We start from the raw sequence: 72,089 nt of genomic DNA on the forward strand, positions 1-72,089 counted from the left end.
GCGCTGTTTTTCGCTCGTTTCGAGTTCGTTATTTCTTATCGTCCGGGCTCTAAGAACACCAAGCCTGATGCTTTATCCCGTCTCTTCAGTTCTTCAGTAGCCTCCACCGACCCGAGGGGATTCTCCCTGAGGGGCGTGTTGTCGGGTTGACTGTCTGGGGAATTGAGAGGCAGGTAAAGCAAGCACTCACTCACACTCCGTCGCCGCGCGCTTGTCCTAGGAACCTTCTTTTCGTTCCCGTTCCTACTCGTCTGGCCGTTCTTCAGTGGGCTCACTCTGCCAAGTTAGCCGGCCACCCCGGCGTTCGGGGTACGCTTGCTTCTATTCGCCAGCGTTTTTGGTGGCCCACTCAGGAGCGTGACACGCGTCGTTTCGTGGCTGCTTGTTCGGACTGCGCGCAGACTAAGTCCGGTAACTCTCCTCCTGCCGGCCGTCTCAGACCGCTTTCCATTCCTTCTCGACCGTGGTCTCACATCGCCTTAGACTTTATTACCGGTCTGCCTTCGTCAGCGGGGAAGACTGTTATTCTAACGGTTGTCGATAGGTTCTCTAAGGCGGCTCATTTTATTCCCCTCGCTAAGCTTCCTTCTGCTAAAGAGACGGCACAAATCATCATTGAGAATGTTTTCAGAATTCATGGCCTTCCGTCAGACGCCGTTTCGGACAGGGGTCCGCAATTCACGTCTCAATTTTGGAGGGAGTTTTGCCGTTTGATTGGGGCTTCCGTCAGTCTCTCTTCCGGTTTTCACCCCCAGTCTAACGGTCAAGCAGAACGGGCCAATCAGACTATTGGTCGCATCTTACGCAGTCTTTCCTTTCGTAACCCTGCGTCTTGGGCAGAACAGCTCCCCTGGGCAGAATACGCTCACAACTCGCTTCCTTCGTCTGCGACCGGGCTATCTCCTTTTCAGAGTAGCCTCGGGTACCAGCCTCCTCTGTTCTCGTCCCAGCTCGCCGAGTCCAGCGTCCCCTCCGCTCAGGCTCTTGTCCAACGACGTGAGCGCACCTGGAAGAGGGTCAGGTCTGCACTTTGCCGTTATAGGGCGCAGACTGTGAGAGCCGCTAATAAGCATAGGACTAAGAGTCCTAGGTATTGTCGCGGTCAGAGAGTATGGCTCTCCACTCGTAACCTTCCCCTTATGACAGCTTCTCGCAAATTGACCCCGCGGTTCATTGGTCCGTTCCGTATTTCTCAGGTCATTAATCCTGTTGCAGTGCGACTTCTTCTTCCGCGACATCTTCGTCGCGTCCACCCGGTCTTCCATGTCTCCTGTGTCAAGCCCTTTCTTCGCGCCCCCGTTCGTCTCCCCCCCCCCCCCCGTCCTTGTCGAGGGCGCACCTATCTACAGGGTCCGGAAGATTATGGACATGCGTCCTCGGGGCCGTGGTCATCAGTACCTAGTGGATTGGGAGGGTTACGGTCCTGAGGAAAGGAGTTGGGTTCCATCTCGGGACGTGCTGGACCGTTTGCTGATCGATGATTTCCTCCGTTGCCGCCAGGTTTCCTCCTCGAGTGCGCCAGGAGGCGCTCGGTGAGTGGGGGTACTGTCATGTTTGTCATGTTATGTCTTGTCCCTGTTCTTTCTCTTCTCTTCGTTTCCCTCTGCTGGTCGTATTAGGTTACTTTCTCTCCCTCTATCTCTCTCTCTCTCTATGGTCCTTTCCTGCTCCCAGCTGTTCCTCATTCTCCTAATCACCTCATTTAGTCTTCTCTCACCTGTCCCCTCTTTTCCCTCTGATTAAGTCTCTATTTCTCTCTCTGTTTCTGCTTCTGTCTTTGTCGGATTCTCGTTTGTATTTTGCCTGTGATTTGTCCCGTCCTGTCGTAATCTGCCTCTTCATTAGATGCTGCGTGTGAGCAGGTGTCTCTGTCCTCTACGGCCCGCGCCTACCCGGAGGGACCTGCAGTCTGTTGCCGCTAGCCCTGCTATTCTCCTCTACTGCTAGAAGGGGACTCTCCTGTAAAGATTGAGGATTTATGTTTTCCCTGTTTGGACATTAAAAGACTCTGTTTCTGTTAAACCGCTTTTGGGTCCTCACTCACCTGCATAACAACTTTGAAGAATCTCAAATATAAAATACATTTGAATTTGTTTAACACTTTTTTGGTTACTACATGATTCCATATGTGTTATTTCATAGTTTTGGTGTCTTCACTATTATTCTACAATGTAGAAAATAGTCAAAGTAAAGAAAAACCGTTGAATGAGAAGGTGTGTCCAAACCTTTGACTGGTACTGTATATAATGTGTGTACATAAATAGAAAAGGTGTGTACAGCACTAGTTATATAGGATGAGCCATGACTAGATTACAGTATATACATATAAAGTGGGTTAAACAGCATGTAAACATAATTCATGTGACCAGTGTTCAATGACTATGTATGTAGGGCAGTAGTCTCTAAGGTGCAGGGTAGAGTACCGGGTGGTAGCTGGTTAGTAACAGTCTCTAAGGTGCAGGGTAGAGTACTGGGTGGTAGCTGGTTAGTAACAGTCTTTAAGGTGCAGGGTAGAGTACCGGGTGGTAGCTGGTTAGTAACAGTCTCTAAGGTGCAGGGTAGAGTACCGGGTGGTAGCTGTTTAGTAACAGTCTCTAAGGTGCAGGGTAGAGTACTGGGTGGTAGCTGGTTAGTAACAGTCTCTAAGGTGCAGGGTAGAGTTCCCGGGTGGTAGCTGGTTAGTAACAGTCTCTAAGGTGCAGGGTAGAGTACCGGGTGGTAGCTGGTTAGTAACCGTCTCTAAGGTGCAGAGTAGAGTACTGGGTGGTAGCTGGTTAGTAACAGTCTCTAAGGTGCAGGGTAGAGTACCGGGTGGTAGCTGGTTAGTAACCGTCTCTAAGGTGCAGGGCATGGTACTGGGTGGAGGCTCTCTGTCCCAGCTTTGATGCACCTGTACTGTCTCCTCCTTCTAGATGGTCCTTGATGATCTTCTAGATGGTAGCGGGGTGTACATGCCGTGGCTCAGGTGGCTGAGGTCCTTGATGATTTTCTAGATGGTAGCGGGGTGTACAGGCCGTGGCTCAGGTGGCTGAGGTCCTTGATGATCTTCTAGATGGTAGCGGGGTGTACATGCCGTGGCTCAGGTGGCTGAGGTCCTTGATGATCTTCTAGATGGTAGCGGGGTGTACAGGCCGTGGCTCAGGTGGCTGAGGTCCTTGATGATCTTCTAGATGGTAGCGGGGTGTACATGCCGTGGCTCAGGTGGCTGAGGTCCTTGATGATCTTCTAGATGGTAGCGGGGTGTACAGGCCGTGGCTCAGGTGGCTGAGGTCCTTGATGATCTTCTAGATGGTAGCGGGGTGTACAGGCCGTGGCTCAGGTGGCTGAGGTCCTTGATGATCTTCTAGATGGTAGCGGGGTGTACAGGCCGTGGCTCAGGTGGCTGAGGTCCTTGATGATCTTCTAGATGGTAGCGGGGTGTACAGGCCGTGGCTCAGGTGGCTGAGGTCCTTGATGATCTTCTAGATGGTAGCGGGTGTACAGGCCGTGGCTCAGGTGGCTGAAGTCCTTGATGATCTTCTTGGCCTTCCTGTGACACTGGGTGCTGTAGATGTCCTGGAGAGCAGACAGTGTGCCCCTGGTGTTGCGTTGGGTTGACTACACCAGCATCTAGAGAGCCCTGCGGTTGCGGACGGTGCAATTGCCATATCAGGCGGTGATATAGCCCGACAGGATGCTCTCAATGGTGCATCTGTAGAAGTCTGTGACGGTCTTAAGGGCCTAGATGAATTTCTTCAGCCTCCTGTTGCACCTTCTTCACCACACTGTGTGTGAAGGGACTAGTTCATCTCTTCAGTGATATGCACGCTGAGGAACTTGAAGCTTTTGACCCTCTCTACTGCGACCCTGTCGGTGTGGATGAGGGCGTGCTCTCTCTGTTGTCTCCTGTAGTCCACAATCAGCACCTTCGTTTTGTTGATGCGAGAGAGGTTATTTTCCTGGCACCACTCCACCAGGGCGTTTTTGTGTGTGTTTTTGTGTGTGTGTGTGTGTGTGTGTGTGTGTGTGTGTGTGTGTGTGTGTGTGTGTGTGTGTGTGTGTGTGTGTTTGCTTAATGGAGCATGTGTTGACTCTTCAGACGATAAACATGCAGCTTGCCTGAGAATGGACTCCCATAGGCCCATTAAGGCATCATTCCTGCAGAAAATGAATCCTTCTCAATCTAAGTGCAGATGCTGGCGCCCAAATCCACCCCCCTGCAAGACATCTCAGATCCATAAACAACGGACTTTGGCTGCTTGTCTAGGTGTCATTGAGTGTCTTTGCTTTTCTGTGGGAATGATGGCTTTGATAATGGAAGTGTATTATCAGGACCAGCTCAGAACATCCCATTCAGTACTGTTGTTGCGCTAGCATAGCTGTAGACTGCAGTCTGATGACCTCAGATAGTTGTTGTTCCGGGGGGTAGATCATAGCCGTAAAACATCTCTCTTCTCCATCTCCCCAGTGGGTAAAGTATCATTTGTCTTGGTCCCTTTGATCGTTAAGTGCCACAGAATGGATGTTTACTCTCTCTAGCTGAAATCAACACGGTTATTTAACTCTGAGGGTTTTAGATGAAGTCCCTCAGTGGTTGGTAGTGATGTGATTGTGGAGCGTGTGTGTGTGCGTTTGAATGTTTGTATGCTCTGTATGTGTGTGTGCCTGAGAACGCTTCTCTTCCCAGAAGGAGTGAATCAGGTACTGTTGAGTAATCAGCTGAATTGGCTCCCTCCATTGTTGATGTGAATACTGTGTGGCTATGATGAAGGAACCAGGTTATATTAGTGTCTTTGACGTTGCCTGAACAAAAGCCTTGGGAGAGTCCTGGTCAATTGTGAACGTAAGCTACCCGGTCACTTCTCCCTGTTTGCTCAAAGACCTTTTTATTGCACCATCTGGGCGCGTCGGCTACTGTCTTGTTATGCTAATACAAGAGGGTTACGTCCCAAATGGCACCCGATTCCCTATATAGTGCACTGTTATGAAACACAGCTGACCAGCCCTTGTCAAAAGTAGTGCACTATATAGGGAATAGGGTGCCATTTGGGATGCAATCTAGGATATGTCAATGAAAGGATTTACGGTGCCCAGCATTGAGTGAACCGGAAATTGGAGTTGAGTTTTTGGGCAGGGATTTCCCCCTGGCAGACGATAGGCATGACAGGGAGAGGGAGGGGATCAAACACATACAGGAAGTAGATGCTGATAGAGTTGGCAGAGAGAAGAGGTACGGGATGGGAGTGCTGATGCACAAAGCGGGAAGCTGGCTAGAGTGTGACTCTAAAGGCGTCATATCCTCATTGTGCCCTCTGAAAGAACAAGCTATGGTTGACACAGCTGGTTATGACATGTTATGAAACACAGCTGCTTATGACATGTTATGAAACCCAGCTGGTTATGACATGTTATGAAACCCAACTGGTTATGACATGTTATGAAACACAGCTGCTTATGACATGTTATGAAACCCAGCTGGTTATGACATTATGGCACACAGCTAGTTATCAAGTTATGACACACAGCTGGTTATGACATGTTATGAAACACAGCTGGTTATGATATGTTATGAAACACAGCTGGTTATGACATGTTATGAAACCCAGCTGGTTATGATATGTTATGAAACACAGCTGGTTATGACATGTTATGAAACCCAGCTGGTTATGATATGTTATGAAACACAGCTGGTTATGACATGTTATGAAACACAGCTGGTTATGACACACAGCTAGTTATGACATGTTATGAAACACAGCTGGTTATGACACACAGCTGGTTATGACACATTATGTCATATAGCTGGTTATGACACACAGCTGGTTATGACACATTCTGACATATAGCTGGTTATGACATATAGCTGGTTATGACACAGCTGGTTAGGATATAGCTGGCTATTACATGTTATGACACACAGCTGGTTATGACCAATGGAGCAGTGGAAGGTAAACGCACTTAAACGATCCCACCTTTTTATTCTGTGCATATGGTTAACCCACCTTTAGCAGAAAAGTGCATTGAAAGTATAGGGAGCTTTAGGGAGCTCTTCACAGTATGTCTCTTCCTTTGGTCTACACTACATCACTAGTTATGATCGTCTCCTTATCACACTCTCTTCACAGTATGTCTCTTCCTTTGGTCTATACTACATCACTAGTTATGATAGTCTCCTTATCACACTCTCTTCACAGTATGTCTCTTCCTTTGGTCTATACTACATCACTAGTTATGATCGTCTCCTTATCACACTCTCTTCACAGTATGTCTCTTCCTTTGGTCTACACTACATCACTAGTTATGATAGTCTCCTTATCACACTCTCTTCACAGTATGTCTCTTCCTTTGGTCTACACTACATCACTAGTTATGATCGTCTCCTTATCACAGTATGTCTCTTCCTTTGGTCTACACTACATCACTAGTTATGATCGTCTCCTTATCACAGTATGTCTCTTCCTTTGGTCTATACTACATCACTAGTTATGATAGTCTCCTTATCACACTCTCTTCACAGTATGTCTCTTCCTTTGGTCTACACTACATCACTAGTTATGATAGTCTCCTTATCACACTCTCTTCACAGTATGTCTCTTCCTTTGGTCTACACTACATCACTAGTTATGATAGTCTCCTTATCACACTCTCTTCACAGTATGTCTCTTCCTTTGGTCTACACTACATCACTAGTTATGATCGTCTCCTTATCACACTCTCTTCACAGTATGTCTCTTCCTTTGGTCTATACTACATCACTAGTTATGATAGTCTCCTTATCACACTCTCTTCACAGTATGTCTCTTCCTTTGGTCTACACTACATCACTAGTTATGATAGTCTCCTTATCACACTCTCTTCACAGTATGTCTCTTCCTTTGGTCTATACTACATCACTAGTTATGATCGTCTCCTTATCACACTCTCTTCACAGTATGTCTCTTCCTTTGGTCTACACTACATCACTAGTTATGATAGTCTCCTTATCACACTCTCTTCACAGTATGTCTCTTCCTTTGGTCTACACTACATCACTAGTTATGATAGTCTCCTTATCACACTCTCTTCACAGTATGTCTCTTCCTTTGGTCTACACTACATCACTAGTTATGATCGTCTCCTTATCACAGTATGTCTCTTCCTTTGGTCTATACTACATCACTAGTTATGATAGTCTCCTTATCACACTCTCTTCACAGTATGTCTCTTCCTTTGGTCTACACTACATCACTAGTTATGATAGTCTCCTTATCACAGTATGTCTCTTCCTTTGGTCTACACTACATCACTAGTTATGATCGTCTCCTTATCACAGTATGTCTCTTCCTTTGGTCTACACTACATCACTAGTTATGATAGTCTCCTTATCACACTCTCTTCACAGTATGTCTCTTCCTTTGGTCTATACTACATCACTAGTTATGATAGTCTCCTTATCACAGTATGTCTCTTCCTTTGGTCTACACTACATCACTAGTTATGATCGTCTCCTTATCACAGTATGTCTCTTCCTTTGGTCTATACTACATCACTAGTTATGATAGTCTCCTTATCACACTCTCTTCACAGTATGTCTCTTCCTTTGGTCTACACTACATCACTAGTTATGATAGTCTCCTTATCACACTCTCTTCACAGTATGTCTCTTCCTTTGGTCTACACCACATCACTAGTTATGATAGTCTCCTTATCACACTCTCTTCACAGTATGTCTCTTCCTTTGGTCTACACTACATCACTAGTTATGATAGTCTCCTTATCACACTCTCTTCACAGTATGTCTCTTCCTTTGGTCTATACTACATCACTAGTTATGATCGTCTCCTTATCACAGTATGTCTCTTCCTTTGGTCTATACTACATCACTAGTTATGATAGTCTCCTTATCACAGTATGTCTCTTCCTTTGGTCTATACTACATCACTAGTTATGATAGTCTCCTTATCACAGTATGTCTCTTCCTTTGGTCTATACTACATCACTAGTTATGATAGTCTCCTTATCACAGTATGTCTCTTCCTTTGGTCTACACTACATCACTAGTTATGATTGTCTCCTTATCACAGTATGTCTCTTCCTTTGGTCTATACTACATCACTAGTTATGATCGTCTCCTTATCACAGTATGTCTCTTCCTTTGGTCTACACTACATCACTAGTTATGATCGTCTCCTTATCACAGTATGTCTCTTCCTTTGGTCTACACTACATCACTAGTTATGATAGTCTCCTTATCACAGTATGTCTCTTCCTTTGGTCTACACTACATCACTAGTTATGATAGTCTCCTTATCACAGTATGTCTCTTCCTTTGGTCTATACTACATCACTAGTTATGATAGTCTCCTTATCACAGTATGTCTCTTCCTTTGGTCTATACTACATCACTAGTTATGATAGTCTCCTTATCACACTCTCTTCACAGTATGTCTCTTCCTTTGGTCTACACTACATCACTAGTTATGATCGTCTCCTTATCACACTCTCTTCACAGTATGTCTCTTCCTTTGGTCTATACTACATCACTAGTTATGATAGTCTCCTTATCACACTCTCTTCACAGTATGTCTCTTCCTTTGGTCTATACTACATCACTAGTTATGATAGTCTCCTTATCACACTCTCTTCACAGTATGTCTCTTCCTTTGGTCTACACTACATCACTAGTTATGATCGTCTCCTTATCACAGTATGTCTCTTCCTTTGGTCTACACTACATCACTAGTTATGATAGTCTCCTTATCACACTCTCTTCACAGTATGTCTCTTCCTTTGGTCTACACTACATCACTAGTTATGATCGTCTCCTTATCACAGTATGTCTCTTCCTTTGGTCTACACTACATCACTAGTTATGATCGTCTCCTTATCACAGTATGTCTCTTCCTTTGGTCTATACTACATCACTAGTTATGATAGTCTCCTTATCACACTCTCTTCACAGTATGTCTCTTCCTTTGGTCTACACTACATCACTAGTTATGATAGTCTCCTTATCACACTCTCTTCACAGTATGTCTCTTCCTTTGGTCTACACTACATCACTAGTTATGATAGTCTCCTTATCACACTCTCTTCACAGTATGTCTCTTCCTTTGGTCTACACTACATCACTAGTTATGATCGTCTCCTTATCACACTCTCTTCACAGTATGTCTCTTCCTTTGGTCTATACTACATCACTAGTTATGATAGTCTCCTTATCACACTCTCTTCACAGTATGTCTCTTCCTTTGGTCTACATCACTAGTTATGATAGTCTCCTTATCACACTCTCTTCACAGTATGTCTCTTCCTTTGGTCTATACTACATCACTAGTTATGATCGTCTCCTTATCACACTCTCTTCACAGTATGTCTCTTCCTTTGGTCTACACTACATCACTAGTTATGATAGTCTCCTTATCACACTCTCTTCACAGTATGTCTCTTCCTTTGGTCTACACTACATCACTAGTTATGATAGTCTCCTTATCACACTCTCTTCACAGTATGTCTCTTCCTTTGGTCTACACTACATCACTAGTTATGATCGTCTCCTTATCACAGTATGTCTCTTCCTTTGGTCTATACTACATCACTAGTTATGATAGTCTCCTTATCACACTCTCTTCACAGTATGTCTCTTCCTTTGGTCTACACTACATCACTAGTTATGATAGTCTCCTTATCACAGTATGTCTCTTCCTTTGGTCTACACTACATCACTAGTTATGATCGTCTCCTTATCACAGTATGTCTCTTCCTTTGGTCTACACTACATCACTAGTTATGATAGTCTCCTTATCACACTCTCTTCACAGTATGTCTCTTCCTTTGGTCTATACTACATCACTAGTTATGATAGTCTCCTTATCACAGTATGTCTCTTCCTTTGGTCTACACTACATCACTAGTTATGATCGTCTCCTTATCACAGTATGTCTCTTCCTTTGGTCTATACTACATCACTAGTTATGATAGTCTCCTTATCACACTCTCTTCACAGTATGTCTCTTCCTTTGGTCTACACTACATCACTAGTTATGATAGTCTCCTTATCACACTCTCTTCACAGTATGTCTCTTCCTTTGGTCTACACCACATCACTAGTTATGATAGTCTCCTTATCACACTCTCTTCACAGTATGTCTCTTCCTTTGGTCTACACTACATCACTAGTTATGATAGTCTCCTTATCACACTCTCTTCACAGTATGTCTCTTCCTTTGGTCTATACTACATCACTAGTTATGATCGTCTCCTTATCACAGTATGTCTCTTCCTTTGGTCTATACTACATCACTAGTTATGATAGTCTCCTTATCACAGTATGTCTCTTCCTTTGGTCTATACTACATCACTAGTTATGATAGTCTCCTTATCACAGTATGTCTCTTCCTTTGGTCTATACTACATCACTAGTTATGATAGTCTCCTTATCACAGTATGTCTCTTCCTTTGGTCTACACTACATCACTAGTTATGATTGTCTCCTTATCACAGTATGTCTCTTCCTTTGGTCTATACTACATCACTAGTTATGATCGTCTCCTTATCACAGTATGTCTCTTCCTTTGGTCTACACTACATCACTAGTTATGATCGTCTCCTTATCACAGTATGTCTCTTCCTTTGGTCTACACTACATCACTAGTTATGATAGTCTCCTTATCACAGTATGTCTCTTCCTTTGGTCTACACTACATCACTAGTTATGATAGTCTCCTTATCACAGTATGTCTCTTCCTTTGGTCTATACTACATCACTAGTTATGATAGTCTCCTTATCACAGTATGTCTCTTCCTTTGGTCTATACTACATCACTAGTTATGATAGTCTCCTTATCACACTCTCTTCACAGTATGTCTCTTCCTTTGGTCTACACTACATCACTAGTTATGATCGTCTCCTTATCACACTCTCTTCACAGTATGTCTCTTCCTTTGGTCTATACTACATCACTAGTTATGATAGTCTCCTTATCACACTCTCTTCACAGTATGTCTCTTCCTTTGGTCTATACTACATCACTAGTTATGATAGTCTCCTTATCACACTCTCTTCACAGTATGTCTCTTCCTTTGGTCTACACTACATCACTAGTTATGATCGTCTCCTTATCACAGTATGTCTCTTCCTTTGGTCTACACTACATCACTAGTTATGATAGTCTCCTTATCACACTCTCTTCACAGTATGTCTCTTCCTTTGGTCTATACTACATCACTAGTTATGATAGTCTCCTTATCACACTCTCTTCACAGTATGTCTCTTCCTTTGGTCTACACTACATCACTAGTTATGATAGTCTCCTTATCACACTCTCTTCACAGTATGTCTCTTCCTTTGGTCTACACCACATCACTAGTTATGATCGTCTCCTTATCACAGTATGTCTCTTCCTTTGGTCTACACTACATCACTAGTTATGATAGTCTCCTTATCACACTCTCTTCACAGTATGTCTCTTCCTTTGGTCTATACTACATCACTAGTTATGATAGTCTCCTTATCACACTCTCTTCACAGTATGTCTCTTCCTTTGGTCTATACTACATCACTAGTTATGATAGTCTCCTTATCACACTCTCTTCACAGTATGTCTCTTCCTTTGGTCTACACTACATCACTAGTTATGATCGTCTCCTTATCACACTCTCTTCACAGTATGTCTCTTCCTTTGGTCTATACTACATCACTAGTTATGATAGTCTCCTTATCACACTCTCTTCACAGTATGTCTCTTCCTTTGGTCTACACTACATCACTAGTTATGATAGTCTCCTTATCACACTCTCTTCACAGTATGTCTCTTCCTTTGGTCTACACCACATCACTAGTTATGATAGTCTCCTTATCACACTCTCTTCACAGTATGTCTCTTCCTTTGGTCTACACTACATCACTAGTTATGATAGTCTCCTTATCACACTCTCTTCACAGTATGTCTCTTCCTTTGGTCTATACTACATCACTAGTTATGATCGTCTCCTTATCACAGTATGTCTCTTCCTTTGGTCTATACTACATCACTAGTTATGATAGTCTCCTTATCACAGTATGTCTCTTCCTTTGGTCTATACTACATCACTAGTTATGATAGTCTCCTTATCACAGTATGTCTCTTCCTTTGGTCTATACTACATCACTAGTTATGATAGTCTCCTTATCACAGTATGTCTCTTCCTTTGGTCTACACTACATCACTAGTTATGATTGTCTCCTTATCACAGTATGTCTCTTCCTTTGGTCTATACTACATCACTAGTTATGATCGTCTCCTTATCACAGTATGTCTCTTCCTTTGGTCTACACTACATCACTAGTTATGATCGTCTCCTTATCACAGTATGTCTCTTCCTTTGGTCTACACTACATCACTAGTTATGATAGTCTCCTTATCACAGTATGTCTCTTCCTTTGGTCTACACTACATCACTAGTTATGATAGTCTCCTTATCACAGTATGTCTCTTCCTTTGGTCTATACTACATCACTAGTTATGATAGTCTCCTTATCACAGTATGTCTCTTCCTTTGGTCTATACTACATCACTAGTTATGATAGTCTCCTTATCACACTCTCTTCACAGTATGTCTCTTCCTTTGGTCTACACTACATCACTAGTTATGATCGTCTCCTTATCACACTCTCTTCACAGTATGTCTCTTCCTTTGGTCTATACTACATCACTAGTTATGATAGTCTCCTTATCACACTCTCTTCACAGTATGTCTCTTCCTTTGGTCTATACTACATCACTAGTTATGATAGTCTCCTTATCACACTCTCTTCACAGTATGTCTCTTCCTTTGGTCTACACTACATCACTAGTTATGATCGTCTCCTTATCACAGTATGTCTCTTCCTTTGGTCTACACTACATCACTAGTTATGATAGTCTCCTTATCACACTCTCTTCACAGTATGTCTCTTCCTTTGGTCTATACTACATCACTAGTTATGATAGTCTCCTTATCACACTCTCTTCACAGTATGTCTCTTCCTTTGGTCTACACTACATCACTAGTTATGATAGTCTCCTTATCACACTCTCTTCACAGTATGTCTCTTCCTTTGGTCTACACCACATCACTAGTTATGATCGTCTCCTTATCACAGTATGTCTCTTCCTTTGGTCTACACTACATCACTAGTTATGATAGTCTCCTTATCACACTCTCTTCACAGTATGTCTCTTCCTTTGGTCTATACTACATCACTAGTTATGATAGTCTCCTTATCACACTCTCTTCACAGTATGTCTCTTCCTTTGGTCTATACTACATCACTAGTTATGATAGTCTCCTTATCACACTCTCTTCACAGTATGTCTCTTCCTTTGGTCTACACTACATCACTAGTTATGATCGTCTCCTTATCACACTCTCTTCACAGTATGTCTCTTCCTTTGGTCTATACTACATCACTAGTTATGATAGTCTCCTTATCACACTCTCTTCACAGTATGTCTCTTCCTTTGGTCTACACTACATCACTAGTTATGATAGTCTCCTTATCACACTCTCTTCACAGTATGTCTCTTCCTTTGGTCTATACTACATCACTAGTTATGATAGTCTCCTTATCACACTCTCTTCACAGTATGTCTCTTCCTTTGGTCTACACTACATCACTAGTTATGATAGTTATCACAGTATGTCTCTTCCTTTGGTCTATACTACATCACTAGTTATGATCGTCTCTTATCACACTCTCTTCACAGTATGTCTCTTCCTTTGGTCTATACTACATCACTAGTTATGATCGTCTCCTTATCACACTCTCTTCACAGTATGTCTCTTCCTTTGGTCTATACTACATCACTAGTTATGATAGTCTCCTTATCACACTCTCTTCACAGTATGTCTCTTCCTTCTGTCTACACTACATCACTAGTTATGATAGTCTCCTTATCACACTCTCTTCACAGTATGTCTCTTCCTTTGGTCTCTACATCACTAGTTATGATCGTCTCCTTATCACAGTATGTCTCTTCCTTTGGTCTTATCACTAGTTATGATCGTCTCCTTATCACAGTATGTCTCTTCCTTTGGTCTATACTACATCACTAGTTATGATAGTCTCCTTATCACAGTATGTCTCTTCCTTTGGTCTACACTACATCACTAGTTATGATCGTCTCCTTATCACAGTATGTCTCTTCCTTTGGTCTACACTACATCACTAGTTATGTCTCTTCCTTTGTATGTCTCTTCCTTTGGTCACACTACATCACTAGTTATGATCGTCTCCTTATCACAGTATGTCTCTTCCTTTGGTCTACACTACATCACTAGTTATGATAGTCTCCTTATATCACAGTATGTCTCTTCCTTTGGTCTACACTACATCACTAGTTATGATAGTCTCCTTATCACAGTATGTCTCTTCCTTTGGTCTACACTACATCACTAGTTATGATAGTCTCCTTATCACAGTATGTCTCTTCCTTTGGTCTATACTACATCACTAGTTATGATAGTCTCCTTATCACAGTATGTCTCTTCCTTTGGTCTACACTACATCACTAGTTATGATAGTCTCCTTATCACAGTATGTCTCTTCCTTTGGTCTACACTACATCACTAGTTATGATCGTCTCCTTATCACAGTATGTCTCTTCCTTTGGTCTACACTACATCACTAGTTATGATAGTCTCCTTATCACACTCTCTTCACAGTATGTCTCTTCCTTTGGTCTATACTACATCACTAGTTATGATAGTCTCCTTATCACACTCTCTTCACAGTATGTCTCTTCCTTTGGTCTACACTACATCACTAGTTATGATAGTCTCCTTTATCACACTCTCTTCACAGTATGTCTCTTCCTTTGGTCTACACTACATCACTAGTTATGATCGTCTCCTTATCACAGTATGTCTCTTCCTTTGGTCTACACTACATCACTAGTTATGATAGTCTCCTTATCACAGTATGTCTCTTCCTTTGGTCTACACTACATCACTAGTTATGATCGTCTCCTTATCACAGTATGTCTCTTCCTTTGGTCTACACTACATCACTAGTTATGATAGTCTCCTTATCACAGTATGTCTCTTCCTTTGGTCTATACTACATCACTAGTTATGATCGTCTCCTTATCACACTCTCTTCACAGTATGTCTCTTCCTTTGGTCTATACTACATCACTAGTTATGATCGTCTCCTTATCACACTCTCTTCACAGTATGTCTCTTCCTTTGGTCTATACTACATCACTAGTTATGATAGTCTCCTTATCACACTCTCTTCACAGTATGTCTCTTCCTTTGGTCTACACTACATCACTAGTTATGATAGTCTCCTATCACACTCTCACAGTATGTCTCTTCCTTTGGTCTACACTACATCACTAGTTATGAGTCTCCTTATCACAGATATGTCTCTTCCTTTGGTCTACACTACATCACTAGTTATGATAGTCTCCTTATCACAGTATGTCTCTTCCTTTGGTCTATACTACATCACTAGTTATGATGTCTCCTTATCACAGTATGTCTCTTCCTTTGGTCTACACTACATCACTAGTTATGATGATCAGTATGTCTCTTCCTCTACACTACATCACAGTATGTCTCTTCCTTTGGTCTACACTACATCACTAGTTATGATCGTCTCCTTATCACAGTATGTCTCTTCCTTTGGTCTACACTACATCACTAGTTTGATCGTCTCCTTATCACAGTATGTCTCTTCCTTTGGTCTATACTACATCACTAGTTATGATCGTCTCCTTATCACAGTATGTCTCTTCCTTTGGTCTACACTACATCACTAGTTATGATAGTCTCCTTATCACAGTATGTCTCTTCCTTTGGTCTACACTACATCACTAGTTATGATCGATCTCCTTATCACAGTATGTCTCTTCCTTTGGTCTACACTACATCACTAGTTATGATAGTCTCCTTATCACACTCTCTTCACAGTATGTCTCTTCCTTTGGTCTACTACATCACTAGTTATGATGTCTCCTTATCACAGTATGTCTCTTCCTTTGGTCTACACTACATCACTAGTTATGATCGTCTCCTTATCACAGTATGTCTCTTCCTTTGGTCTACACTACATCACTAGTTATGATAGTCTCCTTATCACACTCTCTTCACAGTATGTCTCTTCCTTTGGTCTACACTACATCACTAGTTATGATAGTCTCCTTATCACACTCTCTTCACAGTATGTCTCTTCCTTTGGTCTACACTACATCACTAGTTATGATAGTCTCCTTATCACACTCTCTTCACAGTATGTCTCTTCCTTTGGTCTACACTACATCACTAGTTATGATCGTCTCCTTATCACACTCTCTTCACAGTATGTCTCTTCCTTTGGTCTACACTACATCACTAGTTATGATAGTCTCCTTATCACACTCTCTTCACAGTATGTCTCTTCCTTTGGTCTACACTACATCACTAGTTATGATAGTCTCCTTATCACAGTATGTCTCTTCCTTTGGTCTACACTACATCACTAGTTATGATGTCTCTTCACTTTGTCTCTTCCTTTGGTCTACACATCACTAGTTATGATAGTCTCCTTATCACACTCTCTTCACAGTATGTCTCTTCCTTTGGTCTATACTACATCACTAGTTATGATCGTCTCCTTATCACACTCTCTTCACAGTATGTCTCTTCCTTTGGTCTATACTACATCACTAGTTATGATAGTCTCCTTATCACACTCTCTTCACAGTATGTCTCTTCCTTTGGTCTATACTACATCACTAGTTATGATAGTCTCCTTATCACACTCTCTTCACAGTATGTCTCTTCCTTTGGTCTATACTACATCACTAGTTATGATCGTCTCCTTATCACACTCTCTTCACAGTATGTCTCTTCCTTTGGTCTACACTACATCACTAGTTATGATAGTCTCCTTATCACAGTATGTCTCTTCCTTTGGTCTATACTACATCACTAGTTATGATCGTCTCCTTATCACACTCTCTTCACAGTATGTCTCTTCCTTTGGTCTATACTACATCACTAGTTATGATCGTCTCCTTATCACACTCTCTTCACAGTATGTCTCTTCCTTTGGTCTATACTACATCACTAGTTATGATAGTCTCCTTATCACACTCTCTTCACAGTATGTCTCTTCCTTCTGTCTACACTACATCACTAGTTATGATAGTCTCCTTATCACACTCTCTTCACAGTATGTCTCTTCCTTTGGTCTACACTACATCACTAGTTATGATCGTCTCCTTATCACAGTATGTCTCTTCCTTTGGTCTACACTACATCACTAGTTATGATCGTCTCCTTATCACAGTATGTCTCTTCCTTTGGTCTATACTACATCACTAGTTATGATAGTCTCCTTATCACAGTATGTCTCTTCCTTTGGTCTACACTACATCACTAGTTATATGTCTCTTCTCTTTTGGTCTACACTACATCACTAGTTATGATAGTCTCCTTATCACAGTATGTCTCTTCCTTTGGTCTACACTACATCACTAGTTATGATAGTCTCCTTATCACACTCTCTTCACAGTATGTCTCTTCCTTTGGTCTACACTACATCACTAGTTATGATAGTCTTCCTTTGGTCTTATCACACGTCTCTTCACAGTATGTCTCTTCCTTTGGTCTACACTACATCACTAGTTATGATCGTCTCCTTATCACAGTATGTCTCTTCCTTTGGTCTACACTACATCACTAGTTATGATAGTCTCCTTATCACAGTATGTCTCTTCCTTTGGTCTACACTACATCACTAGTTATGATAGTCTCCTTATCACAGTATGTCTCTTCCTTTGGTCTACACTACATCACTAGTTATGATAGTCTCCTATCACAGTATGTCTCTTCCTTTGGTCTATACTACATCACAGTATGTCTCTTCTCTTCCTTTGGTCTACAGTACTACATCACTAGTTATGATAGTCTCCTTATCACACTCTCTTCACAGTATGTCTCTTCCTTTGGTCTATACTACATCACTAGTTATGATCGTCTCCTTATCACACTCTCTTCACAGTATGTCTCTTCCTTTGGTCTACACTACATCACTAGTTATGATCGTCTCCTTATCACAGTATGTCTCTTCCTTTGGTACATCACTAGTTATGATAGTCTCCTTATCACACTCTCTTCACAGTATGTCTCTTCCTTTGGTCTACACTACATCACTAGTTATGATAGTCTCCTTATCACACTCTCTTCACAGTATGTCTCTTCCTTTGGTCTATACTACATCACTAGTTATGATCGTCTCCTTATCACACTCTCTTCACAGTATGTCTCTTCCTTTGGTCTACACTACATCACTAGTTATGATAGTCTCCTTATCACATCTTCACAGTATGTCTCTTCCTTTGGTCTACACTACATCACTAGTTATGATAGTCTCCTTATCACACTCTCTTCACAGTATGTCTCTTCCTTTGGTACACTACATCACTAGTTATGATCGTCTCCTTATCACAGTATGTCTCTTCCTTTGGTCTATACTACATCACTAGTTATGATAGTCTTATCACAGTATGTCTCTTCCTCACTAGTTATGATCGTCTTATCACAGTATGTCTCTTCCTTTGGTCTACACTACATCACTAGTTGATGAGTACACATATCACAGTATGTCTCTTCCTTTGGTCTACACTACATCACTAGTTATGATCGTCTCCTTATCACAGTATGTCTCTTCCTTTGGTCTACACTACATCACTAGTTATGATCGTCTCCTTATCACAGTATGTCTCTTCCTTTGGTCTATACTACATCACTAGTTATGATAGTCTCCTTATCACAGTATGTCTCTTCCTTTGGTCTACACTACATCACTAGTTATGATCGTCTCCTTATCACAGTATGTCTCTTCCTTTGGTCTACACTACATCACTAGTTATGATCGTCTCCTTATCACAGTATGTCTCTTCCTTTGGTCTACACTACATCACTAGTTATGATAGTCTCCTTATCACACTCTCTTCACAGTATGTCTCTTCCTTTGGTCTATACTACATCACTAGTTATGATCGTCTCCTTATCACACTTCCTTTCTTCACTAGTATGTCTCTTCCTTCCTTTGGTCTCTACATCACTAGTTATGATAGTCTCCTTATCACAGTATGTCTCTTCCTTTGGTCTACACTACATCACTAGTTATGATAGTCTCCTTATCACACTCTCTTCACAGTATGTCTCTTCCTTTGGTCTACACTACATCACTAGTTATGATAGTCTCCTACACTACATCACTAGTTATGACTCTCTTCACAGTATGTCTCTTCCTTTGGTCTACACTACATCACTAGTTATGATAGTCTCCTTATCACACTCTCTTCACAGTATGTCTCTTCCTTTGGTCTACACTACATCACTAGTTATGATAGTCTCCTTATCACAGTATGTCTCTTCCTTTGGTCTACACTACATCACTAGTTATGATCGTCTCCTTATCACAGTATGTCTCTTCCTTTGGTCTACACTACATCACTAGTTATGATAGTCTCCTTATCACACTCTCTTCACAGTATGTCTCTTCCTTTGGTCTATACTACATCACTAGTTATGATCGTCTCCTTATCACACTCTCTTCACAGTATGTCTCTTCCTTTGGTCTACACTACATCACTAGTTATGATAGTCTCCTTATCACACTCTCTTCACAGTATGTCTCTTCCTTTGGTCTACACTACATCACTAGTTATGATCGTCTCCTTATCACACTCTCTTCACAGTATGTCTCTTCCTTTGGTCTACACTACATCACTAGTTATGATAGTCTCCTTATCACACTTATCACAGTATGTCTCTTCCTTTGGTCTATACTACATCACTAGTTATGATCGTCTCCTTATCACACTCTCTTCACAGTATGTCTCTTCCTTTGGTCTACACTACATCACTAGTTATGATAGTCTCCTTATCACACTCTCTTCACAGTATGTCTCTTCCTTTGGTCTACACTACATCACTAGTTATGATAGTCTCCTTATCACACTCTCTTCACAGTATGTCTCTTCCTTTGGTCTACACTACATCACTAGTTATGATCGTCTCCTTATCAGTCTCTTATCACTCTCTTCACTCCTTTGGTCTACACTACATCACTAGTATGTCTCCTTATCCAGTATGTCTCTTCCTTTGGTCTACACTACATCACTAGTTATGATCGTCTCCTTATCACACTCTCTTCACAGTATGTCTCTTCCTTTGGTCTATACTACATCACTAGTTATGATATGTCTTCCTTTGGTCTACACTACATCACTAGTTATGATCGTCTCTATCACAGTATGTCTCTTCCTTTGGTCTACACTACATCACTAGTTATCACAGTATGTCTTCCTTTGGTCTTACATCACTAGTTATGATCTCTCTTATCACAGTATGTCTCTTCCTTTGGTCTACACTACATCACTAGTTATGATAGTCTCCTTATCACACTCTCTTCACAGTATGTCTCTTCCTTTGGTCTATACTACATCACTAGTTATGATAGTCTCCTTATCACACTCTCTTCACAGTATGTCTCTTCCTTTGGTCTATACTACATCACTAGTTATGATAGTCTCCTTATCACTAGTTATGACTCTCTTTCACAGTATGTCTCTTCCTTTGGTCTATACTACATCACTAGTTATGATAGTCTCCTTATCACACTCTCTTCACAGTATGTCTCTTCCTTTGGTCTACACTACATCACTAGTTATGATAGTCTCCTTATACTCTCTTCACAGTATGTCTCTTCCTTTGGTCTATACTACATCACTAGTTATGATAGTCTCCTTATCACACTCTCTTCACAGTATGTCTCTTCCTTTGGTCTATACTACATCACTAGTTATGATAGTCTCCTTATCACACTCTCTTCACAGTATGTCTCTTCCTTTGGTCTACACTACATCACTAGTTATGATAGTCTCCTTATCACACTCTCTTCACAGTATGTCTCTTCCTTTGGTCTACACTACATCACTAGTTATGATCGTCTCCTTATCACACTCTCTTCACAGTATGTCTCTTCCTTTGGTCTACACTACATCACTAGTTATGATCGTCTCCTTATCACAGTATGTCTCTTCCTTTGGTCTATACTACATCACTAGTTATGATAGTCTCCTTATCACACTCTCTTCACAGTATGTCTCTTCCTTTGGTCTATACTACATCACTAGTTATGATCGTCTCCTTATCACACTCTCTCCTTCTCCCTATTTCTGTCATCTTTCTCCTTCTCTCTCATGTCTCTAGCCTCTCTGTTCTCTCACTCCCTATTTTTGTCATCTTTCTCCTTCTCTCTCATGTCTCTAGCCTGTCTGTTCTCTCACTCCCCACCCATCTCTTTTTCTCTGGACACTTGCTCCCTCACCTCCATTAAACCTGTAATGGATTTAACGAGGTGGCTGTACAAAATGATGAGCTACTCAACCTCACATAAAACCTCACATAAAAACCTACTTTAAAGTTGTTTGACGTAAGAACAAAGTCTTGTTGTTGCAGTCTAGTATTTGTCTAGTCGATTGAATAGATATGGCACTGTGCATATTTTTGTGGAAGCCATTGTAGGTCTAGCATGACAATGTTTGTTTAAAGTTGAGAACTCTTCCAGATATTGCGGTCGTAAGGATGACGCTCTTAAAAAGTCCTTTGTTTAAGACTGAAAGTCAGACAGCCGTTTTAGCACCACGTGTTGATATTCATTTGCAGTGATTGTGTGTCTGGGTGATTGTTACCAAATCCTTTGGGCTAGGGTGTGAGTGGTGATTTGGTCTAAGTACAGGCCTTAGCACCACCCAGAGTAGCCTCTAGACTTCCAAAATAAAGGGTCTTATGAAAGAATGTGTTCCTTTAAAAATATAGTCTGCTTCGTTTGTTTACACTTACTGTTTCAAATGTAGAGTTCTCTTCTTCTCATGTCTACCACAGGCACAGCTGAGTATATGGACATGAGATACCATCAGAATACAAATACTGCAGTGTGTCAAAACCTGGGATGGATTATTGTGCAGACAGCTTGACAGCAAGAGGTCTGTTATAGCAGAAATTCAAGACGGTGATTGTTGTCCCTGCTTGTGACCGGACTTTAACCCAACCCTCCGGTTGGGTTAAACTCATCGGCCTCAGAGAGACAGATCTAAACCTCTCTCTCTCATAGCTGGAATCAGATCTACAAACATTCACTCCAGGTTAAAATGTTGCCCTTTGGCATTGATCTAGGATCAGCTTACCCCTCTCGACATCCAACCCTTAACCACTAAGGGGACACTCAAAATTGGCCTAAGATCAGTCTCATACTACTCCGCAAATAAATCATATGGAGGGGAAGCCATGCCATGACCTTCCTAGTTGGGTAGAGGCAATGATCAGCAGGCTGTCTTTGTATCTTATTTGTCTTGGGATAGACAAACCCTTGTTCTGTCCTAAGGGCAGAATTTCATAACTAGAGGGCAGCTTGTGAAACTGAACCAACTTGCTGCCCACCAGTACACATTTTCATTGCAGCCCCAGACAAACACTCATTCAACTCACTGACGGCTTAATGATTACTTAACAGGTTGAATCGAGTGTGCTTGTCCGGGACTACAGTACAAATGTGTACTGCTGGGGGAACTCGAGGACGGGAGTTCAGACACACTGTTCTAATGCATTTGATCAGCTGATTTTCATCAAATGTCCTAAGAAAATGAAATCTACAGTTGCTTCATCCATTTTTGGACTTCTGAAGCGATGCAATGTACCCATTGATTCTTGAAGAATATAACTTACAGTGAGGGAAAAAAGTATTTGATCCCCTGCTGATTTTGTACGTTTGCCCACTGACAAAGAAATGATCAGTCTATAATTTTAATGGTAGGTTTATTTGAAGAGTGAGACAGAATAACAACAATAAAATCCAGAAAAACGCATGTCAAAAATGTTATAAATTGATTTGCATTTTAATGATCCCTGTCGGTCTCCTTTCATTCATTTGAGAATGCGCATCAACGTATACAAACAAGAGGAACATAGGGCAGAGGATGAAAGAGAGATGTGTGGGTTGTGCATACCTACCTAGGGATGATGAAGGGCAGAGGATGAAAGAGAGATGTGTGGGTTGTGCATACCTACCTAGGGATGATGAAGGGCAGAGGATGAAAGAGAGATGTGTGGGTTGTGCATACCTACCTAGGGATGATGAAGGGCAGAGGATGAAAGAGAGATGTGTGGGTTGTGCATACCTACAGAGGATGAAAGAGAGATGTGTGGGCACCTACTAAGGGATGATGAAGGGCAGAGGATGAAAAGAGATGTGTGGGTTGTGCATACCTACCTAGGGATGATGAAGGGCAGAGGATGAAAGAGAGATGTGTGGGTTGTGCATACCTACCTAGGGATGATGAAGGGCAGAGGATGAAAGAGAGATGTGGGTTGTGCATACCTACCTAGGGATGATGAAGGGCAGAGGATGAAAGAGAGATGTGTGGGTTGTGCATACCTACCTAGGGATGATGAAGGGCAGAGGATGAAAGAGAGATGTGTGGGTTGTGCATACCTACCTAGGGATGGAAGGGCAGATGATGACGAGGTGAGTAGGTACATGACATTCTAGGATGCTTCTCTTTTAACATGTGCGTGACTGTGAGTGACTGGTAGATGCCTAGACTACAGAACACACTAACATGTTATTTGTATGGTGCAAATAGGCATCAGTGGAGGCTGCTGAGGGGAGGACGGCTCATTATGGCATCAAACACATGGAAACCAATTAAAGTGCCACCAACCTCTGAGGGGCACATGCCTCCATTTTACAGCTGCATGGGGCTCTACATGGGAATTGAAGTTATGCTAAGAAAAATTATGCTTATCTCGTCCGAATATTAAACAGATGGGTTGGAGCAATCGACACTTTATACCCCACTTAATTTCCCAGGCAGCCGAGTGGTTTTCTGACAAGTCCCAGGCCACGTCTCTCTGCACCCTGTTAGCTTTAAGCACATTAGTCTATCTGGCCATGTGCTTCATCCTTCTAGCTATGATAAATCCAGCCCAGTCTCGACTCCATATGGTAGTACGTGTTTGAGAGAGTACAACTGTGTGTTTGTGTAACGTTGGGGGAGGGATTCTATGATACTGCAGAAACACCACTCCCTACTACAACACACGCACGCACACACACACACACACACACACACACACACACACACACACACACACACACACACACACACGAAAAGGATGCAAGTTGCAACCTCTATGCAGGGGTGTCAAACTCTTTCCATGCAGGGCCTGGTGTCTGCAGGAGTTAGGTTTTTCCCTTTCAATGAAGCCTTAGACAACCAGGTGTGGGTAGTTCCTTACTAATTAATGACCTTAATTCATCAATCAAGTACAAGGGAGGAGCGAAAACCCGCAACCACTCGGCACTCCGTCAAATGAGTTTGACACCTGTGCTCTATGGTATTCAAATATGCTTTCACGCTAATTCACATTTCCACTTACCAGGAATACTTGTTAAGAATTAACTCCAATTCAGGTGAGAGGACAAGACTTGAATGCAACACTTTAACTAGTTGCCTTATACACAAATTCCAAGCAACTCAACAAGCAGCAGTTGCTACTAACTGCCAATCAGCCTCCTCGCCTGTTTGCAACATTTTAAGTAGTTGTCTTGACTGCAGCTCCTCAATAAGCATCAGCTGCAGATAATTGCTAATCAGCCTCCACACCTGTCTGCACTCACCTTAATCACCACTGCCTCCCTACCTAAACCTGACCAAACTAACATTCCTCCTCTTTGCTCTGTAGTGCATGTCAAGTTACTAGCCTTATCAAGTTGTGCATCCCATCTCCACCTTCTAGCTAGTATCTCTTAGATTCTTCCACAGATCTCCGGATTGCCATCACCACAGCAACCTAATGACCATTTCTACCTTAGACTCCAAGCCAGACTCTACAGAGTCCACCGATCAATCATGAGCTGCCCAAATCTGTACCACCATGAACATAAAATTCAAAACCAAATAAATCCTTAACTTCTACCACACCCTCCCCAACCCCATTAAACTTTATCTATGTCATGCTGAAACACTCTACCCTTGTTCAGCATATCAACAACCATTTGAACAGTAACATGTTACCCCTAATATCTATTTTCTCGTCTCCACAATAGCATTCAACCTGGCATTTTTGCTTTCCACAACCCAAGTCGTATTGATAACCTTACCAATAAAAGCATCCTTTGACACCGCACATTCATGAGCACAAGATTTCTGAACAGGCCTTGAAACCATGCCAGGACCACCTGAAGCAGTACATCCATGTAAACCAGGTCCACCTACTACAGGTTCATCCATGTAAACTCCATCAGCCTGACAGTAGGTCCACCTACTACAGGTTCATCCCATGTAAACTCCCACTACAGGTACAACTAAACCCATCAGCCTGACAGTAGGTCCACTTACTACAGGTACACATAACCCATCAGCCTGACAGTAGGTCCAACTCCATCATGTAAACTCCATCTGACAGTAGGTCCACTTACTACAGGTACATCCATGTAAACTCCATCAGTCTGACAGTAGGTCCACTTACTACAGGTACATCCATGTAAACTCCATCAGCCTGACAGTAGGTCCACTTACTACAGGTACATCCATGTAAACTCCATCAGCCTGACAGTAGGTCCACTTACTACAGGTACATCCATGTAAACTCCATCAGCCTGACAGTAGGTCCACTTACTACAGGTACATCCATGTAAACTCCATCAGCCTGACAGTAGGTCCACTTACTACAGATACATCCATATAAACTCCATCAGCCTGACAGTAGGTCCACCTACTACAGGTTCATCCATGTAAACTCCATCAGTCTGACAATAGGTCCACCTACTACAGGTTCATCCATGTAAACTCCATCAGCCTGACAGTAGGTCCACCTACTACAGGTTCATCCATGTAAACTCCATCAGTCTGACAATAGGTCCACCTACTACAGGTTCATCCATGTAAACTCCATCAGTCTGACAGTAGGTCCACCTACTACAGGTTCATCCATGTAAACTCCATCAGTCTGACAGTAGGTCCACTTACTACAGGTACATCCATGTAAACTCCATCAGCCTGACAGTAGGTCCACCTACTACAGGTTCATCCATGTAAACTCCATCAGCCTGACAGTAGGTCCACTTACTACAGGTACATCCATGTAACCTCCATCAGTCTGACAGTAGGTCCACTTACTACAGGTACATCCATGTAAACTCCATCAGCCTGACAGTAAGTCCACCTACTACAGATACATCCATGTAAACAGCCGCAAGAGCGACATCATTGATCTATACAGAGAAAATAGTCGGCCCGAGAACTGAACCCTGTGGCACCACCATAGAGACTGGCAGAGGTCCGGACAACAGGCCCTCCGATTTGACACAATGACCTCTATCAGAGAAGTAGTTGGTGAACCAGGCATGGTAGTCATTTGAGAAACCAAGGCTGTTGAGTCTGCCGATAAGAATGTGGTGATTGACAGAGTCGAAAGCCTTGGTCAGGTCGATGAAGACGGCTGCACAGTACTGTCTTTTATTGATGGAGGTTATGATATTGTTTAGGTCCTTGAGCGTGGCTGAGTTGCACCCATGACCAGCTCTGAAACCAGACTGCATAGCGGAGAAGGTACGGTAGGATTCAAAACGGTTGGTTATCCGTTTTTTAACTTGGCTTTCAAAGACTTTAGAAAGACAGGGCAGGATGGATATAGGTCTGTAACAGTTTGGGTCTAGAGTGTCTCCCCCATTGAAGAGGGGATGACCGCGGCAGCTTTCCAATCTTTAGGGATCTCAGACGATACGAAAGCGAGGTTGAACAGGCTAGTAATAGGGGTAGCAACAATTGTGGTGGATAATTTAGAAAGAGAGAGTCTAGATTGTCTAGCCCAGCTGATTTGTAAGGGTCCAGATTTTGCAGCTCTTTCAGAACATCAGCCATCTGGATTTGGGTGAAGGAGAAGCAGGGGGCGGCTTGGGCAAGTTGCTGCAGGGGGTGCAGAGCTGTTGGCCAGGGTAGGGGTGGCCAGGCCGTAGAAAAATGCATATTGAAATTCTCAATTATCGTGGATTTAATCGGTGGTGATCGTGTTTCCTAGCCTCAGTGCAGTGGGCAGCTGGGAGGAGGTGCTCTTAGTCTCCATGGACTTTACAGTGTCCCAGAACTTTGAGTTTGTGCTACAGGATGCACATTTGTTTGAAAAAGCTAGCCTTTGCTTTCCTGACTGTATATTGGTTCCTGTCTTCCCTGAAAAGCTGCATATTGCGGGGGCTATTTGATGCTAATTTAATACGCCACAGGATGTTTTTGTGCTGGTCTAGGACAGTCAAGTCAGGAGTGAACCAGGGGCTATATCTGTTCCTGGTTCTACATTTTTTGAACGGGGCATGCTTATTTAATTAAGATGGTGAGGCAAGCACTTTTAAAGAACAACCAGGCATCCTCTACTGACAGGATGAGTTCAATATATTCCAGGATATCCGGGACAGGTCGATTAGAATGTCCTGCTCGCTGAAGTGTTTTAGGGAGCATTTGACAGTGATGAGGGGTGGTCGTTTGACTGCGGACCCATTACGGACGCAGGCAATGAGGCAGTGATCTTTGAGATCCTAGTTGAAGAAAACAGAGGTGTATTTGGAGGGCAAGTTGGTCAAGATGATATCTATGAGGTATCAAGATGATATCCATGTTAACGGATTTAGGGTTGTACCTGATAGGTTCCTTGATAATTTGTGTGAGATTGAGGGCATCTAGTTTAGATTGTAGGACGTCCGGGGTGTTAAGCATATTCCAGTTTAGGTCACCTAACAGTACGAACTCTGAAGAGAGAGGCATAAGGCAATCACAGGTATTGGTAGGGAGAGCTAGGACAACAGCTAAATGGCGATGAATGGGCAAAGGGGGTCAGTTAGGTACTAGACAGAACTAAAGCAAAGTTAGAGTCCCCTCTCCTACCTAACCTTTTAGCACCTCCTGGCACACTAACCAAAATACAGGGGGTGGTCTGCCCAGGTCTTACCTGGTGTGCATAGACAGTAAATACTACAGGTTATGTATGCCTGCAGGCCTCTTGCCTAAACACTCCCAAGGTTCCTTCTTCCCCTCTGGGAACAAACACAGAATAATTACTAACATAAAGTGAAACATTCCAATAATCAAAAACACTGAGTCCTATAGGGATTTAAAAAACCGAAGTAGCAACTACAAAATACCTTCAACAAAACTGTCACTGGGAAACAACCAACACAGAACATCAAAGACGCTCCCTTCTTTTGATAAAGGAACACTGGCTTTTATCCAGCTGGAGAAGGAGTTGGTAATTGAAAACAGCTGTTTCCCCTGACGAGAGGGAGGGTTCAGAGCTCCAATCACCGATTGGGCCAACCAATCAGCTGCTTAAAATCCAGGAAGCCTTCCTGAAATACACACACACAAACACATCCAAAACACAGAAACTGGGGAAGGTAACATATGTCTTTCCACTACTGACCATTCTGGTCATTGACCATTATCCTCCTGCTCCATAACATCAGAATTGACACCCATATTGTTGCTTCACCAACTTTTTCTCCATTTCTTCCACACTACTCGCTGCCCTTTCCGACCTCGAATCTGTATGTCAGACATTTACTAGCCTTTAGTGCTGAGCATTAAGCAACATTTGGGGGTGGGTGATCACAACCAAACTGACAGGATGCATATACCGCCACCTATCATTCTCACATGCATTCCATTTTCTCAATGAATATTCTAAACCTATTTACGTTTCTGGTCCTTAAACTGTCCGTTTTCTTTTCACAGCAATTTGCATGTTTGTTTCAACCCAATGGATCGACAACGAATGTGCATTTATTCAGATGCAATTACAGGAAAAGCAACACTCTTTCCATTCAAACTGTGGTTTCAGGCAAACTATTGATGTAGCTAGCATGAACAATGCTGTTGCATGATTGCATATGTATTAGAGAAAACACTCATATTTCAATAATAGCCTACTATCAAGTAAGTGACTATATAATATGCATATTATTGCTACTACGGTTCTGTCATCAACATGATTTTGACGAAAAAGTGCGAAAGGATATCCGGTTCGACCGGAAATCTTATATTTGGCGTTACTGCTGAAAGATATGGCTGCATACATTGTATTAGCCTGCTAACTCGACGTTTACTTTTGACATAAGCTTAATTATTCGACCAACGTTTTGAAATTGTATGATAACAAGCAAGTTATATCGCTTCTGTAGACACAAAAAAAATCGTTAACCATGTTAACGACTTTCTGAGTTTTTAAAATCACGTTAGCTATCAAGCTATACAAAGGAGAAACCAGTTAGCCAGCTACTAGCCTAGCTAGTACTAGGTGGCTAGCTAGTTTAGCTCCTTACGAAGTGTTTTATTGTTATTTTGTTACCAGAAAGATTTTTTAAAAAAAACATAGCTGGATACATTTGCTGGTGTTACAAAGAAAAAGTGCCTATCGAGCCTCAATGCCCGAACAAGGCCCAAGGATGAATGGTTTTTCCCTCGGCGAACTATGCTGGCTATTCTGTTGCCCGCCCTGTCCCAGTCGCATCGCATCCAAACTAGCCTTTCTCCCTCCCGAACCCACGTACTCCGTACACACGGATGCTAACGGGACGAGTAGCCTGCATCTAACCGAGCGAGCAGACTGGCAGTACTCCCAACGCGAACTGGACGCTGTCGAGGTGTTCAACACCAGAACCAGTCGGGGAAACCGACTGGGTTGCATGTTTGTACGATGCGCACCCAACAGCCGGTACACGTTGCTCTTTTCCCACGGTAACGCAGTGGACTTAGGCCAAATGTGCAGTTTTTACATCGGCCTCGGTTCGAGGATAAATTGCAACGTCTTCTCGTATGATTATTCGGGCTACGGTGTCAGCAGCGGGAAACCGTCAGAAAAGAACCTGTATGCGGACATCGAGGCTGCCTGGCAGGTGCTAAGGAACAAGTGAGTATAGCACTAGCCTATACAGCCAGTGTCAACAAGCTAACATGCAAGCTACATAGCTAGTTGGGTTTATTGTATTGGGCTTTGTTAGTTAGCTAACGTTTGCTAGCTACTGTACTCCATTTCTATCCCCCTCCACATTTGGTTGCTATGACAACCACTATAACATGCCTACACAGCTTTTTTTTTTGCCTACACAGCTGAGAGCAGTGCATTAGCTATTCATTTATATGGCTGAGAGGACTGTTAGGTTAGGTTAGGTTCTGTGCACACGTTTAGGTGGTAGTTAGTTGCATAGTGATTTGATACTTCGCACATATTCAATTGATTTTGTGGCATGCTACTCTAAACATGTCCAGAAGCTTCCATGTTTAAACTTTGATGATCTGTGCAGGCCAGACAACTTCTCTTGAAGCCCACACTGGAACTTTAAACATTAATTTACAATAGTTTGCGTCTTCTACTTAATCAGGTAAAACCTTCTGAATGAGTCCAAAAACATTGATCTTCCAGAAATCATAAAAACAGGTTTGACTTGTCTCCTCTTTATGCCGAGGATGGAGAACTTTAGTTATAAACTAGCCATAGCAGATGACACTAGCTTACTAGCCCAGCTATGAGATGCTTATGGCAGGGTCAGGGCAGGTAAAGCCCCGCCTTATCTCAGCTCACTTGTCACGATAGCAGCACCCACCCGTAGCACGTGCTCCAGCAGGTATATTTCACTGGTCACCCCCAAAGCCAATTCCTCCTTTGGCCACCTTTACTTCCAGTTCTCTGCTGCCAATGACTGGAACGAACTGCAAAAATCACTAAAGCTTGAAGACTCATATCTCCCTCACTAACTTTAAGCACCAGCTGTCAGAGCAGCTCACAGATCAATGCACCTGTACATAGCCCATCTGTAAATAGCCCATCCGACTACCTCTCCCCCATACTGTATTTATATATATATTTTTTAGCTCCTTTTCACCCCAGTATCTATACTTGCACATCTATCACTCCAGTGTTTAATTGATATATTGTAATTACTTCGCCACTATGGCCTATTTATTGCCTTACCTCCCTCCCTTATCTTACCTCATTTGCACACACTGTATATAGACTTTTTCTACTGTATTATTGACTGTATGTTTGTTTATTCCACGTGCAACTCTGTGTTGTATGTGTTGAACTGCTTTGCTTTATCTTGGCCAGGTCGCAGTTGTAAATGAGAACTTGTTCTCAACTAGCCTACCTGGTTAAATAAAGGGGAAATGAAAACAAGGGAGCATCTGCCCTCCTATGCAAGAAGTGCCCTTTTTACTGTTGCCCTTTTTATAAACTCATTACTTTTAACATTTTATTTTTAGTCTCTTTTCTCAATTTGAAATGCAACAAATTGCCTGTCAAACTAGATACTTTCTCATGAACTCATTAATCTTGATAAAAGTCCCCTCCCTTCTGCCACCACGCGCGTCCTCATCGCATGCACCAGCTTCCCACCTGCGCTGGGCAGTGAGTTTGAAATTAATACTGCCTATAGGTTACTTTGGAACTGCTGACATATGTTCCTCAAACTGTGTAGTGAGATGAGGTTAGATACACTTTGAATGCATAGTGGTTTCACTTAGTGATGCACCGATATGACATACCAATATCCAATATTTTCCTTGCCAAAAAAACTATACCTAAATTTACAATTGTAGCTGCCTTTAAGCGTTCTAGTGCAGTTTAAATAGTTGAAACACACACACACTGACCAAAAAGTTATTTTGTCGGCATTTACATATGTCCCCTTTACCAGTAAAACATAATCAAAACCTCCTTCTTTTACTTACTTGGCTGTGCTGTTTCATTGTTCATTTGTTCGGTCTCAACCAGGATTTCATCATACCTGTCAAGCAGTGAAGTTTCAGCTCTGTCTCTCTGTGGCCTCTCTTCCTCGGTGCGCACTGTCACCGTGTCCGTTTCCATCTTGTCCAGCGGTCTCTAACATTTCACGTAAACCCTGTTTCTTGTCTGCATCAAAGTAGAGGTCCTTGTACCTAGTATTAAGCAGGGTGGCGACACAGTAAAGAGGCTCAGAGAGAATGCCACCGAATCGCTTGTTCACAGCTTCGAGTACTTTTGCAAGTTTTAACTGCCGATACAGACTGTGGGGTTTTGTTGAGCAGGCCTTTCAATGCCATGACAGAGGGTATCCCGTCTGCTACATACGCAGTTGATTAGCTTATTTCTTGAGTCCGTTCGAATGGCGCTAGGAGTGTGTTCATGTTTCCAAGTTTCAAACATGTTCTCAAAAGCCATTGAAATGGCAGCAGTGGTATGAGAACCAGCACATTCTTGAGCATGCAATACGGCTTTCCTCAGTACAAAATCCTTGTCGTCCCACTGTTGCTGTCAGACTCCGCATGCTCATGGGGCTGACATCGCTGGTCCAAATGTCAGCCGTGAAGCTAATGGTAGTAACATGGCAAGTAACTCATATATGTGAGTTTCAACAATACTGTGTAACTCTGGTAGGGCAACATCTGAAAAATGGCGCCTACTTGGTAGTGTGTACCGGGGCTCGACCAGTAGGCGAAAGCCTTCATCATCCACGACAGAACGGTTGATTGTCAAGGGAAATTAATTCCGTTATCTTGGCGTTAATGGATTTTGCCTTTGACTTGTCTCGCTGAAATTTCCTTACTCGTTCAAATGACTGCTCAACTTGAACTTGTTTAGTTGTTGGAAGTCTGTGCTTAGTATTTTTCAGATTTTGTTCTGTGTAGCACTGTGTTTTTCGTGGCGTCATTACGTTATCAGCTTTGACATCGGTTTTGCATATCGCCATTAAACTAGACATCGGGCCGATGCTGATTGTGGCATTTTTAGCTAATATCGTCCGATTCCGATATGTTCACCGATATATCGTGCATCCCTCATTTCACTAGCTGACCAATCTCACAATGTGTGTTAATAACTTCTTATGGCTGCAATCCCATTGTAAATGTAAATGTAACGGGACCGATATGACAACAGCCAGTGAAAGTGCAGGGCGCCAAATTCAAAACAACAGAAATATCATAATTAAAATTCCTCAAACATACATGTATCTTATACCGTTTTAAAGGTAATCTTGTTGTTAATCCCACCACAGTGTCCGATTTCAAATATGCTTTACAGCGAAAGCAACACAAACGATTGTTAGGTCACCACCAAGCCACAGAATAAACACAGCCATTTTTCCAGTCAAAGATAGGAGTCACAAAAAGCACAAATAGAGATAAAATTAATCACTAACCTTTGATCTTCATCAGATGATACTCATAGGACTTCATGTTACACAATACATGTATGTTCTGTTTGATAAAGTTCATATTTATATAAAAAATCTGAGTTTACATTGGTGCGTTACGTTGACTAGTTCCAAAAACATCCAGTGATTTTGCATAGCCACATCGATTCAACAGAAATACTCATCATAAATGTAGATGATAATACAAGTTATACACATGGAATTATAGACATACCTCTCCTTAATGCAACCGCTGTGTCAGATTTCAAAACAACAACAAAATAAGCAAACCATGCAATGATCTGAGACGGCGCTCAGAAAAATAATCAAATTAGCCGCCATGTTGGAGTCAAAGAAACCAGAAATGACATGATAAATATTCCCTTACCTTTGATGATCTTCATCAGAATGCACTCCCAGGAATCCTAGTTCCACAATAAATGCTTGATTTGTTCGATAATGTCCGTTATTTATGTCCACGTAGCTACTTTTGTTAGCGCGTTAGGTATACAAATCAAAACGATCATACAGGTCGAGCATTACGGACAAAAACTTCAAAAGTTATATTACAGGTCGAAGAAACATTTCAAACTAAGTATAGAATCAATCATTTGGATGTTTTTATCATAAATCTTCAATAAAGTTCCAATCAGAGAAATCCTTTGTGTCTAGAGGAGCAACGGAACGCAGGTCGATATCATGTGGAATGCGCGTGACCAGGAAATGGCTCTCTGCCAGTAACCTGACTCATTCAGCTTTTATTCCAGTCCCACAACACAGTAGAATCCTCATTCAACTTTCTAAAGATGGTTGACATCTAGTGGAAGTCATAGGAAGTGCAACTTCATTCATATCCCACTGTGAATTCAATAGGACCAACCTCAGATTTCTCACTTCCTGTTTGGATTTCTTCTCAGGTTTTTGCCTGCCATATGAGTTCTGTTATGCTCCGACATCATTCAAACCGTTTTAGAAACTTCAGAGTGTTTTCTATCCAATAATAATATGCATATATTAGCGACTGAGGAGCAGGCCATTTACTCTGGGCACCTTTCACCCAAGCTACTCAATACTGCCCCTGCAGCCTTATTAATCTCTTAGGAATATTTTAATACATTACTCTGCATTTTCTTGGAACCATTAGTGTCCCTAAAAATTGTGAAATATAAGCTGTGTTAATAAAATCGATTCATTCTATAGGCTACATTTAACAGGCTTGATCACTCAAGTGTGAGTCTACCAGTTCAAAGCCAAGTAGAAAAGCCTTTCAATTCAAACTGTGATCCTTATTAGGTCGAGGAATAACCATTTTGCATTCTACTATTACAACTTTCAAGAGTAAGTTGAATCCCCCACCCCACACACACACACAGACATTTTGCCAACCACGGGTCTAGACTCTAGCTAGCCACCATATACTAAAATATCCACACCAGCCACTAGCCAGCCAACCAAATATCATGGCTATATTATGAATATATTATTTAAAAGCATTGAAGATAAATCATAACCAGTAAAAATATTATAGGTCTAGCTAACTAGCAGATTTACATTCATCGTCATCAACATCAATGTTCAGCTGATAGCCTACCCTCTTTTCCCCATGTCAATCATGTCTTTGGGCCACACTGGGTGGCAGGTAGTGGTTAAGAACATTGGGTCAGTAACAGTAACAGAGAGGTCATTGGTTCTAATCACTGAGCAGACTTGGTGAAAAATCAGTCTGTGCCCTTGATCAACCCCCTTAACCCCAATTGCTCCTGTAAGTCTGCTAAATGACTCAAATGTAACGAACTAGCTTGCAATTTGTGATGAGTGAGTGTGAGGCCTTAATAAATAGGCCTATGCTAAAATATAACTAGCTACAGAAGCAGTTTGTACAGTATGTTATGCATTTCTACATATGAGTTCTGAAAGTACATGTTTTTTTATATGGTGCTTTTTCTTTTTATCACCTGTCCCCCGAAAGGTCTGTGCACGGTCCTGCACACCACCAGTGTTCAACAAAGGACTAGGGGCCTTGGACTAGCTCCTTTTGTTATTTCCAACCGTTTTCAAGCTACCTTTTCTTATTGGGCTATTGTCGCTTGGCAGCAGTTGTCAAGCAAAGTGGTGTCAAACCAGTTTCCCTGGACTTGTTTGACACAATCAGCCTTTTCAGGAGAATTTCAGCTGTAATTGAGTGAGCAAATGAATGGCTCTATAAAGTTAAAGTGGGCTGTTGCTGCCCTGACGTGCTTCAGGAGAAGCCAGTGTGACACATTGAGAGCCTGCCTTCAGTGCCTGGTGATAAAGCCCCCTTCAGTCACAATGGCCTGGTGATAATGTCCCCTAGTGTAGGAATGCACGTGTGTTTTCAATTGTGTAAGCCTTTCATCATTCCTCTCTTAAACAGAAGTTTGAGTGATACATGTTTGCCTGCCTGTAGGCAGGACTGTGTCATTATCAACTTCCCACTATTTCAACTAGTTTAATTTGCATTCTATTCCGCTGCCTTCCGATGGGTAATGGCAGGAGCTTCTCCATCATCAACCTCACAGCCTACCTGTCTTGGGGTCTGCCACCATATTTGTTATATTGTGTTTATTGTACTTATCAGTTCAGTGCAACCAACCGTGTGGCATCTTTACCAGTGTTGCAGCCAACTTCACATCATTCAATGCTCTGTGAGCTTTCTTTGGCCTTTTGTAATACAGCTATGATTACAGAAGAACAAATGACTTCCACACTGTAATTCATTTTGTTTGGTCGCTGTCACACACTGATCAATAATCCTCACGCTGAACCTCTTCCTCAAATGAACATGAATTAAAAATAGGCTCGCAGAAGAATAACACGTACTCCAGCCAGGCCATCTCATCTCCCATTCAAAACATGTCTCTAATTAAAACTGGATTTGACAGATTGTCTGAATGCCATTGAAGGGAGAGCCTTTAACAAGTCCTCCTTTTGTGCATTAAACATGAAAACATTTCATTATGCCCTGACCCTCCTGAGCTGCCTGCCCATGCATGAAAACACTGTTAATCATTCCTCTCTTTGGGGTGGCCGGCGTACCTGCGGAAAAGATGTATGTTTATTCAATATCTTTTTAATCACATTTGGTGGGAAACCATTAAAATTGTGCCTGAAACAAACACGTGCACGCACACAACCAATTTGATTTCTTAGAAATGAAATAGACCTACCTCGGGCTGCTCTCTTGAATTGGACAAAGTTGACTAGTGTTCAGTTATTGAGATGGCTTCATCAATACTGCTCATTAACGGCTCACTTGATGTGGTGTCTCATTCCTGTTGAGTGGTTGTAAAGCCTCTGCTGAGGAGAGCCCATATCTCCCAACCACCCTGCCTGTAACTCACTGACTTCACATCACTCGGATGCCGTTGATTTAAAGGGATTGTTAACCCAAAATATCAGTCTGTCTGCAGGTTTTAGACTTAAAGGGGGCTGTTGTGTCGATCCCACTATATGCGTTCAGAGAAAACCGCAGGCCTCAATCCCATTTGAATTGTAAAGATTGTAAATGGTGCCCATCTTTTCCACTGTTTGACTTGAGACTGTTTTTTAGGTATATGTGAAGGAATCTGTCATTCTTTTATACAGGGGTGGGTGGTGAAGTAGGCCTATCCCTTGAAGCAGGGTGCACGTTTTTGTTTTTGCCCTGCACTACACAGCTGATTCAAATAACCAACTCATCAAGCTTTGACTATTTGTATCAGCTGTGTCGTGTTCGGGGGAAAAACCAAAAGGTGTAGTTCGGAAACCCTGCCTTGAAGTATGCCATGCAGTTAGTTGGCACTATTATATAGGCTAGGCCTAGGTTAGGACCAATATACTAGGGCTGGACGGTATACCGCTATTGATGCACGGACCGGTTTGGGTATTTACTTTACTTTCTATAACGGTATTTCAGTGTTTGGTTTGTTAAATGTGATACGCCACTTAGTTTTTATAGTTTACTCCACTACTTGAGTTGTCTCGCTCCCTCTCACCAACCCCGCCCCCTGTCACTCAAGGACTGCAGTTGTTAGTATTGTAATTCCTAATTCTATGAACGCCTCCATTGAGAATCTATTAGTATTGTAATTCCTAATTTTATGAACGCCTCCATTGAGAATCTATTAGTATTGTAATTCCTAATTCTATGAACGCCTCCATTGAGAATCTATTAGTATTGTAATTCCTAATTCTATGAACGCCTCCATTGAGAATCTATTAGTATTGTAATTCCTAATTCTATGAACGCCTCCATTGAGAATCTATTAGTATTGTAATTCCTAATTCTATGAACGCCTCCATTGAGAATCTATTAGTATTGTAATTCCTAATTCTACGCCTCCATTCTATTAGTATTGAACGAACCTCCATGGCTTTTTCATTCCTTGTCACGTCAAACAACACTATTATTCATTCATAGTGGAGGTTGTGGACAGGTGTCTTTTATACTGATAACAAGTTCAAACAGGCGCCATTAATATAGGTAACGAGTGGAGGACAGAGGAGCCTCTTAAAGAAGAAGTTACAGGTCTGTGAGAGCCAGAAATCTTGCTTGTTTGTAGCTGACAGGCCTCATCTTTTTAAGTGGGAGAACTTGCACAATTGGTGGCTAACTAAATACTTTTTTGCCCCACTGCATGTGACGCGTATTGCCAAAATAACCGGCAAGGCCCCCCCAAATGTATTTTCTGCACAACCTGCCCTGAATGACAGGTCGCCATTGTGTTGTGAGACGAGCCTGATGCTGCTCACCTTGCATCGCTCACCGGGATATTCTCTCCAAGCTACATTCATATTAATGTCATGTCAGTTGTTTGAATAGGCATGTGCAGGCCTCCGTCCTCGTGCATTATACGGTTATTTTCAACACCGGTAAGGGCAGTCACAAGGGACAGATTCCTCGAATGTCATTGCTATCAGAGGACAATGAAAAGAAAGCAGAAAAACCCTCCTTTATTGGTTTCATTCTTTTATTACTACTTGTCTTTCTCTGCCATCCCTCACTGTTGCCGGGGTAACGCTGGCGGGAGTGGAGGCGTGCCCCGGCATAGATGAAGTGTGGTTTCCCCCATGCCCTGAGACAAGATTACCTCCCCATTTAGAGGAGATGGTTGAATGCTAGGGAAGGGCCAGGCACAATATCCCCAAGCTTCCAGAAATGGTCTGTTATAATACCCTACCTGTAGAATCAATTCAAATCCAACCTTATGTAGGCCTTCTGAACATGCAGCTGAACATGCAGGTTACTCAGTGCATTAAAAGTACTGATAAGAAAGTACCAACTCATCAAGCTTTGATTATTTGATTCAGCTGTATAGTGGTAGGGCAAAACTCAAAACGTGTGGGGGGGGGCAGGACAGAGTTTGAGAAACCCTGAGCAAGTACACTAGTTCTGTGTTGGCCTGAGTCACTTGGCGCTCTGCCCAAAGGAGTGCACTATAGGAAATGAGGTGCCATTTCAGACTTGTAAACTAATTTACGCCTTCTGATTTAGACTGGTCTACCTAGCTAGCACAAGATGGGCTACCTCAACCTCCCTGGCCTTGGTAATGCTCTGCAGGCAGGTGTGATATGTTTCTCCGGATTATCACAGGAGCTGCTTTATAAATGAGGTCACCCTCTGCATTAATCTGCCCTTGGGTACAGTAATATAAAGTCCTGTGGATGCCATACCCTGCCTAGTAACACACCGGCTGCATTTCATTCCAGATAGGTTTGTCTCCTTGCCTGCTCAACGTTTCCAAGATGGTCGTGCCATGTTATTGTTGCCATGCACAACTTCTCTACACCAGCTCTAGTCACAACCTCACCTGGCCATGCACATCTTCTCTACACCAGCTCTAGTCACAACTCCACCTGGCCATGCACATCTTCTCTACACCAGCTCTAGTCACAACCTCACCTGGCCATGCACATCTTCTCTACACCAGCTCTAGTCACAACTTCACCTGGCCATGCACATCTTCTCTACACCAGCTCTAGTCACAACTCCACCTGGCCATGCACATCTTCTCTACACCAGCTCTAGTCACAACTCCACCTGGCCATGCACATCTTCTCTACACCAGCTCTAGTCACAACTCCACCTGGCCATGCACATCTTCTCTACACCAGCTCTAGAGTCACAACTTCACCTGGCCATGCACATCTTCTCTACACCAGCTCTAGAGTCACAACTTCACCTGGCCATGCACATCTTCTCTACACCAGCTCTAGAGTCACAACTTCACCTGGCCATGCACATCTTCTCTACACCAGCTCCAGAGTCACAACTGGTTTTGTGGAGGAACCCTCCTTCTTTCTTAACATGCACATCAATAAACAAGCTAGTGTTTGCTAATGTCGCTCATTAGTTCTCACACAGCCCCATCATTTAGGCTTAGCCCCATGCTGCACGTCTGTTTACGTGCAGCTAATAACATTGCACTAAATTATTCATTGGTGGGAGGCTTAGCTTTATCAATCCCGCTGAATTAATTTGACCCTTTTCCCCACCCATAAAGCATGTGAACATTGAACCATATCCACGATGGGATTAAGTCATTACGGCAAAATAATTGAAAACTATTTAGAAAAGGGGTCTGGAATATAAGTTGTGCCCACTTTCTAATCCTCCACAGCTGTCGACATGTTATGGGGATTTGGGACAAAATCAAACACTCACTGTCATGTTGGCAGTGTCTTCTCAGAAGCCCTCAGTGGTGCATCATGGTATCTTAGTGCTCCAGGGACTAAGGACTAGACAGAGCATAGCCCTACACCAGTTGTTCCATCCTCCAGAGGGGATGTGCTTTTTAATGCTCCTTTTCTACAAGCGTTAAGGCCCTTCTGCCCCACGGGGGTGGAGTAACACCATGCCCCTTTTTGTTTTCAGGCAAATAGGGTCAACAGGCCAAATGGTTACAATGTGGGTGAAGCACCAGGATGCTCCCTCAGGATGCTCATCCTGTCTCTTCCCTGTTCCCTTCCTACTGTGGCGTGGTCTGGCTAGCCTCATAGCTATGGCTGGTGCTCTGTGGGAGAAGCAGATTCTAGTCTGGACAGTAGAGTATAGGCCAAGCTAAAGAGAGGCTGGGTTACAGTTGATGGTAATGCTGTAGGCTATTAGTATTAGTAGGCTGTAGGCTATTAGACCATGTGACCTGACATGGGAAAACTCCAGGGCCTAGCTTAAAGATATCCTTTGAAAAGAAAGGAAAAGACGAAACTCTGAAATCCTCTATACCATGCAGCACCCTTCCGCCCCAATGGCCGGTGGAGTATCAGTTTCAACGCAGCACCCTTCCGCCCCACGGGGGTGGAGTATCAGTTTCAACGCAGCACCCTTCCGCCCCACGGCGGTGGAGTATCAGTTTCAACGCAGCACCCTTCCGCCCCACGGGGGTGGAGTATCAGTTTCAACGCAGCACCCTTCCGCCCCATGGCGGTGGAGTATCAGTTTCAACGCAGCACCCTTCCGCCCCACGGGGGTGGAGTATCAGTTTCAACGCAGCACCCTTCCGCTCCACGGGGGTGGAGTATCAGTTTCAACGCAGCACCCTTCTGCCCCACGGGGGTGGAGTATCAGCTTCAACGCAGCACCTTTCTGCCCCACGGGGGTGGAGTATCAGTTTCAACGCAGCACCCTTCCGCCCCACGGGGGTGGAGTATCAGTTTCAACGCAGCACCCTTCCGCCCCATGGCGGTGGAGTATCAGTTTCAACGCAGCACCCTTCCGCCCCACGGGGGTGGAGTATCAGTTTCACGGGGCTCCACGGGGTGGAGTATCAGTTTCAACGCAGCACCCTTCTGCCCCACGGGGGTGGAGTATCAGCTTCAACGCAGCACCTTTCTGCCCCACGGGGGTGGAGTATCAGTTTCAACGCAGCACCCTTCCGCCCCACGGGGGTGGAGTATCAGTTTCAACGCAGCACCCTTCTGCCCCACGGGGGTGGAGTATCAGTTTCAACGCAGCACCCTTCCGCCCCACGGGGGTGGAGTTGACCAGTTGCGTATGGTTTGAGCCTAGATGTTGATGGGCCTTTGTGCCTCATTTGCACTCTCCACAGCCTGTGACTAGTTGTCAGATCTGTCTAGGTGGTCTCTGCCAGGCTGTTTTCCAGTGAAACGTTTGAATCATGACATGAGTAAAGACCTCACACTCCTGTGCCTCCCACTGATGGACATCTCTCCTCTTCTCTCACCTCTCCTCAGGCTGTCCATCCCAGTGCCTCAGGCATCCATGGACATATGACCTGACCAGTTGTGAATCTCCTCTGTCCTCCTAAGAGAATACTACTCATGCTGTTTAACAAGTTGTTAATGAGCATCTTTAACCCAGCATGTGATAACCTGGTAATATATGTATTAGTCTTAAATAAGACATGGGGACAATGAATGACAATTGGTGCATAAGATGAGTAGCTAGATGGAAACACAGGGCAATAGGCTGAAACGTGGCTAAAACCCAGATACAGAGAATAACTATTGTAAAGAATCAAATAACTCAATTACGACAACACAAAGAAAACAAAAACAGCCAATATACAGGAAAGGACAAAATGGTAGGAAATTAAAAAAGTAAAATCTCACATTCATTATTAATGCATTGAGAGCGGCGAATGGGCTTGTAGAATGCCAAGGCTAGGTCTCGCTAAATGTCATCAGAAGTTCAAATTAAATTGTCTGTACCGACGAATACCCGAGGCCCTTGCCCCTTTGTCCTCTCCACGGAGCTTACATCCTTGGAAATGTTCTCTGAACACATTTGCACATACTGTAGGCTGCATCATGGTTTAAAGTGGCTTCCTCTCCTCGTCTTCTCCTTCATCTGACAATTTGAAGGTTGAAAGTATTGTTGGTAGTGTCTACTTGGAATTCGCATGAGTACAAATGAAGGCAAGGAGACGAGAAAACGGGAGGAAACTACTTGAGATGCACGCCTGGAATTTGCTAAATTCTTAGGCAGGATGCTCTGAATAACAACCAATAAGATCCTCTCTTCAAACAAAAGTGCTCAACTCCAACTTCTTCTAACAAACGATTCTTCCAATTAAACATATGATGTATTGTGATAGAAAACACCAAAGAAATTCACTAGTATGGGTGAGCTGGTATTTGTAGTCGTATTTCCACAACAAGTTTGGTTTTGTGATGTTTCAAGTCCAGTCTGAGGATTTAATTCACCTCAGAGCTGGGGTGTTTTCAGGGCAAAATGTAAAGACTGGCAACCGGAGGGTCAAGTTTCTGCCTGAAAACATCTGGAAATGTTTGTTTTGGCTCCCATGAGCCGTTTCGCAAAACTAAGACTACTGTATATAAGGCGCTTTATCTCGCGAACACCCTTCTCTCATGACACAAAACACTCTTTTAGTTCATGTCCAAGGCACTTAGGGCTTGCTTTCATTATTTCTGCTACCTGTTAACTCTCTTCTTCTGGTTCTAGTGAATGCTCGAGTTCAACTCGGTGCTGGCTTTTTGACTTCAAGGTTAAGAAGGTTGATTTCAAGTCTGTATATTTGGCATGCTATGATGATTAGTCTACTGTTATAAGGATTCAGCAGCCCACAATGTAAGGACTTTTTGAGCGAGCACAAGGTTTCCCAGTACAACTGCTTTCATTCTTGCTCTGCTCTCTCTCAGCCTAACTCTTTCTCTCACCATTTATGGTAAAAAGTATGACGTGTACGGGGGAATGCAGACCTAGCCTATATATTGGGCTACAGTTTGTTGGTTTGTTATGTAGTGGACTTTCTTGAGGTCAATTCAGTGCTGGCCTGGACGTCAAGGTTGCCCTGTCGTTCTAGCCCCATTTTTCCATTGAATCTCACCAATGGATATTTGTTTATGGAAACATGGCATCTGCACTGGGCTTGACTCCTCTTTTGAATATCTCTCTTCCTCTCTAGTAGTTCTCTCTCTGTAGCTTTCCTTCCATTCAGTGCCTCTGGTGTTTGGACAAGTGTTTTCACTGAACACTTTATTTTCCCTCACTCCACATGTCACTGCGTCTCCAAGCGGTGGGTTATGATCAATTCCCTGATTAGCTTGGAATAAGAGAATGTTCTTGTTTTTGTCCAGTTTAAACGCAATTCCATTTCCTGTCCATTTTTCTCTCTCGAGCGAACAGCCCTTTTTCCAGTGATACTTTGGCAGTGGATGTCTTTTAAATTCCACATATGAAATCACAACTTGGTGTCTCAGTGACTTTTTGACCTGTTTATCTCAATGCCTGACCTTTACTCAGGTCAGGGGTCGTTATTCCTCATGTTGGAGACCCACATGGTTTGTTTCAGGCATTTTTATTTTCTTCTAACCCGGTTCTAATATACCTCATTCAACTAGGCTTGAATATTCACTACATTGGTGTTAGAATGGCGTCTGATATGGTATGTTAATACTGGGCTGGAACTAAAATCCTGTACACCTTGTTGCTTTCTCCAGAACTGGGAGAACTGAGCCTTTGGGACGACAATAACAGCTGTGTCTGCAAACAAAGATGTCCAGCCTGTGATGCCTTAGCAGGGGAATTTAAAAGGGAAGTGGACTTCTCATCCTTTTAACATCCCTGGTTAGTAAATGCCTGCTTCAAACTTAAAGCGTCAATCAGCAGTCGAAACGATAACAAAGCGTTTGCTAAAAAGCTGAGGGACGGCACTATGGATGCAAGGACTGACCATCCATGATATTAAAATAATAGTTTTAACCATGTTTTAAGGTTATACAGTTTTTTTGTTTTTACATTTACTTTGTTTACAAACATTGGAGTAAAGTTTATTTTGCGTTCTGATGGGGTAGGACAGTTGAACTAAGCTCCTGAGGCATTTCTACATTATATTCTTTAAGAATCAGTGGGTCCATATTATTAATTTACAAGTCACATTTTTTGTAGCTACTGCAGCTTGCCTCTAAGGCCAAAACCATCAGCTTTTCCTCCTGGATGGAACCGTTAGATTTGGCTCGGGATCTTGTTATTAAAGCTCTCTTGGCTGACCGGCTGAAAAGCGAGGAGCATGTTGTTCACTCACTCCTGTTTCTGTGTTTATTTCTTGGTTACACTATTTTCCTCACTCACCTTCTTGCTCTCTCTAGCTGCCTCTCTCAAACACACACACACATGGTAATTTGAAGGATCGTGGGGCCGTGACTCGTGTCCTGTAATATAGGTATCTTATTGATACCGGCTCAGTTTCCTACTGTAGGCAGTTGGCTGCCTAGTGATTGCAACATTGGAATTATCCGATGTGAATAGGTGGCAACAATGTTTAGTTTCCAAGTGCTACTGAATAAGCTCATCTGAAATGCACCAATTCCACATGATCCACATGACTCTGCTATATCAATCCATTCCAAATCTTTATACTATACATGACACGGCCGACATATGTTGGTCTGGTCTAGGGCAGCATCAGAACTGCTGGGACCAGGCCTGAATAACACAATTTGCCTCTAATTTACTTGCATTTGCAGCGGACTTTTTCCTGCTCAAAGTGAGCCGCTGCTGTTGGAAGTCCAAACTGTCCAACTCCTTGGAGCAGCTTAATGTGCATCAGCCTCGTTACTGTGTCTTCGAGAAGGAGCGATCTGGAAGCCATCGGCCTCGTTACTGTGTCTTCGAGAAGGAGCGATCTGGAAGCCATCGGCCTCATTACTGTGTCTTCGAGAAGGAGCGATCTGGAAGCCATCGGCCTCGTTACTGTGTCTTCGAGAAGGAGCGATCTGGAAGCCATCGGCCTCGTTACTGTGTCTTCGAGAAGGAGCGATCTGGAAGCCATCGGCCTCGTTACTGTGTCTTCGAGGAGGAGCGATCTGGAAGCCATTGGCCTCGTTACTGTGTCTTCGAGAAGGAGCGATCTGGAAGCCATTGGCCTCGTTACTGTGTCTTCGAGAAGGAGCGATCTGGAAGCCATTGGCCTCGTTACTGTGTCTTCGAGAAGGAGCGATCTGGAAGCCATCGGCCTCGTTACTGTGTCTTCGAGAAGGAGCGATCTGGAAGCCATTGGCCTCGTTACTGTGTCTTCGAGAAGGAGCGATCTGGATTTCCTCAGGTCTAGGACCGGATATTTTCGTTGAGTTTCTAGCCGGACATTTTTCCAGACGGACAGCTAATGATCTTTACATCGCCTCCTGATGAATTTTATCGCTTATTAACGTTTACTAATACCTAAAGTTGCATTACAAACGTATTTCGAAGTGTTTTGTGAAAGTTTATCGTCGACTTTTTGAATTTTAAAAAATGACGTTACGTTTTGAAACAATGTTTTTTTCGTTTATCACACAGTCTACATATAACGATATCTAGGCTTTATATGGACCGGTTTAATCGAAATAAAGACCCAAATAGTGTTTATGGGACATCTAGGAGTGCCAACAAAGAAGATGGTGAAAGGTAATGAATGTTTTCTATTTTATTGTGCGGTTTGTGTAACGCATGAAATGCTAATTATTTTGTTTACGTCCCCTGCGGGTCTTTTGGGGTCTTACATGCTATCAGATAATAGCTTCTCATGCTTTCGCCGAAAAGCATTTTAAAAATCTGACTTGTTGCCTGGATTCACAACGAGTGTAGCTTTAATTCGATACCCTGCATGTGTATTTTAATGAACGTTTGAGTTTTAACTAATACTATTAGCATTTAGCGTAGCGCATTTGCATTTCCAGAGCTCTAGTTGGGACGCAAGCGTCCCGAGTAGAAGCAAGAGGTTAAGAAGTTTTAGGTTGTAGTTATAGGACTATTTCCCTCTATTCCATTTGTATTTCATTAACCTTTGACTATTGGATGTTCTTATAGGCACTTTAGTATTGCCAGTGTAACAGTATAGCTTCCGTCCCTCTCCTCGCTCCTCCCTGGGCTTGAACCAGGAACACAACGACAACAGCCACCCTCGAAGCAGTGTTACCCTTGCAGAGCGAGTGACGTTTGAAACGCTATTATCTCGCACCCCGCTAACTAGCTAGCCATTTCACTTCGGTTACACCAGCCTCATCTCGGGAATTGGTAGGCTTGAAGTCATAAACCGCGCAATGCTTGGCGCACAACGAAGAGCTGCTGGCAAAACGCACGAAAGTGCTGTTTGAATGAATGCTTACGGGCCTGCTGCTGCCTACCACCGCTCAGTCAGATACTTGTATGCTCAGTCAGATTCTATGCAACGCAGGACACGCTAGATAAACTAGTAATATCATCAACCATGTGTAGTTAACTAGTGATTATGATTGATCGTTTTTTATAAGATAAGTTTAATGCTAGCTAGCAACTTACCTTGGCTTACTGCATTCGCGTAACAGGCAGTCTCCTCGTGGAGTGCAACGAGAGGCAGATGGTTATAGAGTTGGACTAGTTAATTGTAAGGTTGCAAGATTGGATCCCCCGGGCTGACAAGGTGAAAATCTGTCGTTCTGCCCCTGAACGAGGCAGTTAACCCACTGTTCCTAGGCCGTCATTGAAAATAAGAATGTGTTCTTAACTGACTTGCCTAGTAAAATAAAGATGAAATAAAGGTGTAAAAAAAAAAAAAAAAAGTGTCCAAAAATATAGATTTCCGATTGTTATGAAAACTTGAAATCGTCCCTAAATAATCGGCCATTCCAATGAATCTGTCGACCTCTAATCTGGGCAAATGTTGCCCAGTCTGGGTGTACTTAGCTGGTCCCTTATGGGAACCTCACATCTTTTGTGTGAGTGAAAATAGAAACACACATGAATTTCCCAGGATCCTGAGGATTCATTAACCCATGCAGTTTATTTGCCTTTGAAGTTAGAGCACGTCGACTGGCATTTCTATCAATTAATAAAAAGCATTAGGCATTGAGCCTGCAACATTTTGGCTGACTATCGGCTTTTCATTAATTTTGTTGGGTCCAAAAGCCAGCATTTACTGGCTAACGGAAACCCTGGCGCACACCCTCAAACACAAACACACCCAATCGCACACCTCCTTCAACCGTCCGCCTCCTTAGCTGGGCCTAAGTCTACAGCGTAATTTCATGGGTAAATTTACATGCACCTGCTCACCTTCCACATATTTAGCCATGCCTAACTGTACGGCGTGTTGCGTGTTACATCTTAGCTTGTGGTGAGTTGTGTAAGCATTTGATTCACCCCCATGCATTCCACACTTTCTTGGAGTTCTCAGAGTTCATTCTAAAAGGCCCAACAAAGCAGAACGTGACATTGAGGGCAGTCTCAGGGAACACGATGTACAGCACTCCCTTCCTCTCTGCCTTGCCTGCCTTTGTACGCACACACACACACACACACACACACACACACGGGGTTCGCAGCTGTTTTGTCTCCTCGGCAACTTTCGCCATCAAAGGGGACTAGCCTTTCGAAACCTTTGTGAGACCCAGCCTTTAGGTCACGTATCAAATGTGTTTCCATTTTGTTGGCAGACTTCACCGCATACCTGACACACAGCGCCCCGAAGATCGGGTTCCCTGAGGTTTGTTCTCGCCATGGGAAAGCCTGCCAAGAGTGGAGGAGGAGGAGTGGGAGAATGAAATGTAGGGCTGTCCTCTCGCTACCTCTGTCCTCCACCCATCCATCCCTTATTTTTATCTCAATGCTCTAGCTTGAGTTTTTATAGGGCAGAACTGATGCCTGAAGTGTGTGTGTCAGTGTGCCAGGCAGACAGCTGCCCCGGCCTCAGCACTGGCAGCCAGGCTTTAAAGTGACAAATGATCCTCCCCTATTCGGCCTGCTGCCTCCCACTACGAGCCTAGAGACTAAGCTATATAGTAACGTAGCTTAGCTACATACAGTGTATATATAAGTATAGCTCTGTACACAAGTCTGGATTTAACTACACAGCTCTCCTTTCACTGTGTAAACTCAACTCTAACTGATGTGCTGATAAGAGTAGATGTTTAATGTCAGTCGGATTTGATAAGGGTTAAGTATATCAGTGTTTGGTAAATAAGAATTACAGTCTCTAGAAGCTTATTTCATGACATCCTCTAGCTCAATTGGCAGAGCCTGGTGCTTGCTACTGCAAGATAGTGGGTACAATTCCTGGGACCATCCATACATAAAATGTATGCCAGCATGACTAAGTCGCGTCGGGCTAAAAGCCTCTGCATTATTATATTGCATTGTTTACGTATTACATTGTAAACTTTCTGTTATGGCGTGTTGTTGTACAGTGATGTCATGTTGGGTTAGATAGGAGATATTGTCTCCTTGTACAGTGATGTTAGTTAGGAGGAGGTATTGTCTCCTTGTTGTACAATGATGTTAGATAGGAGGAGGTATCGTCTCCTTGTTGTACAGTGATGTCATGTTGGGTTAGATAGGAGATATTGTCTCCTTCTTGTACAGTGATGTTAGTTAAGAGGAGATATTGTCTCCTTCTTGTACAGTGATGTTAGTTAAGAGGAGGTATCGTCTCCTTGTTGTACAGTGATGTTAGATAGGAGCTATCGTCTCCTTGTTGTGCAGTGATGTTAGATGGGGGAGGTATCGTCTCCTTGTTGTACAGTGATGTAGTCTGGGTCCGATATCTCCTAGGAGGATGAAGACGGTGGTAGTCTGGGTCAGATATCTCCTAGGAGGATGATGACGGTGGTAGTCTGGGTCAGATATCTCCTAGGAGGATGACGACGGTAGTAATCTGGGTCAGATATCTCCTAGGAGGATGTTGACGGTGGTAGTCTGGGTCAGATATCTCCTAGGAGGATGATGACGGTGGTAGTCTGGGTCAGATATCTCCTAGGAGGATGATGACGGTGGTAGTCTGGGTCAGATATCTCCTAGGAGGATGATGAAGGTGGTAGTCTGGGTCAGATATCTCCTAGGAGGATGTTGACGGTGGTAATCTGGGTCAGATATCTCCTAGGAGGATGATGACGGTGGTAGTCTGGGTCAGATATCTCCTAGGAGGATGACGACGGTGGTAGTCTGGGTCAGATATCTCCTAGGAGGATGACGACGGTGGTAGTCTGGGTCAGATATCTCCTAGGAGGATGACGACTGTGGTAGTCTGGGTCAGATATCTCCTAGGAGGATGACGACGGTGGTAGTCTGGGTCAGATATCTCCTAGGAGGATGACGACGGTAGTAATCTGGGTCAGATATCTCCTAGGAGGATGATGACGGTGGTAGTCTGGGTCAGATATCTCCTAGGAGGATGACGACGGTGGTAATCTGGGTCAGATATCTCCTAGGAGGATGTTGACGGTGGTAGTCTGGGTCAGATATCTCCTAGGAGGATGACGGCGGTGGTAGTCTGGGTCAGATATCTCCTAGGAGGATGATGACGGTGGTAATCTGGGTCAGATATCTCCTAGGAGGATGACGACGGTGGTAGTCTGGGTCAGATATCTCCTAGGAGGATGATGACGGTGGTAGTCTGGGTCAGATATCTCCTAGGAGGATGTTGACGGTGGTAGTCTGGGTCAGATATCTCCTAGGAGGATGACGGTGGTAGTCTGGGTCAGATATCTCCGGTAATCTGGGTCAGATATCTCCTAGGAGGATGTTGGACGGTGGTAGTCTGGGTCAGATATCTCCTAGGAGGAGATGATGATCTGGGTCAGATATCTCCTAGGAGGCGGTGGTAATCTGGGTCAGATATCTCCTAGGAGGATGATGACGGTGGTAGTCTGGGTCAGATATCTCCTAGGAGGATGATGACGGTGGTAGTCTGGGTCAGATATCTCCTAGGAGGAGGAGGATGTTGTTGACGGTGGTAGTCTGGGTCAGATATCTCCTAGGAGGATGACGGCGGTGGTAGTCTGGGTCAGATATCTCCTAGGAGGATGATGACGGTGGTAGTCTGGGTCAGATATCTCCTAGGAGGATGATGACGGTGGTAATCTGGGTCTGATCTATTAACCTTTATTTTGTTTCTTTCCTTTTTTTTCACCCACTTTCCTTCATCTCCTTGTCCACAACTATCGGTCTGTCTATCCCCCCATCTTCTCTCTCTCTCTCTCTCTCTCTCTCTCTCTCTCTCTCTCTCTCTCTCTCTCTGTGTCCTAACCTCCTTCCTATCCAGGTATGGAGTGACCCCAGAGAACATAATCCTGTACGGTCAGAGCATCGGCACGGTACCCACGGTGGATCTGGCGGCGCGCTACGAGTGTGCCGCCGTCATCCTGCACTCACCTCTTATGTCCGGCCTGCGAGTGGCCTTCCCTGAAACGCGCAAGACCTACTGCTTCACGCCTTCCCCAGGTGGGTTATTATGGGGTGAGATGGTGAAGAATAGGGCTCCCAGGTCTCGGTCTCTGGCTGGCCTCTATCAGATGCCTGTATTATCCATAGGGTTTGTATTGTGTCCCCTAGTCATATTCCATAAGCAGATACTTCCTGTGCTGCTTTATTGTAAAGGGTCGGAAAACTAGAAAATAAGTATTGGTTATCAGATGGAGAACAAGCTATTAGGATGAGAAATACTGTACATTTGGTGCAGGTGGGAGGAACAGATAGCATCAAACTGTTATCAACCCTCAGCCCTGACACCTGTGGAATAATGGCATCAAACTGTTATCAGCCATGAGATCTGTGGGACAGCGGGCAGAAGAGGAGGAGGGGGGTGGAGAGCGAGCAGAAGTTGAATCTGCAAGTGGCTCTCCTAATCTGGTACTGCTGTAGAGGACTGCTATAGAGGCCTACAGGTAACTGCCAAAATAATGGAAACACTTGAGTAAATGAGGGTTCTGTGTTCTCTGTTATGGTGTGGAGTGCATTATCCTGGCATGGTTTAGGACCTCTCATCATCCCCTTATAGGGTCTCTGTTATGGTGTGGGCTGCATTATCCTGGCATGGTTTAGGACCTCTCATCATCCCCTTTTAGGGTCTCTGTTATGGTGTGGAGTGCATTATCCTGGCATGGTTTAGGACCTCTCATCATCCACTTACAGGGTAGGGTCTCTGTTATGGTGTGCAGTGCATTATCCTGGCATGGTTTAGGACCTCTCATCATCCCCTTATAGGGTCTCTGTTATGGTGTGGGCTGCATTATCCTGGCATGGTTTAGGACCTCTCATCCCCTTATAGGGTCTCTGTTATGGTGTGGGCTGCATTATCCTGGCATGGTTTAGGACCTCTCATCATCCACTTACAGGGTAGGGTCTCTGTTATGGTGTGCAGTGCATTATCCTGGCATGGTTTAGGACCTCTCATCATCCCCTTATAGGGTCTCTGTTATGGTGTGGGCTGCATTATCCTGGCATGGTTTAGGACCTCTCATCCCCTTATAGGGTCTCTGTTATGATGTGGGCTGCATTATCCTGGCATGGTTTAGGACCTCTCATCCCCTTATGGTTTAGGGTCTCTGTTAGGTAGGGTGTGGGCTGCATTATCCTGGCATGGTTTAGGACCTCTCATCATCCACTTACAGGGTAGGGTCTCTGTTATGTGTGTGCATTATCCTGGCATGGTTTAGGACCTCTCATCATCCCCTTATAGGGTCTCTGTTATGGTGTGGGCTGCATTGTCCTGGCATGGTTTAGGACCTCTCATCATCCACTTACAGGGTAGGGTCTCTGTTATGGTGTGCAGTGCATTATCCTGGCATGGTTTAGGACCTCTCATCCCCTTATAGGGTCTCTGTTATGATGTGCAGTGCATTACCTGGCATGGTTTAGGACCTCTCATCCCCTTACAGGGTCTCTGTTATGATGTGCAGTGCATTACCTGGCATGGTTTAGGACCTCTCATCCCCTTACAGGGTCTCTGTTAGAGTGCCTTGCAAAAGTATTCATCCCCCTTGGCATTTTTCCTATTTTGTTGCATTACAACCTGTATGAAAGCTTCGTGGAATCTGTGTGGGTAGCTGGACAAGTAGGATGACTGACAGTGAAGGTGAACAGGTGATCATGTGTCAGGTGACAGAGGAATGGATGAGACTGAGGCAGGAATTCCTTTAACCATAAAGTGGTATATTTACTGAGTAGTCTGTGCTGCATCACAAAGGAAACAGAATAACATGTATCCAATCAAACTCATAATCACAAAGATCAAGTCATAACAATCATTCATTATTAACATAATTAGGGAATTCAACAATCCAGTTCATTAAGAAGTCAATAGGAATCATCCTTGAGTCATTTATGCTCGTAACTATTTATCATAATCATGAGAAGAAGAATACAAACAGTGATCGGTTATTCAATCTATAATCCCCATTAGTTTGATATCAGAATCGATCAGTTCAGCAAACAATGACGTTTCATATTTCACCCTTTTCAAGTGTCTTCATGTGTACATGTCATTTCATTACATATTAACCATATATCGATGGCATAATTGGCCTGTGATGATCCGTAGGGCTGTGATCATTGACCATTCACATTACACAATAGGTTTGAAGCGTGCGCTCCAAGCCGCACTCCGCGTTAATAACTATAAACAATAACTGATGGCCCACTCTCCTGATCGCAACAGATAGTTCAGATGAGAGGTAACAGAGTCGGATTAGACGGAGTTAAGGAAGAGAAAGCAGCGAGATGGGCGATGGCGATTTCCTCCTTTTATGCAGTTGAGATCTGTGGGATATTTCCACCTGACCTAATTAAAGCACTCCTGGCCCAGCTGAGCAAGTGGCCTTGAATTAAAAGATTCTTCCACCAACTCTATGGGCCTTTTCTACACTAATTGAAATTGATTTCTATTTGGATTTCACGTAATGGACATGCACAAAATCGTCCAAATTGGTGTAGTGAAATGAAAAAATAAGATGTTTCAAAAAAATGATAACTAGAAAAGTGGTGCGTGCATATGTATTCACCTCCTTTTCTCTGAAGCCCCCTGGTGCAACCAATTACCTTCATAAGTGGCATAATTAATTAAATAGATTGCACACAGGTGGACTTTAAGTGTCACATGATCTCAGTGTGTGTATATATATACACACCTGTTCTGAAAGGCCCCTGAGTCTGCAACACCACTAAGCAATGGGCACCACCAAGCAAGTGGCACCATGAAGACCAAGGAGCTCTCCAAACAGGCCAGGGACAAAGTTTGGTTATAAAGTTATAAAAAAATATCAGAAACTTTGAACATCCCACGAAGCACCATTAAATCTATTATTAAAAAATGGAAATAATATGGCACCACAACAAACCTGCCACAACAAACTCACAGACCAGGCAAAGAGGGCATTAATCAGAGAGGCAACAAAGAGACCAAAGATAACCCTGAAGGAGCTGCAAAGCTCCACAGCAGAGACTGGAGTATCTGTCCATAGGACCACTTTAAGCCGTATACTCCACAGAGCTGGACTTTACGGAAGAGTGGCCAGAAAAAAATAAGCAAACTCTTTTGGTGTTCGCCAAAAGGCGTGTGGGAGACTCCCCAAACATATGGAAGGCGGCACTCTGGTCAGATGAGACTAAAATTGAGCTTTTTGGCCATCAAGGAAAAAGCTATGTCTGACGCAAACCCAACACCTCTCCTCACCCCGAGAATACCATCCCCACAGTGAAGCATGGTGGTGGCAGCATCATGCTGTGGGGATGAGGGGCTGGGAAATTGGTCAGAATTGAAGGAATGATGGATGGCGCTAAATACAGGGAAATCCTTGAAGGAAACCCATTTCAGTCTTCCAGAGATTTGAGACTGGGACAGAGGTTCACCTTCCAACAGGACAATTACCCTAAGCATACTACTAAAGCAACACTCCAGTGGTTTAAATGGAAGCATTTAAAAGTTTTGGAAAGGCCTAGTCAAAGCCCAGACCTCAATCCAATTGAGAATCTGTGATATGACTTAAAGATTGCAGAACCCATCCAACTTGAAGGAGCTGGAGCAGTTTTTCCTTGAAGAATGGGCGAAAATCCCAGTGGCTAGATGTGCCAAGCTTATAGAGACATACCCCAAAAGACTTGCAGCTGTAATTACTGCACAAGGTGGCTCTATAAAGTATTGACTTTGGAGTGGTGAATAGGTATGCACGCTCAAGTTTTCATTTTTTTGTGTGTCTTATTTCTTGTTTCACAATATAAAATATTTAGCATCTTCAAAATGTGAGATTATAGTCTTATTCCACCTGGAATGTGAGGATCCTGCTTTAAAGCTACAATTTCTGAAGGAAGAATTCTGCTAGCACAGTCAGTGTGTTTAAGGGAGGGGAAAAGTACCTGTAATTGGGGAAAGAGGTTTGGAAGTCTCCTATTGGTATTTAAACAAATTTACCGCCTGGTGATGTCAGAACTCCAGCTCTTACACTAAAAGGGCATTGTCCGCAATGTTGCTATCATTCCAACCTCATTTTGTGTGTGTGTGTACGTGTACATACATACATTAATACCAAAAAGTATGTGGACAGCTGCTCGTCAAACATCTCATTCTAAAATCATGGGTATTAATATGGAGTTGGTCTCCCCTTTTCTGCTATTGGAACATTGCTGCAGGTACATGCTTCCATTCAGACACGAGCATTAGTGAGGTCAGGCGCTGATGTTGGGCGATTAGGCCTGGCTCGCAGTCATGCTGAAACAGGAAAGGGCCCAAACTTTTGCCACAAAGCTGGAAGCACAGAATCTTCTAGAATGTCATTGCATGCTGTAATGTTAAGATTTCCCGTCACTGGAAATAAGGGGTCCGAACCATGAAAAACAGCCCCAGACCAATATTTATCCTCCACCAAACATTACAGTTTGCACTATGTATTCGGGCTTGTGACATTCTCCTGGCATCCGCCAAACCCGGATTTGTCCATCAGACTGCCAGATGGTGAAGCGTGATTCACTGGCAGCTTCAATAAATAGTACCCGCAAACACCAGTCTCAACGTCAACGTTGAAGAAACAACTCTGGGATGCTGGCCTTCTAGTCAGAGTTGCAAAGAAAAAGCCATATCTCAGACTGGCCAATACAAAGAAAAGATTAAGATGGGCAAACAAACACTGGACAGAGTTTTGGCTTTTTCTTTGTTTTGCAGGTACTATTTAATGAAGCTGCCAGTTGAGGACTTGAGGCGTCTGTTTCTCAAATTAGACACTAATGTACTTGTCCTCTTGCTCAGTTGTGCACCTGGGCCTCCTACTCCTCTTTCTATTCTGGTTAGGGCCAGTTTGCACTGTTTTGTGAAGGGGGTAGTACACAGCGTTGTACGAGATGTTCAGTTTCTTGGAAGTTTCTCACATGGAATAGCCTTCATTTCTCAGAACACGAATAGACTGACGAGTTTCAGAAGAAAGTGCTTTGTCTACACTGTATTTCTGATCAATTTGACATTGTATATCTCGATATATATCATATGTGTATATATCATATGTAGTGCACATAAGGTGCGCACACCCCCTCTGTATGATGTGTAGTTAATGGTTTGGCAGCATGCTGTGTGGAGTCGGTCTCTCCACCCCTGCTGTTACTGCACCGCTACAAGACCGATGGATACACTACTAATGCCCCCAAGGAGGTCCATTTGTCTTAATGTGTTTTTCTTCCCCACTCTCTCCCTTTTCTCTCTTTCTCTCCCTTTTCTCTCTTTCTCTCCCTTTTCTCTCTTTCTCTCCCTTTTCTCTCTTTCTCTCCCTTTTCTCTCTTTCTCTCCCTTTTCTCTCTTTCTCTCCCTTTTCTCTCTCTCCCTTTTCTCTCTTTCTCTCCCCTTTCTCTCTCTCCCTTTCCTCCCTTTCTCTCCCTTTTCTCTCTCTCGCTTTCCTCCCTTTCCTCTATTTCTCTCCCTTTCTCACCCTTTCCTCTATTTCTCTCCCTTTCTCACCCTTTCCTCTATTTCTCTCCCCTTCCTCTATTTCTCTCCCTTTTCTCTCCCTTTTCTGTCTTTCTCTCTGCTGCGGGGGCTTTGTTAAAGCATTGATAAACTGTAACCCGTCTCTCTCCCCAGCATCGACAAGGTGTCCAAGGTGGCGTCGCCGGTGCTGGTGATCCACGGCACGGAGGATGAGGTGATCGACTTCTCGCACGGCCTGGCAATGTACGAGCGCTGCCCGCGTGCCGTGGAGCCCCTGTGGGTGGAGGGCGCCGGGCACAACGACATCGAGCTCTACGCCCAGTACTTGGAGCGACTCAAGCAGTTCATCTCCATCGAGCTGCCCACATCCTGATCTCCCTTGGCCTCCTCCACTAAAACCTAGAGGGGGGCTGCGTATCAAGTCTAAAATGGCTTCCTTTTTTCTTTCCTTGATCTGTGCAGAGAGAAGTGGATTGGTGGAAATTTGATACCTGAAATCCACCATGTTGGTTTGTATTGTTTATCGGGGCAGATGTTGGAAAGGAGGGGAGGAAGTGTTGAGATGCTTCCCCCAGGGCTTAACCAGGTCAGGCTGAGCTGAGCCAGGCCAAGGCATCCCCGGCGCTCATATGTGGACAGGTCCCAGGTCTCTTTGCCAAAGAGCTAGGGCCCGCTCAGTATTTGCACTTGCTCTTCTATCTGGATCTCGATTTGATTCTCCTTCTTGCTCTCCCTCTCTGCCGGTGGGGATGTGATAAATTCCCTCTGCGATCTTGTTCTCCCTATTTCATCTGTTTCGCTCTCTTTTATGCTCATGATTGATTGACTTTGTATTCTTTTCTACCTGATGAAGAACAATCTGTTTTGCACCTCAGATACACGATTGATGTTCTTGCTTGTTTGTGTTTGTTAAATATTGTTTTGTCTTTTTTTTCCATTCAGGGTGAATTGAAATGAATGCACTTTTATTGTGCAGATATGTTCAGGTAATCATACTGTATGTTCTTTGTTATCTTATTGACATTCCATGTTTCACTACACAGAATCTCATTCCCATCTTGTTTTCAAGGCCAGTGTGTGACTGTGTGAGAGATGCGTGTGGTTGAAAAACATCATTACCCAGCTCACCCCTGGGTGTCTCACCTCCTGTAACGATGCTCTTTTTAACACACCTGATCAGCCCCTAGACAGTACTGTCTCTACACACACCTGATCAGCCCCTAGCCAGTACTGTCTCTACACACACCTGATCAACCCCTAGCCAGTACTGTCTCTACACACACCTGATCAACCCCTAGCCAGTACTGTCTCTAGACACACCTGATCAGCCCCTAGCAAGTACTGTCTCTAGACACACCTGATCAACCCCTAGGCAGTACTGTCTCTAGACACACCTGATCAACCCCTAGCCAGTACTGTCTCTAGAGACACCTGATCAACCCCTAGCCAGTACTGTCTCTAGACACACCTGATCAGCCCCTAGCAAGTACTGTCTCTAGACACACCTGATCAGCCCCTAGCCAGTACTGTCTCTACACACACCTGATCAACCCCTAGCCAGTACTGTCTCTAGACACACCTGATCAGCTCCTAGCCAGTACTGTCTCTAGACACACCTGATCAGCCCCTAGCCAGTACTGTCTCTAGACACACCTGATCAGCCCCTAGCCAGTACTGTCTCTAGACACACCTGATCAACCCCTAGCCAGTACTGTCTCTAGACACACCTGATCAACCCCTAGCCAGTACTGTCTCTAGACACACCTGATCAACCCCTAGCCAGTACCGTCTCTACACACACCTGATCAACCCCTAGCCAGTACTGTCTCTAGACACACCTGATCAACCCCTAGCCAGTACTGTCTCTAGACACACCTGATCAGCCCCTAGCCAGTACTGTCTCTAGACACACCTGATCAGCCCCTAGCCAGTACTGTCTCTAGAGACACCTGATCAAGCCCCTAGCCAGTACTGTCTCTAGACACACCTGATCAGCCCCTAGCAAGTACTGTCTCTAGACACACCTGATCAGCCCCTAGCCAGTACTGTCTCTACACACACCTGATCAACCCCTAGCCAGTACTGTCTCTAGACACACCTGATCAGCCCCTAGCCAGTACTGTCTCTAGACACACCTGATCAGCCCCTAGCCAGTACTGTCTCTAGAGACACCTGATCAGCCCCTAGCCAGTACTGTCTCTAGACACACCTGATCAGCCCCTAGCCAGTACTGTCTCTAGACACACCTGATCAGCCCCTAGCCAGTACTGTCTCTAGACACACCTGATCAGCCCTAGCCAGTACTGTCTCTAGACACACCTGATAGCCAGTACTGTCTCTAGACACACCTGATCAGCCCCTAGCCAGTACTGTCTCTAGACACACCTGATCAGCCCCTAGCCAGTACTGTCTCTAGAGACACCTGATCAGCCCCTAGCCAGTACTGTCTCTAGACACACCTGATCAGCCCCTAGCCAGTACTGTCTCTAGACACACCTGATCAGCCCCTAGCCAGTACTGTCTCTAGACACACCTGATCAGCCCCTAGCCAGTACCGTCTCTAGAGACACCTGATCAGCCCCTAGCCAGTACCGTCTCTACACACACCTGATCAGCCCCCAGTACTGTCTCTAGACACACCTGATCAACCCTAGCCAGTACTGTCTCTACACACACCTGATCAACCCCTAGCCAGTACTGTCTCTACACACACCTGATCAACCCCTAGCCAGTACTGTCTCTACACACACCTGATCAACCCCTAGCCAGTACTGTCTCTAGACACACCTGATCAGCCCCTAGCCAGTACTGTCTCTACACACACCTGATCAGCCCCTAGCAAGTACTGTCTCTAGACACACCTGATCAGCCCCTAGCCAGTACTGTCTCTACACACACCTGATCAGCCCCTAGCCAGTACTGTCTCTAGACACACCTGATCAACCCCTAGCCAGTACTGTCTCTAGAGACACCTGATCAACCCCTAGCCAGTACTGTCTCTAGACACACCTGATCAGCCCCTAGCCAGTACTGTCTCTAGAGACACCTGATCAGCCCCTAGCCAGTACTGTCTCTAGACACACCTGATCAGCCCCTAGCCAGTACTGTCTCTAGACACACCTGATCAGCCCCTAGCCAGTACTGTCTCTAGACACACCTGATCAGCCCCTAGCCAGTACTGTCTCTAGACACACCTGATCAGCCCCTAGCCAGTACTGTCTCTAGAGACACCTGATCAACCCCTAGCCAGTACTGTCTCTAGAGACACCTGATCAGCCCCTAGCCAGTACTGTCTCTAGACACACCTGATCAACCCCTAGCCAGTACCGTCTCTAGACACACCTGATCAGCCCCTAGCCAGTACCGTCTCTAGAGACACCTGATCAATTCCTAGCCAGTACCGTCTCTACACACACCTGATCAACCCCTAGCCAGTACTGTCTCTACACACACCTGATCAACCCCTAGCCAGTACTGTCTCTACACACACCTGATCAACCCCTAGCCAATACTGTCTCTACACACACCTGATCAGCCCCTAGCCAGTACTGTCTCTAGACACACCTGATCAGCCCCTAGCCAGTACTGTCTCTAGAGACACCTGATCAACCCCTAGCCAGTACTGTCTCACACACCTGATCAACCCCTAGCCAGTACTGTCTCTACACACACCTGATCAGCCCCTAGCCAGTACTGTCTCTACACACACCTGATCAGCCCCTAGCCAGTACTGTCTCTAGACACACCTGATCAGCCCCTAGCAAGTACTGTCTCTAGACACACCTGATCAGCCCCTAGCCAGTACTGTCTCTAGAGACACCTGATCAACCCCTAGCCAGGACTGTCTCTAGAGACACCTGATCAACTCCTAGCCAGTACCGTCTCTACACACACCTGATCAGCCCCTAGCCAGTACTGTCTCTACACACCTGATCAGCCCCTAGCCAGTACTGTCTCTAGACACACCTGATCAGCCCCTAGCCAGTACTGTCTCTACACACACCTGATCAGCCCCTAGCCAGTACTGTCTCTAGACACACCTGATCAACCCCTAGCCAGTACTGTCTCTACACACACCTGATCAACCCCTAGCCAGTACTGTCTCTACACACACCTGATCAACCCCTAGCCAATACTGTCTCTACACACACCTGATCAGTCCCTAGCAAGTACTGTCTCTAGACACACCTGATCAGCCCCTAGCAAGTACTGTCTCTAGACACACCTGATCAGCCCCTAGCAAGTACTGTCTCTAGACACACCTGATCAGCCCCTAGCCAGTACTGTCTCTAGACACACCTGATCAGCCCCTAGACAGTACTGTCTCTACACACACCTGATCAGCCCCTAGACAGTACTGTCTCTAGACACACCTGATCAACCCCTAGCCAGTACTGTCTCTAGAGACACCTGATCAGCCCCTAGCCAGTACTGTCTCTAGACACACCTGATCAGCCCCTAGCAAGTACTGTCTCTAGAGAAACCTGATCAGCCCCTAGCCAGTACCGTCTCTAGAGACACCTGATCAGCCCCTAGCCAGTACTGTCTCTAGACACACCTGATCAGCCCCTAGCCAGTACTGTCTCTAGACACACCTGATCAGCCCCTAGCAAGTACTGTCTCTAGAGAAACCTGATCAGCCCCTAGCCAGTACCGTCTCTAGAGACACCTGATCAGCCCCTAGCCAGTACCGTCTCTAGAGACACCTGATCAGCCCCTAGCCAGTACAGTCTCTAGAGACACCTGATCAGCCCCTAGCCAGTACCGTCTCTAGAGACACCTGATCAACCCCTAGCTAGTACCGTCTCTAGAGACACCTGATCAGCCGCTAGCCAGTACCGTCTCTAGAGACACCTGATCAACTCCTAGCCAGTACCGTCTCTACACACACCTGATCAACCCCTAGCCAGTACTGTCTCTACACACACCTGATCAACCCCTAGCCAGTACTGTCTCTACACACACCTGATCAACCCCTAGCCAGTACTGTCTCTAGACACACCTGATCAGCAGCTAGCCACACACCGTCTCTAGCCACCTGATCAGCCCCTAGCCAGTACTGTCTCTACACACACCTGATCAACCCCTAGCCAGTCTCTACCTGATCTAGCCAGTACTGACACACCTGATCAGCCCCTAGCCAGTACTGTCTCTAGACACACCTGATCAGCCCCTAGCCAGTACTGTCTCTACACACACCTGATCAGCCCCTAGCCAGTACTGTCTCTAGACACACCTGATCAGCCCCTAGCCAGTACTGTCTCTACCTGATCAGCCCCTAGCCAGTACTGTCTCTAGACACACCTGATCAGCCCCTAGCCAGTACTGTCTCTACACACCTGATCAGCCCCTAGCCAGTACTGTCTCTAGACACACCTGATTAGCCCCTAGCCAGTAATGTCTCTAGACACCCGTGTAGATCTGAAAGGAGCCGATTTTAAGCAGTATTCATGTTTTTCTGCCTTGCTGTTCGGGGATTTCTTACCATATTGCTAAGACCTATCCATTCATTTTAGATCTAGAGGTATGTCTTTGGCGTAGGAGTTGATTTGGGATTCAGCACCAGTGTAGATGTTTTTGTTCAGAAGTTTTCCGCGAAGCCATTTTGTTTGTCTGTTCAGAATTCAGATTGTGTTTAACGTAAATGCTTTGGGTTGCTGTTTGGCAGTATGTACCTGTTCCTTTCATTTCAACACTTCAAATAAAGCCTTAAGTCTGTGGACATTTCACCCTAACATTCCTGTCGACTTGAGTTGGGGAGTCTCATGGTCTGCAGGGGGACTGACTGCTGCTATGGGTTCGGTTGGAGGAATCTTCTCAATCACTGTGAAAAGATGTTTTGGGGTAATACTGGTCAAAAAGGTACTTCACCTAATGCAATCTCAATGAGTCTTCACATGTAGATGAGAGATTTTTGAGCCATCTCACCACCATTTGCAGATTCTGGCTGTATCCATTTTGTCTGGGGGTAAAGGGGGGATTCCCCCCAACAGACCCCTTCCCTGCTCCCCATCCCGTTTCACTCCAAAGAACTCTGCAAGTGTCACCAGGACTACGTTTTGGAAGAAACACTGCATGCAAACAACTTTTCATAAAGGACATTTGAGTGTAGAGAGAAGAAGCCAGAGGAATGACTGGGTTGGAAGTCTTCTGCTAATGTTCTCAGCTGTATAATAATAATCAACATAGAAACACTACACTGCCCAAGGAGTGTCCTTTTGGAAGGAGGAGGTATAAGTGAAGGATATGTGCTGTCCTTTTGGAAGGAGGAGGTATAAGTGAAGGATATGTGCTGTCCTTTTGGAAGGAGGAGGTATAAGTGAAGGATATGTGCGTAGCAACTTGTGATTAATGTTTTGACTGACGGTGTATTGCTGTGAGGTGATGGCTGTATTTTGCGGTCGTGGTTGGGTTTTCGTGTGACGAATAAAAGATTCTAGTGTTTTCTCGTCATAACTTACTAAGGGGCCTATGTTTTGACACAACGAGCCCTTTAACTTAACATCTAGTTTTTTCTGCTCGTCTTTTTAAAGAACGAAAAACTGCTTTAGTCCCATTTATTGTTTTGATACTGACATTTTTACAATGTTCTTTTCCAGTAAATGTTGATAGATTTACACTCTAATGCTGGTTTGTCAGAACCATATGTAATGTATCTATATATCCTCTATACATAATATAAAACATTGATTTAAGGGCTATTCTAGCCTACTTGAGTTTAACACTGGAGTCACAGTATGCAAATCTAATGCATAAAAACAACTAGTGGGTACAGAGGTTTCTTAGTGTTAAACTGACAGAGAAAAAGCCTTAAATGTGCCGTGCTACAGATTGTCATTCATGTTGGCTGTGTTGCTTTCAGGCAACACAGTGGATGTTTTAATGCTTAATGGAATAAAGAATGCATGGAATTCCATATACTGTCTGTTCTATTGTTTTTAAATGTATTATCTCAGTCTTCTACTGTGCTGATGTTCCTGTCAATGTTCTAGCATCCATGAAGGAAGCATTTATTTGTACCTTTATTTTACACCTGAGTAAATGAGGGGTATTTTGAAAGAAGTTGCTTCTACACAGGTGTGGTTCCTGAGTTAATTAAGCAATTAACATCCCATCATGCTTAGGGTCATGTAGAATAATGCCCAGTTGATTATTATTTAGCTACCATGGCTAGAAGAGATCTGTGCCTTTGAAAGAGGGGTCTTAAAGGAGCAGAGGGGCTTTGAAGGCTGTGTGTGTCTCTCACCAGATCTCAACTCAATTAGACACTTATGGGCGCAACTCTATATTAGGAAGGTGTTTTTAGAGGCGACTAGCTCAGTTTACTAAACTCTTGTTGAATAATCGCCTCCATAGTAGCCTGGAATAGTAAGCTTTATAGCCAGTCACTAGCTTTATTATAGTTCCAGTATATCGGGTGGCAGGTAGCCTAGCGGTTAAGTGTTGGGCCAGTAACTGAAAGGTCGCTGGTTCGAATCCCAGAGCTGACTAGGTGAAAAATCGGTCTGTGTCCATGAGCAAGGCACTTAAGGCTAATTGCTCCTGTAAGTCAACTGGTTAAGATGACATAAAATACAGGGTACTGTAGGTTCTAGGCAATACTCTTTCAGTGTTCAGAAATCTCTGTAGTCCAGGGATGGTGAGGGGTAACTTGAAGCCTCTTGTGAGAGTATAGTAGCAGCGTGAGTATAGTAGCAGCGTGAGTTGTGTGAGAGTATAGTAGCAGCGTGAGTATAGTAGCAGCGTGAGAATAGTAGCAGCGTGAGTTGTGTGAGAGTATAGTAGCAGCGTGAGAATAGTAGCAGCGTGAGTTGTGTGAGAGTATAGTAGCAGCGTGAGAGTATAGTAGCAGCGTGAGCGTGAGAATAGTAGCAGCGTGAGTGTGTGAGTATAGTAGCAGCGTGAGAATAGTAGCAGCGTGGAGAGTATATAGTAGCAGCGTGAGAATAGTAGCAGCGTGAGTATAGTAGCAGCGTGAGTATAGTAGCAGCGTGAGAATAGTAGCAGCGTGAGTTGTGTGAGAGTATAGTAGCAGCGTGAGAATAGTAGCAGCGTGAGTTGTGTGAGAGTATAGTAGCAGCGTGAGTATAGTAGCAGCGTGAGAATAGTAGCAGCGTGAGAATAGTAGCAGCGTGAGTATAGTAGCAGCGTGAGAATAGTAGCAGCGTGAGTATAGTAGCAGCGTGAGTATAGTAGCAGCGTGAGTTGTGAGAGTATAGTAGCAGCGTGAGAATAGTAGCAGCGTGAGAGTATAGTAGCAGCGTGAGTTGTGAGAGTATAGTAGCGTGAGCGTGAGAATAGTAGCAGCGTGAGTTGTGTGAGTATATAGTAGCAGCGTGAGTTGTATGAGAGTATAGTAGCAGCGTGAGTTGTGTGAGTATAGTAGCAGCGTGAGTTGTGTGAGAGTATAGTAGCAGCGTGAGTATAGTGAGTATAGTAGCAGCGTGAGCGTGAGTTGAGTAGCAGTAGCAGCGTGAGAATAGTAGCAGCGTGAGAATAGTAGCAGCGTGAGAATAGTAGCAGCGTGAGAGAATATAGTAGCAGCGTGAGAGTATAGTAGCAGCGTGAGAGTATAGTAGCAGCGTGAGAATAGTAGCAGCGTGAGAATAGTAGCAGCGTGAGTTGTGAGAGTATAGTAGCAGCGTGAGTTGTGAGAGTATAGTAGCAGCGTGAGTATAGTAGCAGCGTGAGAATAGTAGCAGCGTGAGTTGTGAGAGTATAGTAGCAGCGTGAGTTGTGAGAGTATAGTAGCAGCGTGAGTTGTGAGAGTATAGTAGCAGCGTGAGAATAGTAGCAGCGTGAGAATAGTAGCAGAGTTGTGTGAGTTGTGTGAGTATAGTAGCAGCGTGAGTTGTGTGAGAGTATAGTAGCAGCGTGAGTTTGTGAGTATAGTGTGAGTATGTAGCAGTGAGAATAGTAGCGTGAGCGTGAGTATAGTAGCGTGAGTTGTGTGAGAGTATAGTAGCGTGAGCGTGAGAGTATAGTAGCAGCGTGAGTATAGTGTGAGTGTGAGAGTATAGTAGCAGCGTGAGTATAGTAGCGTGTGAGTTGTGTGAGAGTATAGTAGCAGCGTGAAATAGTAGCAGCGTGAGTATAGTAGCATAGTAGCAGCGTGAGTTGTGTGAGAGTATAGTAGCAGCGTGAGAATAGTAGCAGCGTGAGTTGTGTGAGTATAGTAGCAGCGTGAGTTGTGCGTAAGAGTATAGTAGCAGCGTGAGTTGTGTGAGTATAGTAGCAGCGTGAGTTGTGTGAGTATAGTAGCAGCGTAGCAGAGTTGTGAGAGTATAGTAGCAGTCGTGAGTTGTGAGAATAGTAGCAGCGTGAGCGTGAGAGTATAGTAGCAGCGTGAGTCGTGAGTTGTGCGAGAGTATAGTAGCAGCGTGAGTTGTGTGAGAGTATAGTAGCAGCGTGAGTTGTGTGCGAGAGTATAGTAGCAGCGTGAGTCGTGTGAGAGTATAGTAGCAGCGTGAGTCGTGCGAGAGTATAGTAGCAGCGTGAGTCGTGCAGAGTATAGTAGCAGCGTGAAAATGCGAGAGTATAGTAGCGTGAGTCGTGAGTATAGTAGCAGCGTGAGTCGTGCGAGAGTATAGTAGCAGCGTGAGTCGAGAGTAAAGTAGCAGCGTGAGTCGTGCGAGAGTATAGTGAGAGTATAGTAGCAGCGTGAGTCGTGTATAGTAGCAGCGTGAGTTGTGAGAGTATAGTAGCAGCGTGAGTCGTGCGTGAGAGTATAGTAGCAGCGGAGTAGTAGCGAGAGTATAGTAGCAGCGTGAGTCGTGCGAGAGTATAGTAGCAGCGTGAGTCGTGCGAGAGTATAGTAGCAGCGTGAGTCGTGCGAGAGTATAGTATAGCGTGAGTCGTGCGAGAGTATAGTAGCGGCGTGAGTCGTGCGAGAGTATAGTAGCGGCGTGAGTCGTGCGAGAGTATAGTAGCGGCGTGAGTCGTGCGAGAGTATAGTAGCGGCGTGAGTCGTGCGAGAGTATAGTAGCGGCGTGAGTCGTGCGAGAGTATAGTAGCAGCGTGAGTCGTGCGAGAGTATAGTAGCAGCGTGAGTCGTGCGAGAGTATAGTAGCAGCGTGAGTCGTGCGAGTATAGTAGCAGCGTGAGTCGTGAGCGTGAGAGTGTGAGAGTGTAGTAGCAGCGTGAGTCGTGTGAGTAGTATAGTAGCAGCGTGAGTCGTGTGAGTGTATAGTAGCAGCGTGAGTCGTGTGAGAATGTACACTGGCCAGCTGCCAGGCTTAGGGGCTCCAGGCGAGGAAGGGGAGGTGAGCCAGCAACCTGTTTTACATGTCTGGGTGCCTGCCTGGAGGCCCGGGAGCTGGGCTCTGGGCCCGTGTGTACAAACAAAGATATGTGTTATTGAGGTGTTTACCTGATATGACTGTTGCCATCTGGGGTCTGAAGCCTCACATAGTAGCTACTATAAAGTGCATACGAAGGATTGGTCCTCGGAGCCGAATAGCAGTGTTTTCCTCTAATTGAAGAGGGAGCTGGATTGGTGTGACTATGTTGCGGCTACATACTGTACAGAGCAGCTTGATCAAAACGGTCTCATGTGTGTGATGTGGAGGCAACAAGCACAATTGAAAAAAGGACAAGTGAGTTTTCATATCAAAGTTCCATGATGTGAGAATTAACTGCAGAACTTCAGGAATGTTTTCCATTTCCATTGGGGATCATGATCAAGCACGTTGACACTGAGAAAACACTAGCCATCTAGTGGACCCAAGCACTGCAACAACTACGTTTGAACAAGGACATCTGTAGTTTATTTATCTTAATACACATATGGGTAATTCCACAGATACACAGGGATGTTGAGACTGTATAACAAACAAATGTATAACAAACAAAAAACAATGATTTGGTTGGTAACAGAATGACTGCACCAACAGCTCAAACTGTCATTCTGTTTCCAAACTTTGCATCTGCACTGTTAAATGTGTTTTTGTCAAATGTTCAGTGTAAGTTGAATGTCTAAGTTTGCAATCATTGGGTTTTGTTTGGCATACATTTTAAAGTGAAAAATCTGAGTCTCAATGTCACTCTGTTTTTGTGGAATGACCCATATCTAAAAACAAGCTCTGTAGCTGCAGTGATCTATTAAAATGTCATTACTACTCTCTCCTCCTCTCCCTCTCACTCCCTCCCTCCTCGCTATACCACCCCAAACTAAAGTAGCAGCACAAACATCAAGTTAAATGGAATCATCCCATGCAGATTTTACTGTGCAAGTCCTTCAGTAATCAACATGTAGGCTAATTAAATATTTTCTCTAATTCCAGCATTCCTCAGATAACGCCAGAAATCTACAAGGATTATTTAGTAGGAAATGACTGATTAACCAGCTAATCCATTTCTGGCTCTTGATAGATTTAAGTGATCCTTTAACCACAGGTTTAGGATCAGTTGATCATCCCCACATTTGAACTTTAAGTTAATTTCTCTTAGAGGTCATGGGCTGGTCACATCCGTACTGTACATGACTTGTGGGACGTGGAAAAGGTCTGGATGTGTGGCAGGGTGATTAAGGTTCCTGTCAACCTTTTCCCTGGCGCAAGACAATGACCCTGGCTGGCTGTTTCCTCAGACCATCTTCCTCACGGGGAATTCTGGAAGTCCCACACTCAGCTGGAATGAACACAGATTACACACACTTCCCCATAGACACAAAGACATACACACTCACCTCCTGAAGGATTTACAGACACACACTTCCCCATAGACACAGACATACACACTCACCTCCTGAAGGATTTACAGACACACACTTCCCCATAGACACAAAGACATACACACTCACCTCCTGAAGGATTTACAGACACACACTTCCCCATAGACACAAAGACATACACACTCACCTCCTGAAGGATTTACAGACACACACTTCCCCATAGACACAAAGACATACACACTCACCTCCTGAAGGATTTACAGACACATAGACACTTCACTCACCCATAGACACAAAGACATACACACTCACCTCCTGAAGGATTTACAGACACACACTTTCCACATACGCACTCACACACACTCCCAGATACCCCGCAGGTCTTGAAACAGACAGCCCACAAATCCCATGGGCATCCTCAACTAATAATGTAATGTCAAGCCTGAGCAGTGAGTTGTCCACTACCCTCAAGTCAAGTTCTATCTTCAGGGGAAATGTAATAGGCTTTCAGCCTGAGCAGGTTACTAACCTTCATAGAAGAGTGAGTCTAATGATTAAACTGTAATGCTTGGCTTTCCTTTTGTTCCCCATAGACAGGATTCCATAGACATAACATATTTTTAGACATCCTATTGATTTATGTTTTCTTTGAGTTTCTGGCAATTTACACCTGAAACTCACCTCTGAAGCAACATGAACCTATAGAGAGTTCACCAGCCAGGTTCCTGATGAAATCTTGAGGAGAAGATGGGGTTCACCTCCTGAAGGATTTACAGACCCTCCATCCCCACCAGGCATAGGCATCCTGGAGCCCACAAGGCCCCTCCATCCCCACCGGGCATAGGCATCCTGGAGCCCACAAGGCCCCTCCATCCCCACCGGGCATAGGCATGCTCTATCCTGGAGACCAGAAGGCCCCTCCATCCCCACCGGGCATAGGCATGCTCTATCCTGGAGACCAGAAGGCCCCTCCATCCCCACCGGGCATAGGCATGCTCTATCCTGGAGACCACAAGGCCCCTCCATCCCCACCGGGCATAGGCATGCTCTAGACATCCTGGAGACCACAAGGCCCCTCCATCCCCACCGGGCATAGGCATGCTCTATCCTGGAGACCACAAGGCCCCTCCATCCCCACCGGGCATAGGCATGGCATCCTGGAGCCCACAAGGCCCCTCCATCCCCACCGGGCATAGGCATGCTCTATCCTGGAGACCACAAGGCCCCTCCATCCCCACCGGGCATAGGCATGCTCTATCCTGGAGTCCACAAGGCCCCTCCATCCCCACCGGGCATAGGCATGCTCTATCCTGGAGACCACAAGGCCCCTCCATCCCCACCGGGCATAGGCATGCTCTATCCTGGAGACCACAAGGCCCCTCCATCCCCACCGGGCATAGGCATGCTCTATCCTGGAGACCACAAGGCCCCTCCATCCCCACCGGGCATAGGCATGCTCTATCCTGGAGACCACAAGGCCCCTCCATCCCCACCGGGCATAGGCATGCTCTATCCTGGAGCCCACAAGGCCCCTCCATCCCCACCGGGCATAGGCATGCTCTATCCTGGAGACCACAAGGCCCCTCCATCCCCACCGGGCATAGGCATGCTCTATCCTGGAGACCACAAGGCCCCTCCATCCCCACCGGGCATAGGCATGCTCTATCCTGGAGACCACAAGGCCCCTCCATCCCCACCGGGCATAGGCATGCTCTATCCTGGAGTCCATCCCCACCGGGCATAGGGCTCTATCCCTCCATCCCCACCGGGCATAGGCATGCTCTATCCTGGAGCCCACAAGGCCCCTCCATCCCCACCGGGCATAGGCATGCTCTATCCTGGAGACCACAAGGCCCCTCCATCCCCACCGGACATAGGCATGCTCTATCCTGGAGCCCACAAGGCCCCTTCATCCCCACCGGGCATAGGCATGCTCTATCCTGGAGACCACAAGGCCCCTCCATCCCCACCGGGCATAGGCATGCTCTATCCTGGAGACCACAAGGCCCCTCCATCCCCACCGGGCATAGGCATGCTCTATCCTGGAGACCACAAGGCCCCTCCATCCCCACCGGGCATAGGCATGCTCTATCCTGGAGCCCACAAGGGAAAAGGAATAAAGCATGGCCACGCAACACTGTAGGTGGGAGCTTGAGGCGAGAGAGAATCCTGGAGAGGTACTTACTTAGGAACTAACAGGATTAGGTACAATGTGGAACTTCCACAAGACAGAACTACTGCGGACGATCTTCAGCCTTTATGGAGATGGTGTTCCATCACAGACCACAGCGCTTCATCTCCTTTTCCACTGTTATTCTCCAGGTTTTCTTTTAGTCTGGAGAAAAGTACCTGAAGAAGAGTTTTATTTTTATTACCTTTATTACCTTTATTTAACTAGGAAAGTCAGTTAAGAACAAATTCTTATTTTCCATGACAGCCTAGGAACAGTGGGTTAACTGCCTTGTTCAGGGGCAGAACGACAGATTTGTACCTTGTCAGCTCGGGGATTAGAACTTGCAACCTTTCGGTTACTAGTCCAATGCGCTAACCACTAGGCTACGCTGCCACCCCAGAGTGGGATTAGGGTTGACAAATTTGACAAATCAGCACCTTTCCCAAAGTTGCCAGATGTTCCAGAAATACCAGTTGGAAGATCAGCAGGAAATCCAGAATCCTCCAACCAGGATTTCTGGAAAACCTAAGAATTAGTGAAAATTGCAGACATTATGCAACCCTACATGGGATGGAGAGGAGTCATCGATGACCTATGCTCCCTGCAGGAGTGATGAGCCTGTAAAGTCATTTCAATGTTCTTCCACTTTGTTGTATGTGTAGTCATCAGATTTTTCCCAATAAACTTCCTTTAGCTTGTGGATATAAATCCAATAACATATTGTTGATGTGGACAGTCTTTCCTAATGTATTTAGGTATTACTCTACACACGAGCATGTGCTCTAGCGTACCTACCGAGAAACAAGTTGGAAAACTCAGTGAGTGGTTCTTCCACCTTGAAGTAGTTGTTCCATTGGTGTCAATGACACTAAGGTATATTCAAAGCATTAATGTCTCACTGCTAAGCCATTCTCTGCTCTCTATCACTCCATCTTGCCTTTCTCTCTATCTCACTCGCTCTCTCTCCTCTCTCCGTCTCACTCCTCCTTCTCTTTCCCTGTCTCACCCCTCCCTCTCTCTATCAGTCTCACCCCTCCCTCTCTCTCCCTGTCTCACCCCTCCCTCTCTCTCCCTCTCTCTCCCTGTCTCACCCCTCCCTCTCTCTCTGTCTCACCCCTCCCTCTCTCTCTCTGTCTCACCCCTCCCTCTCTCTCCCTGTCTCACCCCTCCCTCTCTCTCCCTGTCTCACCCCTCCCTCTCTCTCCCTGTCTCACCCCTCCCTCTCTCTCCCAGTCTCACCCCTCCCTCTCTATCCCTGTCTCACCCCTCCCTCTCTCTCTGTCTCAGCCCTCCCTCTCTCTCCCTGTCTCAGCCCTCCCTCTCTCTCCCAGTCTCACCCCTCCCTCCCAGTCTCCCTCCCTCTCTCCCAGTCTCCCTCTCTCTCCCAGTCTCACCCCTCCCTCTCTCTCCCAGTCTCACCCCTCCCTCTCTCTCCCAGTCTCACCCCTCTCTCTCCCAGTCTCACCCCTCCCTCTCCCTGTCTCACCCCTCCCTCTCTCTCCCTGTCTCACCTGAGGGAGTTCCTGACAACTCTCTCTCCCTGTCTCTCCACTGGGAGTTCCTGACAACTGTGGAACTGGCCTGAGGGAGTTCTGACTGTGGAACTGGAGGGAATTCCTGACAACTGTGGAACAGGCCTCACACTGAGGGAGTTCCTGACAACTGTGGAACTGGCCTCACACTGAGGGAGTTCCTGACAACTGGAACAGGCCTCACACTGAGGGAATTCCTGACAACTGGAACAGGCCTCACACTGAGGGAATTCCTGACAACTGTGGAACTGGCCTCACACAGGGAATTCCTGACAACTGTGGAACAGGCCTCACACTGAGGGAGTCCCTGACAACTGGAACAGGCCTCACACTGAGGGAATTCCTGACAACTGTGGAACTGGCCTTACACTGAGGGAGTTCCTGACAACTGTGGAACAGGCCTCACACTGAGGGAGTCCCTGACAACTGTTGATCAGGCCTCACACTGAGGGAATTCCTGACAACTGTGGAGCATGAGCCCCCTATCTGACATGTTTTTCAAAAATGGGGAATGCACTCACTGACTCAGTTGTTCTCTATAGCAACACAACACACTGCCAGAGGAGGGTTGGTAGGGGGGAAGGATATGGAGGAGGTGGGTGGAAGGAGGGGTTTCAGGCAACGTTTCATAATCAACTGATTAAAAGTAATTATATAGTTCATAGTCTATTCATAACTCTGTTTATAGCCTTGATCATTTAAACGGGAAATAGGCTAATTATTCAGCAGTGTTTATCGTGCTCATCTATCGAGACTTCAGGTGGAAGGAGGGAAGGCGAGGGAGGAGGGAAGGGGATGGAAGGAGGGAAAGAGGGGGGTAGATGGAGGGAAGGTGAGGGAGGAGGGGATGAAAGGAGAGGGAGGAGGGAAAGAGGGAATGAAGGGTGAGGGGACA

At 44.6% G+C, this 72,089-nt stretch overlaps 1 protein-coding gene across 1 annotated transcript; it reads left to right on the forward strand.

Annotated features, from left to right (window-relative positions):
• The first annotated feature begins 29,054 nt into the window (after positions 1-29,054).
• Positions 29,055-56,874, forward strand: LOC135568882 (alpha/beta hydrolase domain-containing protein 17C). Its single transcript, XM_065015656.1, has 3 exons — positions 29,055-29,937; positions 50,176-50,348; positions 55,965-56,874. Exons 1-3 carry the CDS (start codon positions 29,453-29,455, stop codon positions 56,189-56,191), a joined length of 885 nt encoding a protein of 294 aa, XP_064871728.1. The 5' UTR covers positions 29,055-29,452; the 3' UTR covers positions 56,192-56,874.
• Positions 56,875-72,089: the final 15,215 nt, after the last annotated feature.

This window comes from Oncorhynchus nerka, unplaced genomic scaffold, assembly GCF_034236695.1.
Source record: "Oncorhynchus nerka isolate Pitt River unplaced genomic scaffold, Oner_Uvic_2.0 unplaced_scaffold_1360, whole genome shotgun sequence".
Lineage (NCBI taxonomy): Eukaryota > Metazoa > Chordata > Actinopteri > Salmoniformes > Salmonidae > Oncorhynchus > Oncorhynchus nerka.

Coding starts and splice junctions, on each gene's coding strand:
- LOC135568882 (XM_065015656.1), top strand. CDS start 29,453: ATGCCCGAACAAGGCCCAAGGATGAATGGTTTTTCCCTCGGCGAACTA. Junction 29,938..50,175: donor TGGCAGGTGCTAAGGAACAA/GTGAGTATAGCA, acceptor CTTCCTATCCAG/GTATGGAGTGACCCCAGAGA. Junction 50,349..55,964: donor GACCTACTGCTTCACGCCTT/CCCCAGGTGGGT, acceptor AACCCGTCTCTC/TCCCCAGCATCGACAAGGTG.